This window comes from Coffea eugenioides, chromosome 6 (assembly GCF_003713205.1).
Source record: "Coffea eugenioides isolate CCC68of chromosome 6, Ceug_1.0, whole genome shotgun sequence".
Lineage (NCBI taxonomy): Eukaryota > Viridiplantae > Streptophyta > Magnoliopsida > Gentianales > Rubiaceae > Coffea > Coffea eugenioides.
In genome coordinates, this window is record NC_040040.1 from 26,930,337 (window position 1) to 27,002,425 (window position 72,089).

Below are 72,089 nucleotides of genomic sequence, written 5' to 3' on the forward strand. Positions count from 1 at the left end.
AAAACAAAGAAACTTTGCGAGTAAAATGATAAAAATCACAAACAATTCATTTATTAAGTGAAGGTGCAATTTAGTGACATTAAATGGACAATTCATACCAAATATCTTAACAATCGACTTAAAAACAATACGAAACACATTCATAAAGATAGCAAATTTAACCATTATCACAAATCAAATAGATATGGATTGGTTTATTTTAAGTACACTTAATAAATTAATAAATTATTAATTTATCAATTAATTATTATCTCTTTAGATTAATATAAATTGTATGGTTCCAAAAATATTAATTTATAGAGGTTTTACTATAAATGCTATGTTATTGTTATTATATAAATATATTTGTATGAATTAAGTAATATACTATGTTGTTATGATAAAATGATGTAATATTTTGATAAAACTTCAAAAGAATGATTAATAATATTATTACTAGATCTATATAAATTGAACAAGTTAAATCAAATAAAAAAATAATAATGATAGTGGAGTGGCGTAGGTACACCCACAGAATAATGAGTATTTTTGAGATCGAATTCAGTTTGGTTAATTTGAACTCGAGAGCTTGATGTTAATCGAGTTCGAATCGAGTTTTGACTCAAACTGCTCACGAATAGCACGACTCGTATGTAACCTACCCTTGCCGCAAAGTCAGTGGCCAGCTGACGATGCAAGTGGCGCTGGTTTCCTGAAAGAACCATTCGTATTGTTCCTTGTTTGGCTCGTTCAGCTTCTTTAGTTTTTCTTCTTTGCAAGATCCAATAATGCCAAAAACTCCTTAGCAACGTGTTCTGCATCAATCCCTCCCACATTTAATGAACTTGCTCTCCAGCTGTAGTTGTTTACAAAATCTTAATATAGCTTCACATTGGAAGGATCACACAAAAAAAAGATCTGCCGCATTGAAAGTCCGCCAAATACCTAAAGATTCAGGGAAATCCGCCAAATAAGCATTGGGATTGGACCTTTACTATATTTTCTAATGTCCATACTCCTTTGCAGTAACTTGCGGAATAACCATCAAGTTAAATTTTGTAATTGACCACCATTTCTTACTTTTATTGAGCATCGGCCACGAGTGGTGCTCCTTTTCCGACACCTGCTTTACATGCAGAAACCAATGATCTATCAAACAAGACGGACTGATGTCTCTATCCACCGCTTCAACTGGTTTCCATGCAAGAAAGAGGCAGACACAGTGCACAAAATTACAAGATTCGCATTCAATTCAGTGGAGTTTCCTCTCGTCCTCCACCAACTGACCCCACTTGCTTCTCTCTTTCCTCTCTCTCTCTCTCTCTCACAATTTATATCATTGTTATGGGATCCATCATCGGTCAATTACTACTAGTATCAATCAGTGAAGTCTACTGATCGCCACCGAACTCAGCAGCTAGGCTCTGCTCTAGACCTCCACTGTCTGGCCCAGCGAAGCAAGCTCCTCAAATTTCATTCACTAGGATCAACCGCCCTGAAAATGATTGAACTCCACTGAAGTCTGTGCAGTTGACTTGACTTTCTTCTTCTTCTTCTTCTTGTCCCATCTTCCTACTTCTGCTTACTGATTTAATTCTGTGGTAATTCAGGGGGATCAATATGATGGATAAATGATTACACGAGCTTTGAGTTACTGCTCAATCATTTTGTTACGGATCTGCTGCTTCTTTTGATTCTGATATTCATTTTGGAAAGGGGTATGTGAATCTGTAAATTTCCGTGTACACATGCAATTAAGTGCGTGCATTGCGTCTAATTATTTGCGGAATGATTGAAACGTCAATGAACTGAAGGTTTTGATGACCTTGAATGTTCATCCTTGCTTTTGCTTGCTATAAAAGACTCGTCCAGGAAAAATAGATAGAAATTCGGAAGAATTATTATTAGGAGTGCAAATTTTTTTTTTAAAAAAGGCAAAAATATTTTTAAAAAAAAAAGAAAGAGAGAGAAAAGCTTATGACATAAGTTATTGAAGGTGGGTTCCCATGCAAAAGGAGAAGGAAATGGAAAATATGAGGCAATCAAGGTCGAAATTTGTGTCCGATTATTTTGACTATTGAATCACCATTCTACGTTTCCGAGTGTGATTGAAAGTCATGACTTAGTATTACCCTGTAACTGAATTGATCCCAGGGAAAATGTGGGGAAATAAATAGAGAGAAAAAATTAAGATACGTTTAGATCATTTACTCAAAGCCATATTGGTGATTTGGAATTAAGGAAAGTTTGTCTTTCGACTTCAATATTCCTTTTTGAGTGTTGTTTGGACCACAAAAGAGGAAAAAATAAAAGAAGAAGGATTATCCTTTTTCAAACTTAATGTCATTTGGATAACAATTAACAAAATCTATCTATGGGTTTCAAATTCCAAAGATTGGATTTAACCATTTTAATTTAAGCTAACACCGTCAAACAGGAGTTTCAAATTGACATTTCTGAATATAATAGATCCTCCATTGTTCAACGGTTTCACTATTACTATGTATTCCAGTTCCCACTATTACTATGTATTCCAGTGGAACTAGACTTATTTAAAGGTCTTGGTCTCGAGGTCACAAGTATTAGCTGAAATTGCAGTACCCTAACTAGTATGTACATCGCCCCTGTCAAATGTAGATATCTGTAGCCAAGACGCCTGTCTCTGGACTTAGAAAGTGATTATTTGCAATAAATTGCAACTTTAAACTCATGGACTGGCCTGTCCTTCTAATTTGACCACAGGTTTGTTGAGTGATCATGAAGAGAAAGAGATTGGATGAAAGCACTCATCTACTTGATCCATATCGTAAGCACTAACCAATTCCCATCTATGAACTTCATGCTCTCTGTTTTCCCGTTTATTTGGCTGTAACTTCTACTTAATTGGAAGTTCAGTTGACATGTCTATGTTATGTCATTTGACAGCCTTTGAGGCATATTGGTGGAGTTCTTGGCATGCTGTGGAACGCTTAAGAATTAAGGATGGAGCCATTACCATGCATGTAGTAGATAATGGGGAGGTGATCGAGGAGATGATTTCAATGTCAAATCTCCGAATGAGGTCAAGGAAAGCCACAATTAATGACTGCTCATGCATCCTGAGACCCGGCCTTGATGTATGTGTTCTGACTACTTCATCCGATACAAAAGACTCGAGTGAAGACTCGCCTGTGAGTTTTTCGATGTCCGATTTTTCTCGAGCTTGGATATTGTTCGTTTGTGACCAAGAATTTTATGCACCAGGCTGTAGGATTTAGTTCAGTTTTGCCCCTTCAATTTACACAGTTCACATTGAAATACTTCATCCATTTTCTCTCCCAATTTGTCTCTTTGACCAAACAAAACATTCTCTTTACATTCGACTGAAATAGTTCCTGAAACAGGATATGAAAACTGCAGACCTAACTGGCAATGAGAAAATGAAGGCTAGCGCAAGTGTCAGGCATATTGTCCTGCCTTGCTCTACTTCAGCGAGAGCCCAGCTTATTCCTGACATTATTCGTTGCTATGGCAAAGGAGGTCAAACTATTATTTTTACACGAGCTTTCACGAAGAATGAAATTTAAACAAAAAAATTAAGTTGATCAACAATCATTTCTTAAGAGCATGACATTATTCCTGTGTCTATTGTAAAAAGATCTATTTTCAAAGTATTTGAGTTCTGTATCCTTTCTGCTGATTTTGGTATTTAACTAAATTGCTCTAACTCACATATTCCTTCTATTGCTTCTGTTTGTTGCCTTCTCAATAGATGTGTTGCCAACTTATTTGCATACTCTTATTGTGGTATAGGTCTGGGCTGATGCCAGAATAAGATCTATTGAAAGGAAGCCTCATGGCGCTATATGTGCTTGCCATTTCCATGTCAGTTTCTATGTTGGAGAAGAGGCCGCTCTTACGTTGCAGAAAATACTTAGTAAAGAAACAACAGTGGTGCAAATTGATCAGATTATGATTCTTCAGAAACTTGAATCGGTACCTTCTGAGAATCAGCATTACCGATGGAGAACTTCAGAGGACTGCTCTTCTCTTCTGCTGTACAAACTTTTCACGGGAAAGGTCTGTTCTGACCTGACATGGCTGGTTGTCGCATCCGTTGCAAAGCAAGCCATCTTTGCCGTAAGGTCAGTAGAAGGTCGAATGGTTTATGAGGTCCTCGATGTTGATTGCAGCACCGATTCTGGCAGTTATTCCTATTGTGTGAATTTCAAGTTAGACAATGGAATATTGTCCCCCATCATTGTCCGGCGTTGGAAAAAGAACCGGAGACGAGATGCATACTGAAGCACCACTGTGCCTCTACGAGCCCATGGACTAGCGTCGGTCAAAGCGCCGCTTTGTGCAGCCTGACCGTTATTTGGGTTGTGATGTTCCCGAGTTTGAGGTTGAATCTCCAAGAATAAGGGGACGAAAGATGTGCAGATGGGATTATGAGGATGAGGAGTGTGAGGAAATGCCACCAGCACTATCAATTCAGGCTGACCACAAATATCAGAAGCGTGATGAAAATGGAAACAAGGATTTCTCTTGCAAAAGAAGATCAGACAAGAATATTCGTGTACGTGGAAGTGCAGACAGATCAACTGTCTCTAAAAATTGTGAAAGCCCACCAACTCGGGAGAAGAAACAATCTGACCAATCACAGCTTGCTTTGGTTTCCTTGTCAATATCTTCAGAGGGCAAATCAATTCTGCGTGAACTAGACGCTTCAAATAGTGAAAATCCTGAAGATCATTCTGGAAATTTTGCTGATCTGATTTCCAGATATCTTTATGAAAATGCTTCCACCGCCAAAGGACGCAAAAAGAAGGCTTCTGAGTTAAACTTCGTGAGGAAGGAGCGTGGATTCGTGGTACAACGTTTACTCAGAAAAACATACAAGAGAAATGCATTTTGCATCCGTTCTGAATGGGAGAGTATATACAATATGAAGCCTTCTGGAAAGAAATCATTTAGTGCTGCTGCATGCAGAGAATTGTTGACAAGATGCATGGAGAACATTGACGTAACCATCAATATGGAACAGCCACCAGTTATTGATCAATGGGCACTGGGCAGAGTTCAAGTCAACAAAATTTCAGAACCAAAAGGAAACTAATGACAAAGCTGAAGAGAATCATGAAGAGGAAATCTCTGAAATTGATATGTTGTGGAAAGAAATGGAACTTGCCCTGGCATCTTGTTTTTTTCTTGATGATGGTGAGGTATGACTTCTAAACACGCACATGCAAATCCTCAACAAAATGGTCAACCTTGAACTCTCCATATTTTTAACTTCGTCCGTGTCTATGATGATATTTCTTCCACTAAAATGTAAGAGAAACACCATGACGATTTAAAGATTTACAGGATTCTCATGCATTTCCAACTGAAGTGAAACTGTCAACTGAGAAAGGTAGAACAGGATGCAACCATGATTATCGACTCAACGAAGAAATTGGAGTTATTTGCCGGCTGTGCGGATTTGTGAGCACAGAAATGAAGGATGTATCACCCCCATTTGTAAGTTGACGGGTATTTTACATACGTGCAAGCTAAAAAATACCGAATTACACCCGTTCACTGCAAGTATACAGATCAACTAGTAGTTTAGGGTATATATCGGGTCGATCCCACAGGGAAGAATGCAATTACCGATGTTTTTCAAACTCCTTTATTATTTAGACTACCACAAATATAAAATTTAAGAAAATAACACCAGAAAGCTCCTAGAGATATGGAATTCCTTACTACTCTTGCAAATGAGATTATCGGTTAAGTGAATGCTATTATCTTGATTAGTTATGGCGTAATTTCCTAATGTATGTGAAACCTACTTTCGTAGTGAATCAACTATACTTGTAATTAAATCATACCTACTCTCGTGGTTATGAAATTAACTACAGTTCATTTCTCTATGAAATTACATGAAACAAGTCACTTAAGCCGCATAGGTGCACCTCTACTTTCGTGAGTGTACTCCCTAGGCTTATCACTTCTTTGAACTAGTGTTAAATTCAATTTTCATTGCAAACTTAACACCTTAAGATTATCATAATTAATGGCCAGTTAATCATGATTAGATAACCAAAAGTGATAAATAGCTTGCTCAAAATAATATGACCAAATAACCAAATAAACATCATTAACAAAATATAGCAAGTTCAACCATAACTCTAGGCATAAACTTTAACTAAACATATTAAACACAAAATCCAGAACTTATATATTAGCTAAACTTGGAATCAAATACAAAAGATAAAGAGTTGGAAAGGAAAAATAACCCTTGTCACATGAGCTCTTTCCTTGCCTTCTTCATCTCCTTCTTCATCTTTGCCTAGCTAATAAACAAGAAGGATGAACTACTACTCTATACTAAACTAATCTAACAATAAGAGAATGGAAAAGCTACATTTTTGCAGACTCCAAGCTTCTCCCGTATCCTCTGCATGTCCTGGTTGCTCCCTATATAAACTGCTCCAAAAGCTCCTTTTCCATTGGTCCAAATTTGCTGCATTTGATTTCCAAATCTGAAATTGTTAAGATAGTCAATAGCCTTTGTTTTTGACTTGAAAATATGCCAACTTTCTTGCCCTTTTGTCTTCTAAAGCATGTGCACCGAATTCTCTTGCAGATTGTAGCTGGAAAGTAGTCAGAACACAAGAGAATTGACTGAGCAAAATTGCAGAATTGCGGCCGGAAAACGCGCCTACACAAAACGCGGTTACAAGTCACGTTTTGTGTACTCGCGTATTCACTTTGTCCTTACTTCAGCTGCGATTTTCTCTATCATAAAGGCTGAACTGGATTTTTTTGTAAAACACCAAAGTTGTAGCCCTTTGAGTTAGCTTTCCAATGCTTCAAGAATCATCCAAATCTGAGCTTTTAGCCTGAGATATGATCGAAATACTAAACACTGGTCAGAGCTCTGTTTTCCACTTTGGACAGCTCTGAGTTGAATTCGGTATTTTCAACTTTTGGACTATGAAAACGGGCTGAAACTGGACTTTGATGTCTTCATACCAAATGTTAATATATCTCTTAGCTTCAAAATGGTACCAAGATCACCTTGATCCGATCTGTGTAGCTCCAGATATAGTCAAAATACCAAAACGTGTTCGAGTTTTCAAACCTGACTTTCTTGATTCAAAATTGCATTTTGTTCCTTTTTACACTTCATATTTTATTTTTTCACCACTTTAATCATCTCAATCATCCAAATATCTTCTCAATGCGACCTTTCATTATGATTGAAATCATTTAAAAACCTACAAAATATGAAGTTTTTTCCCATAAAAATCCCAAACAAAGCAATATTTAGCCAATTAACATAAAAATGTAGATTTTTACCAAACCTTAGTTATTTGAGTTATAAAACTAAATAATCAAACCAAAAATTAACTAATAAACACACTAAAAATACCGATTAAACCCTTGTCAAATACCCCCACACTTGAACCATTGCTTGTCTCAAGCAATTAAAAATACAAACCAACAATGATCCAAAATTTTGAAAATAAATATATGTAGCATTTCAACTCATTTCCTCAAAACAAAGTAAGATAACCATTATGCAATTATTCAATTAAGTTCAAGTACTCAAATATCAAGAAAGGAGAGCCAATTATTACCGATCATTATAACAAATTTCAAATCGATTTTCTATCCTTAACCTGATTCCACAAGCAAAGGCAACTCATATGTCAAGTAATAATGCTTCCTAAACTCATGATCATCTTTTAATTCTGTTTAAAAAATATTTATTAAATATTACATATCTAAAATATTACTTAAGACGTGAGAATGCCTTTTGACGCGAGGATCGACATTTTTAGATGAAGAATCACCGGTTACTCAAACACTTCACCATACTCAAGTTGCTTGCATACTCTTAATTCAAGTACCCGTTTTTACGCGAAAGTCGACATTTGTAGATGAAGACTCCCGGTTACTAAGTACAAGAATCATTGGAGTAGAATAGATCTTTTTTTTTATTTTTTTTCTTCTTTTTTTTTTATTTTTTTTCTTTTTACAGCAAAGATAATAATAAATTCCTCAAAAGAATAATCATGAGAAGAGTATTGCACTTATTGACCATATTTATCACTTAACTTATAAAATCCAATAAAGAGAAGAAATTTCATCAAATATGCAAAAAAAAATATAGGTATAATTTTCTCCACTTTAAAAGATATACTTTCCTACAAATGCAAAAATTATAATCACATAATAGTCATTTCCAAGTTAAATGAGAAAAGAAGTTTCCAAATCACATATATTTATCTCAAATGTAGGAGGAATTTGAACTACTAATGGTATGGAACTTGGTACCCCTTGGATAAAATCGAAAAAATATGAAACTTTTTGGGGCAAGTTTGTAATTTTGGACAAGATTTTAGAAAAATTTTGAATTTTAACACAAGTCCAATATTTGCAACTAATAATTCAATCACATACAATGTATATAATCTCAATTCTCCCCCCACACTTAACATACACATTGTCCTCAATGTGTAAGAAGGAAAATCAAGAAAAAATAAAAATAAAATAATACTCCCCTATTGTTGTGATTGAATATGAAGCTTCAAGGTATGTTGTTCGCTTGTCTTCATCGCTTCATGAGTTCCATTTGGTAACCATTAGTGATATAACCTAAAAATGGAAAATGAGAAACAAAAGTGATAACAAAGGCTTAATAAACATATAACGGCGATCCGCAATTCCTAAGCCTTTGTGGTGGTGATGTACCTATAGAAAATACACAATAAGCAACTGAAGGTACAAGAAAATATATGAGGAAAAGAAGAAAAAGAGAATCAAGGAAGCTGCATTTTTTTTTTTTTTTAAAAAAAAAGGTGCTCAGAAAACGTGACTCATCAAAACGCGCCACTAAGCCGCGTTTTGTGAAGTCGCGTTTCTTCACAAATCTTGCAGCACTGAAAACGCGACTAAGTGGGAAAACGCGACTTTAAGTCGCGTATTTGAAGTCGCGTTTTCAATTTTTGATCAGGCTGTAAAACGCGACTTTGTAGAAAACGCGACTTCCTGTCGCGTTTTGAAGGCGCGTTTTCTTCATTATAGGCACAGAATTGAAAACGCGATTCAATGAAAACGCGATTCAGAGGCGCGTTTTCTTGAGAAACGCGTTTTCTGCTGCGAATTTTAGCAGAAATTCAACTTTTGCAAAATTACAAAAGGTACCCTAATTACTCAAAATGCATCATAGATCATTTGTTTGCTAAAATATTCAATGCATGCACATGTAAAATGATCAAAACATGCATTTTAACCCCTTGTAACGAATCAAAAACAACAATTACTCAAATCGAGGGGTTGAGTTCCTTGATCAAACTTCGCCTTTTTCACCTCATTTGGTCACTTTTGCTTTCATTTCCAATACCTATAAATGAAAAATAACGAAATAACTCAAACACATACTTTAAACATAAAATCACACCAAAATAACATAAATAGCCAAAACATTGGGTTGCCTCCCAATAAGCGCTTTTATTTATAGTCGTTGGCTCGACTATTGAACCTCATTTTTCAAGGAGGCTTAGTTAACGAATAATCCACCATTTTTTGTCGTGGTGGATCATTACATGGTGACTTTATAGCAAAAGTCACATGATCTAATGATGTGAGAAATGGAATTGACTTACCTATCCCAAGTGTTTCATAAATATTACCTTGAATATGCACCACTTGAGAACTTACCAATGGAAATGTCATGAGAGTATCTTGGGCAGCAATACCCTTAGAACCTATACTTTCAATGCACTCCTCAAGAGGGGTGAAAAATGAGTCATTAAAACTCACCTCTTGAGTCTCAAAGTTAGTTCCAAAGATATTATCATGTGAAATGGACATTTGCTCATTGAAACACAATTGAGATTCATCATTTTCATCAAAATGCAATCCATTTTCACATACAACATTCCCACCATTCATGCTAGGATCATTTTGCAAATTATTAGAGGAAATAACTTCACACAATACACTCAATTGCTCATTTATTCTGCCAAAGTGAGAAGTTAATTCATCTATTCTTTTTTCAATCCTATCAAAACGGTCGGAAGTCACATTAGCTAATTTTTCTATAGCTAACTCCCAAGATGGTTTTGATTCATATTGGACACATTCAGGTTGGTAATTATAAAAATATGAAGAATCACTATAAGTACCATGATTATCCCAACCATAAGCATTAGCACTATATCGATCAAAACAAGGATTGTAATGCTCTAATTCATCATAATAATCCACATTTTGTGCTTGCATACATGTATTAGTAGCATGATAACCTCCACACAAGTCACAAATCACATGATAAGTATTAAAAGCATTAACATTCCTTCTCTGCTCAATTTCATGCATCATGGTGTCCATTTGAACTTGTAACTTAATTACATCAAATTTTGCCTTTAAGCACCTTAAACCATCTTCAAAAGACATACCTTCAGTAAATTCTTGGTTACCTCTGTTGAAGGAGTTTTGCACTTGGTAACCATCCATTGCCAATCTTCCACTTCTCAAGCATTGTCCTCCAAATTCACCTACCCTCCTCATTATCTAAAATTACTTTTAAACAATCTCAAAAGTAAGATTAGTTAAGAAGGATAGATTCCAAGACACAAACAAAAACAAAAAAAATAAAATAAAATAAAAGTTGATTAAAAAAAAATGACATAAAACACATAAGATACAGCAAAAACAACAAAAATAAGAAAAATTGTCTAAATTAATAAAGTTGCTCTTCACACCGATATTGCCAAATCTTCCCCGGCAACGGCGCCAAAAACTTGACGGGTATTTTACATACGTGCAAGCTAAAAAATACCGAATTACACCCGTTCACTGCAAGTATACAGATCAACTAGTAGTTTAGGGTATATATCGGGTCGATCCCACAGGGAAGAATGCAATTACCGATGTTTTCAAACTCCTTTATTATTTAGACTACCACAAATATAAAATTTAAGAAAATAACACCAGAAAGCTCCTAGAGATATGGAATTCCTTACTACTCTTGCAAATGAGATTATCGGTTAAGTGAATGCTATTATCTTGATTAGTTATGGCGTAATTTCCTAATGTATGTGAAACCTACTTTCGTAGTGAATCAACTATACTTGTAATTAAATCATACCTACTCTCGTGGTTATGAAATTAACTACAAGTTCATTTCTTCTATGAAATTACATGAAACAAGTCACTTAAGCCGCATAGGTGCACCTCTACTTTCGTGAGTGTACTCCCTAGGCTTATCACTTCTTTGAACTAGTGTTAAATTCCAATTTTCATTGCAAACTTAACACCTTAAGATTATCATAATTAATGGCCAGTTAATCATGATTAGATAACCAAAAGTGATAAATAGCTTGCTCAAAATAATATGACCAAATAACCAAATAAACATCATTAACAAAATATAGCAAGTTCAACCATAACTCTAGGCATAAACTTTAACTAAACATATTAAACACAAAATCCAGAACTTATATATTAGCTAAACTTGGAATCAAATACAAAAGATAAAGAGTTGGAAAGGAAAAATAACCCTTGTCACATGAGCTCTTTCCTTGCCTTCTTCATCTCCTTCTTCATCTTTGCCTAGCTAATAAACAAGAAGGATGAACTACTACTCTATACTAAACTAATCTAACAATAAGAGAATGGAAAAGCTACATTTTTGCAGACTCCAAGCTTCTCCCGTATCCTCTGCATGTCCTGGTTGCTCCCTATATAAACTGCTCCAAAAGCTCCTTTTCCATTGGTCCAAATTTGCTGCATTTGATTTCCAAATCTGAAATTGTTAAGATAGTCAATAGCCTTTGTTTTTGACTTGAAAATATGCCAACTTCTTGCCCTTTTGTCTTCTAAAGCATGTGCACCGAATTCTCTTGCAGATTGTAGCTGGAAAGTAGTCAGAACACAAGAGAATTGACTGAGCAAAATTGCAGAATTGCGGCCGGAAAACGCGCCTACACAAAACGCGGTTACAAGTCACGTTTTGTGTACTCGCGTATTCACTTTGTCCTTACTTCAGCTGTGATTTTCTCTATCATAAAGGCTGAACTGGATTTTTTGTAAAACACCAAAGTTGTAGCCCTTTGAGTTAGCTTTCCAATGCTTCAAGAATCATCCAAATCTGAGCTTTTAGCCTGAGATATGATCGAAATACTAAACACTGGTCAGAGCTCTGTTTTCCACTTTGGACAGCTGAGTTGAATTTCGGTATTTCAACTTTTGGACTATGAAAACGGCTGAACTGGACTTTGATGTCTTCATACCAAATGTAGATATATCTCTTAGCTTCAAAATGGTACCAAGATCACCTTGATCCGATCTGTGTAGCTCCAGATATAGTCAAAATACCAAAACGTGTCAGAGTTGTCAAAACCTGACTTTTCTTGATTCAAATTGCATTTTTCCTTTTTACACTTCATATTTTATTTTCACCACTTTAATCCATCTTCAATCATCCAAATATCTTCTCAATGCACTTCATTTGATGATTGAATCATTAAACCTACAAAATATGAAGTTTTTCCCATAAAAATCCAACAAATGCAATATTTAGCCAATTTAACATAAAATGTAGATTTTTACCAAAACCTTAGTTATTTTAGTTATAAAACTAAATAATCAAACCAAAATTAACTAATAAAACACACTAAAAATACGTAAAATAAACCCTTGTCATAAGTCAATTAAGATTTGATGAAAGAGTTATCGAATATGTCAAAACCATGAACCAATCTTTGCATACAAACTTAAACAACTAGAATGGTGTAGCTTAAGATGTTAGTGGTGCTGTACAGCTTGTACAAGAAAGAATGAATGTGTTCCGAGTCTTTTAAATGGTAATCCCGTGAAAATAGCCTTGCATGCTTAAATAAGGGCCAACTGGATTTTATATTTTTTGCCTTCTTGAAGAAGGGCCAACTGGGTATTTGCATGATATGCCATCTGTCTCTAGGGACTAAACGAAACCATCATGCTGCCCGTGAACTCTTTTATGTTCGAGGTCACCTGTTTTCATGCAAAACTTCGTTATCTTGATTGGTTCTCTGTTACTACCTTGGCAGTGGTCATCTGCAAGAGGGTTTGTACACTAGGAGCAAAGGGCTGAAGAAAATTCAGAGCATAAGCCAAATGGAGCTGGAGGCCTCGATAATTTTCATGTTCCAGCTTCCTCCAAGGCACCTTCATCAGAAGGAGAAGTGGAGACAACGTATGGGCCTTAATTCCTGATCTTAGAAGTAAATTGCGTGTCCACCAAAAGCGAGCTTTTGAATTTCTCTGGAGAAACATTGCTGGATCTTTAGTACCAGCCCTTATGGAAGACAAGAGCAAAAGGAGAGGTGGTTGTGTTATTTCTCATACACCTGGAGCTGGGAAATCTTGTTGATTATAACTTTCCTTGTCAGCTACTTGAAACTATTTCCAGGTTCTCGACCTTTGGTGCTCGCGCCTAAGACAACACTTTTATACATGGTACAAAGAAGTAATAAAGTGGAACATTCCTATTCCCTTTTACCAGATTCATGGTGGCCAAACATATAAAGGTGAAGTCTTAAGGCAAAGATTGCGCTCAAATGCAAGTCTTCCTCGAAACCAAGATTTTATGCATGTCTTAGACTGTCTGGAAAAGATGCAGAAGTGGCTTTCCCATCCCAGTGTCCTTCTCATGGGCTATACCTCATTCCTGACATTGACGAGAGAAGGTTCAAATTATGCTCACCGGAAATATATGGCCCAGGTTTTACAGCAGTGTCCGGGGATTCTAATACTTGATGAAGGGCACAACCCAAGGAGTACGAAATCAAGGCTAAGGAAAGCTTTGATGAAAGTTAATACGAAACTCAGAGTATTACTCTCGGGTACACTATTTCAGAATAATTTTGGGGAGTATTTGTTATGGTGGTTATCTAAATCTAACCACCGGTGAAAACCATCACCTTTAAACCCAAGATCTGTATGGCGATTATTAAGAAATACATTAACTGTAAAATAGCGGAAGCGTACCTGAATCCATATTGATAACTTGATACTTGAATCCCTAGAGATTTGGGGTGGCCTTCCGGTCAACAGGTATTCACCGATCCTTTGAGAGAGGCCTTTAGTTTCTCTCTGGTATCTTTCCTGACGATGGGATATCAGGGAAGGGCTATTTTGTGGTATTAGGAAATACGACAACTAAAACGATACCTGTGACCTGGGGACCATAACCCTATTTATAGGTAACATTCCTGTTACCTTTTGGAGCCCTATTTCAGCCCATCATTGAAATAGGAGCCCATAAGTTTCTACACATTAAAGGGCCCACATCCTATTAGATACATTAAACCCAAACTATATTTGATCACTTTAATTGGGTTTAACCTTAATTGACAGTTTGCAATACATAATTATTCACATATAAGTCCAATGTTGGATTAAGGATCCAACAATCTCCCACTTGGACTATATGTGTAACCTTATAATTATGTTTTGCAATTAACCGTATGAGCTCAACTTTACTGTCATTATCACAATGTATCTGTAACCAATTCGGTCCATCAATTACACCAATATAGGATCAAAGCGGCCTTTGTTACAATTTCGTAACTCGACCCATCAATGGTCACATATATCAATGCAATTGAATGACATGAATTATGATGTGGATGTGTAGCATGAAAAATTTCATGTAATGTGACCAAAACATGCCTATTTCCAACTGGTCCACCTTAAATTTTATGAGATCAAACCATACCAAAATTAGAGTGCAAATAAATCCAAACTTTATTTATGCATAAAATATCCTTAAATCCTTAATAACTGAAAAATATCATAAGAGCATTTAAAATAACAAACTCCCACTAAAACTATACATCATTTAATACGACACCCATATGAGCAGTATGCTCATGAAACATTTTGGGTGGCAATCCCTTAGTAAGCGGATCCGCAACCATGGAGTTTGTCCCGATGTGCTCTATTGATAATTGTCCATTCTGCACTCTTTCTTTAACAGTCAGGAACTTGATATCTATATGTTTAGATTTGGTCGAGCTCCTATTGTTATTGGAATATAAGACTGCTGACTTATTGTCACAGAATAATTTGAGTGGTCTTTCAATGCCATCCACTACACGTAATCCTGTGACGAAATTTCGCAGCCAAATTCCCTGATTGGATGCCTCATAACAAGCTATAAACTCTGCAGCCATAGTGGAAGATGCTATGAGGGACTGTTTAGCACTCTTCCAGGATATGGCACCTCCAGCCAACAAGTAGACATAGCCTGACGTTGACTTCATAGTATCTTTGCATCCAGCATAATCGGAATCAGTATACCCAATGATCTCCAACTCATCTGACTTCCGATACGTGAGCATGTAGTCTTTTGTTTTCTGTAGATACCGTAAGACCCGTTTGGTTGCTTTCCAATGATCTAATTCAGGATTACTCAAATATCTACCCAACATCCCAGTAATGTACGCAATATCCGGACGCGTACATACTTGAGCATACATTAGACTCCCTACTGCTGAGGCATAAGGAATCTTTTGCATCTCTCTTTCCTCAAAAGCATTCTTGGGACACTGCTCAAGACTAAATTTGTCTCCTTTAGCCACTGGAGTGTCACCTGGTTTACAATTTTGCATGCCATATCTTTTGAGAACCTTTTCGATATAGCCCTTTTGTGATAGTCCCAGAATACCCCGAGAGCGATCACGGTGTATTTGTATGCCTAACACAAAAGATGCATTACCAAGATCTTTCATCTCAAAATTCTTAGTTAGAAATTTCTTGGTTTCATGCAATAGACCAATATCGTTGCTGGCAAGCAAAATGTCATCAACATACAATACCAGAAAAATATATTTGCTCCCACAGAACTTATGGTATATACAATCATCCACTAAATTCATCTCGAAACCAAATGAGATGATCACCTGATGAAATTTGAAATACCATTGTCGAGACGCTTGTTTGAGCCCATAGATGGATTTTTTAAGTTTGCAAACCATATTCTTTGGATCTCCTGATACAAAGTTTTCTGGTTGCACCATATAAATCGTCTCATCAATGTTACCATTGAGAAACGCTGTCTTTACATCCATCTGATGTAACTCAAGATCAAAATGTGCCACTAATGCCATAATAACTCTAAAGGAGTCCTTTGAAGAGACTGGAGAGAAGGTTTCTTTATAGTCGATACCTTCTTTTTGTGTAAATCCCTTAGCGACAAGACGAGCTTTGAATCTTTCCACATTGCCTTTCGAATCCCTTTTGATTTTAAATATCCATTTACAACCAATGGGTTTCGCACCTTCTGGCAATGGGACAAGATCCCAAACATCATTGTCCTTCATGGATTTAATCTCCTCATTCATGGCATCGATCCACTTTTGAGAATTTGAACTTTCCATGGCTTGACGGAAGTTGATTGGATCATCTTCCATCAATCCAGAGTCATCCTCATGTTCTTGGAGAAAAACAATGTAATCATCTGGCACTGCACTTCTCCTTTCTCTAGTGGATCTTCTTAATGGCACTGGTTCTTGAAGAGGAAGAGTTTGTTCTTCTATAACAGTTTGCTCTTCGACATTGTCTTGATTTGTTATGTCATGATCAAGTTCAGGAATAGGGTCCTGAGCAAGAGCAATGACACCTGTGGGAATATTAATATATTCCTCTTTAAAGACAATGTCCCTTACTGTATTTTCTCCCCCAAACTCGACATCCTCAAAGAACCGAGCATTTCCTGTCTCAAAAATTGATTTGGCTGTGGGATCATAAAACTTGTAACCTCTGGATCTTTCAGAGTATCCAATAAAATAACAACTAATCGTTCTTGAGTCCAGTTTCTTTTCATTAGGCCTGTAAGGCCTTGCCTCAGTTGGACACCCCCAAACATGCAGATGCTTTAAACTGGGCTTTTTCCCTGTCCAAAGCTCATAAGGGGTTTTGATAGTTGCTTTAGTTGGAACTCTGTTAAGAATATATGCTGCAGTCTTAAGTGCTTCTCCCCAGAGTGACTCTGGTAAGGTAGAATGACATATCATACTCCTTACCATGTCTTTAAGCGTTCTATTTCGTCTTTCAGCTACACCATTCATAGTGGGTGAACCCGGCATAGTGTACTGTGGAACGATACCGCATTCCTCTAGGTATTTAGCAAATGGTCCTGGACGTTGTTCACCTGAACCGTCATATCTACCATAGTACTCACCACCACGGTCAGATCTGACGCTTTTAATTCTTTTGTTGAGTTGATTCTCAACTTCGGCCTTAAAATTTTTGAACACGTCCAGTGACTGTGACTTTTCAGAAATGAGATATATGTAGCCATATCTTGAAAAATCGTCTATGAACGTTATAAAATATTGTTGACCATTCCAAGCAGATGTAGGAAATGGTCCACAAATATCTGTATGTATAAGTTCTAAGACGTCTAAGGACCTATTGGCTTCAAATCTCCTTTTATTGGTTTGTTTCCCCTTTATACAGTTAATACAATCATTAAAATCTGTAAAATTCAAGGGGTCGAGAATTTCATTTGACACAAGCCTTTCCATTCTCCGTTTGGAGATATGTCCCAATCTCTTGTGCCATAATGCAGCTGAATTCTCATTGGCTAATTTTCTTTTAACTCCTCTAGTACTCAAATGCAGAGATTCATTAAATGAGGCAATCGTATCAATTAAATATAGATTATCGTAATGCATTAAAGAACCAGAACCAACCAATTTTGAATCATGAAACAATTCAAATTTTCCATTTCCAAATGAACAAAAGTAACCAAATTTGTCCAAAATAGAAATAAAAATTAAATTCCGTCTAAAAGACGGTACAACAAATGTCTCATAGAGATCCAAATAAAATCCGGTCTTTAACAATAATCTAAAAACTCCAATTGTCTCAACTTGAACTGTTTTGTCATCGCCCACGTAGATATATCTTTCATTATCATTAGACTTTCGGCAATTCAGGCAACCCTGCATAGACACACTGATGTGAGTTGTTGCACCAGAATCTAACCACCATGTGTGTCTAGGTACCGAAGTTAAATTAACCTTAGAACAAACCAAATTAAGAAGCATACCTTTCTTAGCACGCCAAGCGTGATAGTTGGTGCAATACTTCTTTTGATGCCCTTCAACTCCACAGAAGAAACAACTATTCTTTCCCTGATCATTTGATTTCTTTTGTTATTTTTTTTGTGGCGTTGTACCTGCAGCTCCTTTTTCCTTCTTTCTTTTAAGTCCCTTACTTTTATTATTAGTGGTTGACACCAGATGAGCACTTTCTGTCTGCTCTTGCTTCAACCTTTCCTCTTCCTCTACACAGTGTGAGATGAGTTCATTTAGAGACCAAGTCTCCTTTTGACAATTGTAACTCACCTTAAATTGGCTAAATTGTGTAGGAAGAGATATTAAAATCAAATGCACTAGTAACTCTTCGGAGAGTTTCAACTTAAGTGCATTTAATTTCAAAGCAAGATGAGACATCTCCATGATATACTCTCTGATATTGCCTTTACCACTATATTTCATTGAAACTAGGCGTGTCAAGAGCGTACTAACTTCAACCTTTTCGTTCTTGACAAATCTTTTTTCAATGTTCTGAAGGAACTCTTTAGCGGTTACAGTTGTTTCTGACATTGTTCCCCTGAATGCTTCTGGAACGGCCTTTTTAATGATCATCAGACACAAGCGATTTGATCTCTCCCACCTCTCATTATTTCTCTTTTCATCAGAAGTACTCTGATCTGTAAGAGGTGGGGAAGAATCATCCCTTAACGCAAGGTCGAGATCCATTACTCCAAGTACTATCAAGAGGTTTTCTTTCCAGGACTTGAAGTTTGTGCCATTCAGCATAGGAATGTTATTGATGTTGGCAGTAATATTTGTAAGATCATTTGCAACTGAACAGAAAACATAATATAATTAAAACAATGCTCACATAAACCAAAATAATAACAAATTTAAATAATGGTAACCCCATCTCAAGATATCGATATTCCATTAATATTTTATCTTTGGACAAAATATTAACTTTTAAGTGATATCTTGGCGCAGTAATAAACACTGACAATAATAACATGTCAAAAATAAATTTTCCTTTGGACCAATTTATAATTCACATGTAAAAGCCGAATAATTATCACATGTTTATTACCACAAGTGCACATGTAATTTCATTAAATATTGACCTTCCTTTGGGCCGATCAATATTCATAAAATTACTAGTACCCAACCAGTTATATTTTAAAATAAATTAATTTTCATAATAGAGATCACTTTGGTGGCATATTATTTCCACTAATTTATTCTAAAATATATATAATCATACCAATATTCAAATTTAAAATTATCCAAAATAAATAAAAAATTTTAATCAAAGTCAACTTTGGTCAACTTTGGTCAAAACGTGGTCAAACATGGTGAAATCAATTAAATTGAATCATGACTTATTGGACCAAAAGTCCATATCCATAATTTGATCCAAAATTATCATTCAAACCCAAAAATTTCTTGAAATCCATAAGTACTTTATAAAACTATATATTTAATGGGCCACATATATGGATTTTATAGGGTTTAAATGTCCTATTTAAATTTATTAGGGTTCACTTAAATTAAAAAAAACTCTAATTTTCTTAACATAAACATATTGAAAAACAGTGAATCGGCCAAGCAAAAGTGCAAAACATCGAAGCCAATAACCATGATTTGACCATCATGGAACTTTGGTCCACGTTTGTTCACAAATTCACACAACAAGCATCAAACGTAAAAGGCACGTGAATGACATAAGCAAACAAGAAGTCTGGATTCATTGGCCATGCATCAGAACAAAAGTGATTGCAAATCTAACAATCCGTGAACTAAAAATTGTTAACATGAATTAAAATTAACTTGTCCATAATGGTAGAGGAAAAGACAAAGGACTTCCCGTGGCCAGAAGACAAATTAGCTTACATCATCACTTGATTCATGTTTTAAGTAAACATAAGCTGAAAATCGTATGAAGACTTATGTCTCAAAAGCATTGAGATTGTTGGAAGAATTTGACCGAAGGCCAAAAGCACATAAATTGCATCAGACTAGCAGTTCATGCCTATTGACTTACGCAAGAACTCATGAACATAAAAAACCGTATGAAGACTCATCCAACATGGGAGCAGAACCCACGGATTCCTTTTTTTATTTTTTTAATACTGGATTACATACAAGCATGGCATCGTGACCGAGATCAGAACCACAGAGTCAAAACTGAATTCTCTTTGTGCGGCAAAAGCAACCAAAATCATGTTCATGTATAATCAAACAATGAATCAGCTAGCAACCGAAGATTTGAACACGTAACAATAATGTATTTACTAGCATCAAAGACCGCAACCAGTAGCCATGAAAACCAAACCAATAGTAATAAAACTATAAATTACTAAAAACCAAATTATTTCCTAATAATCAACCATATGGGCTCTGATACCACTTGTTATGGTGGTTATCTAAATCTAATCACTGGTGAAAACCATCACCTTTATACCCAAGATCTGTATGGCGATTATTAAGAAATACATTAAATGTAAAATAGCGGAAGCGTACCTGAATCCATATTGATAACTTGATACTTGAATCCCTAGAGATTTGGGGTGGCCTTTCAGGTCAACAGGTATTCACCGATCCTTTGAGAGAGGCCTTTACTTTCTCTCTGGTATCTTTCCTGACGATGGGATATCAGGGAAGGGCTATTTTGTGGTATTAGGAAATACGAAAACTAAAACGATACCTGTGACCTGGGGACCATAACCCTATTTATAGGTAACATTCCTGTTACCTTTTGAAGCCCTATTTCAGCCCATCATTGAAATAGGAGCCCATAAGTTTCTACACATTAAAGGGCCCACATTCTATTAGATACATTAAACCCAAACTATATTTGATCACTTTAATTGGGTTTAACCTTAATTGACAGTTTGCAATACATAATTATTCACATATAAGTCCAATGTTAGATTAAGGATCCAACAGTATTTCAACACTCTTTACTTGACAAGACCAAACATTGTGAAAGAGTTGGATCCGAAGTACAAGAGGAAACAAAAGGGTCCAAACAATCGCTTCTCCCAAGAAAATAGAGCGAGAAAAATGTTCACTGATAAAATTTCAAAGCTGATCGACTCAAATATACCTGATGAAAGGTTGGAAGGTATAAATATTTTGAAGAATCTGACTGGTGGATTTATAGATGTATATGAAGCTGGGAGCACTGACAATCTCCCTGGTTTACAATGCTACACATTGATGATGAAGTCAGCCTCTCTTCAACAAGGAATTTTGGAGAAGCTTCAAAATCAAAGGCGTGTTTACAAAGGTTTCCCATTGGAACTAGAACTATTAATCACTCTTGGCGCAATTCATCCTTGGTTGATAAGAACAACTGCTTGTTCTAATCAATATTTCAGTGCGGAAGAATTGGAGGATCTTGAAAGAACTAAATTTGATGTCAAATTTGGTTCAAAGGTCAGATTTTTTATGAGTCATATACCCAAGTGTGTGTTTAGAAGGGAGAAGGTCTTGATCTTTTGCCATAACATTGCTCCAATCAATCTGTTTCTTGAGCTATTTGCTACCGTTTTTAACTGGTAAAAGGGAAAAGATGTGCTAGTGCTTCAAGGTGACATTGAACTGTTTGAGAGAGGGAGGGTGATGGATAAATTTGAGGAGCCTGGTGGACCATCAAAGGTTATGTTGGCATCTATTGTGCTGAAGGGATTAGCTTAATTGCAGCATGACGAGTAATATTACTGGATTCTGAGTGGAATACTTCAAAGAGCAAGCAAGCAATTGCACGGGCCTTTCGACCTGGTCAGGACAAAGTTGTGTATGTGTATCAGTTCCTGGCTGCTGGCACACTGGAAGAAGAGAAATACAGTAGAACTACATGGAAGGAGTGGGTTTCAAGTATGATATTCAGTGAAGAACTTGTTGAGGATCCCTCTCATTGGCAAGCACAAAAAATTGAAGAGGAACTATTGAGAGAGATAGTGGAGGAAGATTGAAGAGGTGATTTTTGGATGGTAGACAGACCGACCTAGATCAGTCCTCTCTGAGATGAGGTGAGGTGAATTTGCGTGTCTGAAGTGGATGGCGGGGCTTCTCCCCTGGGATCACTCCGACGTTTAAATTAGTATGAGAACGAGAAAAATAGTATTATATGAGAATGAACAGTGTGCTTACTTGTTGGGAGCGTGTGTGGGATATTTATAGAGTGGGAGTGGAAGATAGGATGGAGGACTCATGCTGGCGGGACCCACGACCTGGCATTACGGCTCTGTTCCTTGTCAGGAGGCCTGACTCTGACACTGTAGCCGCCTGGGCAGGGTGACGGAGGATCTTGATCAGTGGCCATTAAGTGCGTCCAGTGTGCTTTTCAGATAAAACACACTGGTTCTGGGTGGTGTCAGGTGGGTCGACATCATCAGCGTGCAGTCGAGGTGGAAGTCTGGAAGTCATCCAAGGAGGTCGGCCAAAGCCCTGGCCGACCTCAGGGGTCATTTGTGGGACGTGACCGTGCTTGAGTGGACAGGGAGCTGGGTTCACCTCGGCAAGGCAGGGCCGGCCGAGGTGAGCATCCTCAATAAGCCCCCCAAGCCTCGGGAGCTCCGGGGATAGCGAGGTGCCGAGGCTTCCTGGTGCCGAAGTCATTCAGGGTCGGGATCCTGTAAAGGCTCCGGAAGACGTGGGGGCGTGACACGTGGGCATTTCAGTTGATGGGACGTGGGGAGTCAGTTGACACGTAACCGTCATGTCGTGAAGTAGTGGAACGTTTCGATCAAAGAGGGTGTCAGTCGAAAGGACAGGACATTAATGAAGAAAGAGAGAGAGACACGGCGTTTTGAATTCGAACGTGGCCGCCTCTTCGCCTTCTTGCCGCCTCTTCGGATTCCCCCAATCCCCTATAAATGGGGGGTCCTTTTCACCGCATGGCCCATCACTTTCCCTTCTTCCCCTGCGACTTGCAAAATTCATGAGTGTTGCCGAGATCAATCCTGCCAGCCGAGATCACCGCCGAAGTCATCACCGCGTCCGATACCGTAGTCAATAGTATGTACCTTTCTTTTCATCTCGTCTTTCACACATGGCCAAAACAGCTAAAACCCATAAGGAAACCGTGACACCGAGCTACCAGACCGAGGAGGGACCGGACACCTTGGAGGTGCCGACGTCATCCAGCTCAGAGGGATCTACTCCTAGTGATGCGGAGGGGTCTGCCGAAGTGGGAACCAGCGAGTCAGCCTCGGATTCGGAGTCATCCGAGATGAGTGATGGTGGTTCCGAGGTCGTCTACAATAGCGAGCTCGGAACTGAGATACCCCACGACGAGGGCGTATTGCAGCCAGTCACTCCGAAAGATGTAGCCAAGATAGACTTCGGCAAGATGCCGAAGTTTAGAAGTCGTATGGGAAGAGACAGGGCTGAGAGGGTAATAAGAAAATATCCCTTCCGGCCGGGGTATCTCATCACCTCCCCTGGGCCGGACGACTCAGCCGAGAAGCCTCCCATGGGCATGGTGGCGATCTACGTCCAGCAGCTGGAGGCCGAGCTGAGAATGCCGACGTCGAGGTTCTTCAGGGATGTACTTCGTCACTTCCACGTGAGGATTACTCAGCTCACCCCGAACGCGGTCCGCATCCTCGTGGGGTTCGAGATGCTGTGCCGACATCAAGAGGTGACTCCCTCCGTGGACCTCTTCCGTCGATGCTACACTCTCAAGGCACACGGGACGGACAAGGGATGGTTTTACATCTGCAATCGGAACAACACCATCCCGAAACTTGTGATCGGTGCTCCCTCTTCGTTAAAGAACTGGAAGCGTGACTTCCTCTTCGTTCCAGCCGTGGACTTCCCTTGGAATTTTTGGTGGAGGCCCATTAAATCAAAGGCCGACCCCTCAGCGGGGGACCACAAAGAGGGGTCCTTCCAAAAGTTGATGGGGTCTGGACTTCGGCTGTTCAGCAATGACTACCCCGAAGCCGTGCTGGTCGATGGGGGAATCAGCCGAACCGTGATCAGTCCTACCAAGCCTCCCTTCTTTTCCATTAAACTTACGAGACCTTGTAATTTTTCTTTCATAACTTTTCTTTCACTTCGGCTGTGGCAAATAATAATGTTTGCTTCTTATGCAGTGGTCAAATTGTCCGACATCATCACTGCGGGCTCAACCGGGGTGGCCAAGAGGTCGAAGAGGAAAGACTCTGGTGAGGCCTCGGCACCTCAGCTAAAGAAGAAAAAAGGACAGGTGGCCAAGGCCTCGGCAGCCCAGGGTACTCCCACCACGGCAGCGCAAAGTAGCTCGGCCGCCGCAGCTTCAGGATCCACCTCGTCGGTGCCCGAAGGGGTACCCCTCGAAATGGTCACTACGGCACTCCCACCTCCTTATGGCCGAGGCAAGCAGCTGAAACCTCCGGTCAATACAGTCTCGGGGTCCTCGCTATGGAATCGTTTCCATAGCCCCCCGGTGTTTTCCGGGAACGAGAAGACGCATCCCGGCGAGCATTGGTGTCCGAACTGAAAAGTTACGGTCAACGACAGGTGTAGCCATCCTCGGGTTGCACAAGAGCTAGTGATGCAATCCACCTTGACAAGGGACTTGGAGTTCATGAAGAAGCTGACCCCGGCCGAGATGGTTCAAAGTCTCATGGTGACCACAGCTTCCAACTCAGCCTTTGTGGCCGAGATGACACACCGATACTGTGCTCTGGTCGAGGAGCAGGACATCGGCAAGCTGCAGAATCAGATCTCCAAGTTGGAGAAAAAACTGGTGGTGTCTGAATCCGAGAAATCGGAGCTTCAGAGACGACTTCAAGAGGCCGAAGCTAAGGGTGAGGAGGCCGAGGCTACCATGAATAGTCTCAGATCAGCCCTCGAGGAAGAGCAGAAGAGGGGGGACGAGGTGAAGAAATCCCATGAACAAGCTCTCGAGGGTGCTGGAGCCTCGGCCGTTGACGCTTTTCGGAAGTTTGAGGCCTTCACCAGGGATCTCTGCCAGCTGATAATGCCGAGCTTCATGTTCGGTTTCACCTCAGCCATAGACGAGGCCGCCGCTCACCTCTCCTCCGAAGTCTTGGAGTTTCTGAAAAACCATGCCAACTATAATGAGGACTCCAAGGAATTGTGCGATCGGATGGCCGAGGGCCTCCAAGCTGGGAGGAACTTGGCCGAAGTCCAGGACGAGTTCAACAAGTGGATGTCCGAGCTCGACGAAGTGTTCGAGGAGGTCGAAGGGGAAGAAACTGGAAGAGACCTCGGCGAGAAGGTGGGTGAAGTGCCTGGAGGAGATGAGCTTCAGCCCGGCGGGGAAGAGACCGGCGAGCAGGCTGCCCAGAAAGCAGCCGAGACAGGGGATGGAGCCGAGGACTCGTAGGTGTATAGGTGGGACGCCGAGGTGGGAGGTGCTTAGTAGCACTCCTGATCCTGGTCATGTATTTTTGTATTGCCTTGTTTCTTTAAATGAAATGTCTATTTTTTCTCATCTCGGCACTTTTTATTTCTCGCTTCGTCCCTTGCTTGTCACCCTTATTTTTTGATAACGGACGTGTAACATCGGAGTGTCGAAAAATAACAAGACATATGAAGTCATAACTTAGTAAAATGTTCAAGCATAATACAACTTAAGGTTCTCGGCGTGCCAAGTCCTCGGCACTAAAGAGCCATCTCGGTAGCTCAGTTTACAATATCCGCTAAGACTAGACTCCACCACTCTGTAAGGGCCATCCCATTTCGGGCACAATTTCCCTTGTGGCTCAGCTCGGCTGACTAAGTTTTTTCTGAGGACCAAGTCTCCTGGCCGGAACCGACGGTGTTTGACGCGGGCATTGTAATAGCGGGCCAGAGTGTTTTAGTAGGAGGCTATCCGAGCTGAGGCGATGTCCCTTTTCTCATCGACGAGGTCGAGATCCAGTTGCCTCTCTTCTTCATTCACCTCGGCTGCATAAGCCATTAGCCGAGGACTGGGTGTGAGGATCTCGGCAGGGATGACAGCCTCGGTCCCGTAGGTCAAGGAGAAGGGGGTCTCCTGCGTGGCTGACCTCGGCGTGGTCCGATAAGACCACAAGACACTGGGGAGTTCTTCCACCCAAGATGATCCAACTTGGTGTAGTCGGGTCTTGAGGCCATGCAAGAGAGTTCGGTTGAAATTTTCGGCTTGACCGTTGGCTTGGGGGTGGCCCACCGAAGTGAAGTGTTGTCTAATGCCGAGGTTCTCACACCAGTTCTTAAATGGGTTCTCGGCAAACTGCCTTCCGTTATCTGAGATAATGACCTGAGGTATGCCGAAGCGGCATACAATGCATTTCCAAAAGAACTTTTGAATCGCCAGCCCCGTGATGGTTCTTAGAGGTTCGGCCTCAACCCATTTGGTGAAGTAATCCACGGCGGTTACCAAGAAGGTATATCCCCCGACGGCCTTGGGGAAGGGACCTATGATGTCTGTCCCCCATTGCTCAAATGGCCAGGGTGAGGTGATGGGAACCATAAAGTTTGATGGCTGGTGGTTCTCGGGGGCGTGGACTTGACAGGAATGGCAGCCGAGAACGAGGTCCTGGGCATCTTGCCGAACAGAGGGCCAGAAATATCCAAGAAGCAAAGCCTTCTTGGCTAACATTCTATGGCCGATGTGAGCCCCACATAGACCTTCGTGGATCTCATGGAGGATCTGGCATCCTGCCTCGGGCGTGAAGCACCACATCCACTTGCCAACGTAGGAGCGCTTATACAGCTCCCCGTCGCGGAGGACGTACCGAGCAGCTTTGCGTTGTATCTTTCTCGCCTCGGTTCGGTTCTCGGGGAGGACTCCCTGACCTAAGAAAAGGATGAACGGGCTCATCCAGGTATCTCCAAAGTGGACGGGGTAGGCCACTTCTTCCAGGTATCCCGGCTCGGTCAGCACCTCCACAAAGACGGTCTTGTTGAGGTCAGAGAATGATGTGGAAGCCAGCCGGGACAGGGCGTCGGCTCGCATATTCGGGGAGTGGGGAATTCTTTGGATTTCAAAAGACTGGAAGAACGCGGTGAGTTGGTGAACTTTGGTGAGATACCGTTGCATGGTCTTATCCTTGGCCTCATACTCACCAAGGACTTGGCACACTACGAGTTGGGAGTCACTGCGGACGTGTATCCGCTGTGCACCGAGTTTGCGGGCTAGCTAGAGTCCAGCGATCAAGGCCTCGTACTCGGCTTCATTGTTGGTGGCTGGGAAGTCAAAGCGAAGGGCGTACGAGCACACTTCTCCCTGGGGTCCTTCCAGGAGCAGTCCAGCTCCGCTGCCATCCCCATTAGAGGACCCGTCCACGTACAGCGTCCACGAGTGTGAGGTGGACACTTCGGCAACGGCGGAGGTGGACTCAGGACCTTCCGTGAAGGTGAGCTCGGCAAGAAAATCAGCTAGAGCTTGAGCTTTTATGGCAATGCGTGGCTCGTAGGACAGATCATACTCTCCCAATTCGACAGCCCATTTGGTGAGGCTTCCGGAAGCCTCGGGACGCACCAATATCTGCCGAATGGGCTGGTCTGTCCTGACGGAGATGGGATGAGCTAAGAAATAGGGTTTCAGCCGCCGAGCTGCGTGGACCAGTCCCAGCACAAGTTTTTCCACCTGGGTGTACCGAGTCTCCGGCCCACGGAGGGCTCGGCTGACGTAGTAGACCGGTACTTGGGTGCCCTCATCTCAGATGAGCACAGCACTGACAGCCTCATCGGCCACGGATAGGTATAGATACAGTTTCTCCTCGGGCCGAGGTGAAGCGAGAGTGGGCAGATGATGCAGGTACTATTTCAGCTTGTCGAAGGCGGCCTGGCATTCTTCGGTCCAGGCAAACTGATCAGCCTTTTTCAGCACCTTAAAGAAGGGCAGAGCTTTCTCAGCAGATTGGGACAGGAAGCGGTTCAGCGCGGCCAGGCGTCCATTTAGCCTCCGGACTTCTCGGAGGTTCCGAGGTGGAGACATGTCCTGAATGGCTTTTACCTTGTCGGGATTGGCCTCGATTCCCCGGCGAAAAACCAGATACCCCAAGAATTTTCCCGAGGTGACGCCGAAGACACACTTCTTGGGATTTAGCTTCATCCTCGAGTGCCGCAGGACGCCGAAGACCTCCCTCATATCCGACAAAAAGGCCGAAGTGGTTAAACTTTTGACGAGAATGTCGTCCACATAGGCCTCCACATTGCGGCCGATCTGATCTTTGAAGAGTCGGTTGATCAGCCTTTGATAGGTGGCTCCGGCGTTCTTCAACCCGAACGGCATGGTGGTGTAGCAATAGACACCTTGGTCGGTGTAGAACGCCGTCTTCTCTTGGTCCTCTTCACTCATTCCTATTTGATGATACCCTTTGAAGGCATCTAGGAAGCAGAGGATCTCATGTCCTATTGCCGAGTCGACGAGGGCGTCTATCCTCGGTAGAGGGTAGCAGTCTTTGGGGCAGGCCTTGTTGAGGTCGGTGAAATCCACGCACATTCTCCATCCACCGGTGTCCTTTTTGACCATGACTGGATTGGACAGCTAGGTGGGGTATCGGACCTCGTGAATCATCTTGACGGGCAAGAGCTTGTCGACCTCGTCGGATATGGCCTTGCTGCGTTCGGGACCGAAGTGCCTTCGTTTCTGCCTCACAGGACGGGCCTGTGGATTGACGTTGAGCTGGTGAATCATGAGCTCGGGTGGCACCCCGACCACTTCATCAGCGGACCACGCGAAGACATCTCGGTGGTCCTTGATCAGGTGGATCATCTCTTCCTTTAGGGGTGAGGGAAGTCCGGCCCCTACTTGGACCAGTTGGTCAGGTCTCGACTCATCCAAGACCACTAGCTCCACCTCATCCCCGGGCTCAAGCCTGCTGGGCTCTCCGGCCTTCTGAGGATCTATACAGTCTATGGAGAGGACCGCTGGCCTCTTTTCTTCAGCCCTTGACGCGATCCGTGGGGTGACCGCGGCCTGGATGGTGGCGAGGTAGCATTCCCGGGCGGCATTCACATCGCTGCTCACCTCGGCCACCTCCGCAGGTGTCGGGAATTTGAAGCTCAGGTGGTAGGTGGAGTAAACAGCTCTCAAAGCATTGAGCGTGGCCCGGCCTATCAGCATGTTGTAGGGAGAGTCTGCTTTGACCACCGCAAAACTGACAGGCACAGTTCGGCAACGGGGATGGCGCCCGATAGTCACCATCAGAGTCACCATGCCCTCCGGGTGGACGACGTGTCCCCCGAAGCCGACAAGGGGAGTTCTGACCGGAGTGAGTTGCTCTCTGGTCAGTTTCAAACTTTCAAAGGTTCGGTAGTACAAGACGTCTACCGAGCTTCCGGGGTCAACATAGACCTTTTTGACTATTTAGTTATTGGTAAGGATTTCGATCACAAGGGCCTCGTGATTGCTGGAGGTGGCGGGGACAGGGTCACGGGGACCATAGGTTATTACCTCAGATAGCCTAGAGCTCGGCTCGGCCACATCCATACCAGCTTGGCGGTAGGTCCGTTTTCGGGAGTTCTGGCTGTCTCCTCCCGTTGGGCCACCTGAGATGGTGTTGATCACCCCTGCGATGTTTGGGCCGTAGCCTGGCGATCCGTCGCGTGGAGGCCTCTGATCCTCCTTACGGTCCTCGGGACCTCGGCATTGAAGTTTTGTGTCCCGCCTGTCTTCTCTGCGGGGTCCTCGGCTCTCCCGGTGGGAGGCGCTTCGGTTGAAGGTTCCATCCTTGCGGACAAACTGCTTCAAGTATCCTTGGCGGATCAGGTTCTTAATTTCTCACTTCAAATCATTGCAATCTTCGGTCTCGTGCCCAACATCTCGGTGGTAGGCACAATAGAGGTTGGAGTTCCTCCTATCCCTCCTCCCCGGGATCTCAGGAGGGGTTCGGCCGAGATGACTTTGCCTCATCACCGCCAAAACGTGAGACCGGCTAGAATTGAGCGGGGTCAGCTCGGCGTCCGAGGTGGACGATCTGCCTTTCACGATCCGGTCGGAGACACTCCGGCGGTCTCGGAATTAGTTTGAAGTGCCACTTGGGTCTGGTTCACCTCGGCCGGTGTCTTTCCTCCTCCGGGGATCTTGCCCCGTACGAGATGCCCGGGCTTTTCGCTTCATGCGATTTACATTCTCACTTCGGATTCCCTGGTCCACTCTTTCCCAGAGTTCCCGAAGTGTATGGGGGTACTCCCGATGGATTTCGGTGTTGAAGATCCCCGCCACTAACCCATTGGTGAAGGCAGCGATGGTTACCTGCTCGTTCTGATCAGGTATCTGCACATTCTCCTCGTTGAACCTTTGAACATACGAGCGAAGTGACTCGCCCTGACCCTGTTGCAGGTTCAAGAGGTAAGCTGAAGTCTTTGTAATTGGTCGAGACGACACAAAGCGGTGGATGAACCGGTCTATCAGCTCGTCCAGGGAGGAAATGCTCCTCGGTTCTAAACCCCAGAACCCTTTCGAGCAGTCCCATGTAAGAAAATGGGGAAAGCCCGACAAATCACGGCGTCAGGGACGCAGTAGAGTCGGAAGGCGGAGATGAAGGCGCGGAGGTGATTCTCGGGGTCACCTCGGCCGTCGTAGGTGTGCAAGTTTGGGAGCTTAAAGTTTGGGGGCACCATTTCCCCGTTGATGTTATCTGTGAAGGGCGGAGCCCTCATGTAGTCGGCAGCTAGGCCTCCAGGGCGCCGAGGTGGGTCCTCGGCTCGTTTCCCTAGCAGTCCCCGGGAAAACGCCCGGGAGATGGAGGCAATTTTAGAGGTCGCCTTGAAGGAGGCACGCCTGGAGGTACTCCGAGAGAGACGCCCCTCATCGGAGTCCTCACCTGAAGGTACTTCAGGGGACTTCGTCGATCTCCTCTTGGAAGACTCGGCTTTTTCTTTCCCTTGCCTCTTGAGGTACCTTCCTAGCTCCTCAAAAACGTTGGGGTTGTCCATTACGAACTCGGCCATCTTGGCGATGGCGTCCTCGTTGTTGGGTTGGGTCCTTTGGGACCCTTGCTCTTCAGAAATGCGATCTTGCTGGGCTCCCGAGGTCTGCCCAGCCCCGGTTGAGGGAACTCTTCCGCTTCTGGAGCGCGTGGATCTCATTTTAGCAAGTCTCGTTCCCACAGACGGCGCCAATTGAAGAGGTGATTTTTTGATGGTAGACAGACCGACCTAGATCAGTCCTCTCTGAGATGAGGTGAGGTGAATTTGCGTGTCTGAAGTGGATGGCGGGGCTTCTCCCCTGGGATCACTCCGACGCTTAAGTTAGTATGAGAACGAGAAAAATAGTAGTATATGAGAATGAACAGTGTGCTTACTTGTTGGGAGCGTGTGTGGGATATTTATAGAGTGGGAGTGGAAGGTAGGATGGAGGACTCATGCTGGCGGGACCCACGACCTGGCATTACGGCTCTGTTCCTTGTCAGGAGGCCTGACTCTGACACTGTAGCCGCCTGGGCAGGGTGACGGAGGATCTTGATCAGTGGCCATTAAGTGCGTCCAGTGTGCTTTTCAGATAAAGCACACTGGTTCTGGGTGGTGTCAGGTGGGTTGACATCATCAGCGTGCAGTCGAGGTGGAAGTCTGGAAGTCATCCAAGGAGGTCGGCCAAAGCCCTGGCCGACCTCAGGGGTCCTTTGTGGGACGTGGCCGTGCTTGAGTGGACGGGGAGCTGGGTTCACCTCGGCAAGGCAGGGCCGGCCGAGGTGAGCATTCTCAAAGATCGAGCTACATTATTTCACAGGATAATGAAGATTGAGAATGCATCAAGCGTGATCAGAGGTAAAGAATCATATAATATCCCATTACTAACGGCTGTAAAATAATTTTATGCAAATGTAAGAACCTGACCTTTTTCTGTCTTCTGTTTGCCGGCATCTTTTCTTTCTTTAGAAGGGGAAGGAGGAACCGTTTAGGGAGAATTGGGTGCATGAGATTCAAACTCCGGTTTCTGAGATGAAACGAGGAACAAATATCCTGGGAATCTGAATAGCCTGGTGTTATGTTTTATATCTTCTGTCCAGGGATGGTATTGTAAAATGTAATTACTTCATGAAATGGATTTTACATTCGGCACATATAATAATCGGTTCTGAAAACTCATATCTTCACTGATAGTCTGTTCAAGGCTTGTAAGTCCTGCTGATGGTGACCTAATACGACATCGCTTCATGTTCAAAGGTTTGATTTATTGTCAGCTCCAGCTTTGGCTAGGTTACGGCATCACGCTTCCACAGTATGCCCATTTGGAAGCATTAAAAAAAAAAAAGAAACGAACTCGTGGAAAACTCATATCTTCATTTACGTTTAAGATATATTAAATAAACATACCAGTAGTTCTGGCTTAAGCTAATGATCTTCTCATCAACTACTGTAGTATCATGTTCTTTCTCATTCTAGCATGATTTTTTTTTTTTGTAACGTTTCTGATTCCACTTGTCTAGGCAAATGGGAACATGAACGTGCTGGAATAGGATGAGCTAGCTTTACTAAGTGATGTATAGTAATTTTTGGTTAAGTTTACTTTTGCTGCAACTTAATTAAGAAAATTACTGTTCATGGATTATGTTAAGGTATATGAGAGTATGAATATGGAGTTAGCTAGCTACAACAAGCTTCTTTGATGAAATCACAAAACTGCTGAGAATTATCCAATCTAATCAAACAATAAACGTAGCGTTGATTAGGTTTTTAACGTAGTGAACGTGCATCACTTGAGAGGTCCCAAAGCAGGCAAAAAAATTTGTGCTTTAGGGTTATCAAAATAAACTACAATATGGTATGTCTACATGGAAGTATATCAATGAACAAGTATTTTAAGTCTGTTCTTCCAGTGCACGGACTCATGACTGGATAAAGAGAATTATAATCTGTACTTACTTTGCTAACACTGAAGTAATTAGTGGAGATGAACGTGGAAGACTTTTACAGCCAAAATGTTCATTCTCATTTCTTTATATACATTATTTTCGTCCGGTCCTTGATCCTCTAATGTAGCTTAATTCATCGCATTGGCGAAGAGGATGAGTGGTAAAATTTCTGCCATCTCGTCTTGATTTGAAATAATCCAGGCAGAACTAGGTATTATATCCATGCACGTTGAAACAAGCATTAACAAAACATAATAATGATAACAATAATAATAAAAACCCTGGAGTTTATATATAGCTCCAAGCTTCTAGAATGTATTAACCCTTGACCTGACTAACCAATGTATATCAGATTAAAAGATGTAAAACAAAGGAAAATTGTCAACCGCCATCTCCTTTACACACGGCAAAAGAAGTAAATTAAAATAAATAAACCTGATGCTTGGCACATTTTCGAAGTTATCATAGTCATCTAACTCAAAGTGGATTGGATGAGGCTCCAGCAAACTCAGAGGTACTTGGGGTCATCCCAAAGTTATTGGCGGAGGATGAAAATGAGCAGTTGCAGAATATTCCATCCTTTGAGGAAGTGCGGGACGTGGTCTTTGCGATGGACGGGGATAGTGCCGCCGGGCCGGATGGGTTCACTGGGAAATTCTTTACCTCTTCCTGGGATATAATTGGCAGAGATGTGTATAGGGCGGTGCAAAGCTTTTTCTGTGGTGAGGAGCTTCCACGACGGGTTACTGCTACCTCCATTATTCTATTGGCCAAGGTAGCACGTCCAAAGTGTTTTTCTGAGTTTCGCCCGATCAGTTTGTGTAACTTTGTGAACAAGATTTTGTCTAAGATTCTAGCGGCTCGACTTGCGCCTATCCTTCCCAAGATAATTTCTACGAATCAAAGTGGTTTCGTTCGGGGGCGGTTAATTTCGGATAATTATCTGCTAGCTCAGGAATTAATGTCTAATATGGGTAGCAAGGTAAGGGGAGGGAATGTGGCATTGAAGTTGGACATGATGAAAGCTTATGACCGGGTAGTATGGCCTTTTTTGATCAATGTGCTTAGGGCTTTTGGGTTTGGAGAGCAGTGGATTGATATGGTTTGGCGGCTCATTTCGAATGTCTGGTTTTCAGTGGTTGTCAATGGGGCGTTGTTTGGCTTCTTTAAGTCAGCCCGGGGGTTACGCCAAGGGGATCCGCTCTCCCCTGCTTTGTTTATCATTGGAGCCGAGGTGTTGTCGAGGTCGCTGAATAGTTTGTCGTGTTTCCGAGGGTTTCAGGGGTTTTCCGTTCCAAGAGGTTGCCCTCTAGTGACTCACTTAGGATATGCGGATGATGTGCTTGTTTTTTTCAGTGCGACTGCGAGATCCTTAAAGTTAGTGAAGCGGGTTTTGACAATCTATGAGGCTGTTTCTGGGCAACGGATCAATGCGGGGAAAAGTTGTTACTTGGTGCACCCAAAGGTAGGCCTATCCAGGAAGATGGCCATTCAGAGGTTAACTGGTTTCATGTATAAGCCTTTCCTGATTAAATATCTAGGGTTCCCCCTTTATTGCGGGCGCTGGAAGAAAGAGTATTTTGGGGGTTTGTGTCAAGCAGTCCTTCTTCGTATTCAGTCCTGGCAGAACAGGGTGTTGTCTCAGGGAGGGAAGATAGTGTTATTGAAACATGTCCTTTCATCTATGCCGATTCATCTGTTAATGGCGGCTTCTCCTCCCAAAGCTATTTTCCAAGAGCTTGAGGGCATGTTTGCTAATTTCCTTTGGGGAGCTTCAGAGGGGGGTCCCAAGTATCATTGGATTCGCTGGCAGGACCTGTGTGCGTCACAAGAAGCAGGGGGGTTGGCCTGCGCCAACTGGAGGATGTCTACAAAGCTTTCTCTATCAAGTTGTGGTGGAATTTTCGGGCAAAAACATCCTTGTGGGCTGAGTTCATGCAAGCTAAGTTCTGTCGGGCGGTGCACCCGAATCTGGTGTTTGATGGCAAAGGTTCAGAGGTGTGGACACGGATGGTGAAGGTGCGGAATATTGCTGAGAGGCATATCGGATGGATTGTTCGTTCCGGGAGTTCTAATTTTTGGTTCGACAATTGGCTTGGTTCAGGAGGTTTGTCAGACCGGTTGGAGAGCGTCTCCGACCATAAGGTTGTGGATTTTGTGCAACAGGCTACCTGGGATGTCAGAAGTATTGCACAATGGGTGCCTTCGGAGATAGTCGCTGAGATTGTTCGAGTTGACCCACCTGCCGGGCAGTTGCCTGACCTCATGGTTTGGAGACCAGAGCATTCGGGATGTTTCACAATAAAGTCAGCTTTCAACTTGGTCCGACGTCAGTCCTCCCCCTCGCCGCTATTCAAACGTATTTGGCATCGAGGTGTGCCATTGAGAATTTCATTCTTCCTGTTACGCCTGCTGCGGGATCGTCTCCCCTTAGACGGGACCTTATGGAAGTTAGGGATTCATGGACCGTCGCGATGTGTGTGTTGTTCTTCACCTGAGGTCGAAACTGCGGAGCATGTGTTTGCTACTGGGGATATGGCGCGACAAGTGTGGCACTTCTTTGGGGATTCGGTTGGAGTTGCCTGGACTGGGCTTGCCTTTCGCGTATGTATGGCGGCCTGGTGGCAGGGGAAGCGAGGAAATAAGTTTCTGAAGTTTATTCATCTTGTTACGCCCTTGTTGATTTGCTGGCACATATGGAAGGCTAGGAATGGCATGAAATATGATGGTCAGAAGATCGAGGGGGTCCAGCTATGTCATGGTATTGTTGTCGATCTTTTACAGTTGTTTAGGGTACAGTTTCCGGAGTGCAGGGTCTCGTCAATGTCTTGGGTAGAATTTTATCTGGAGGTTTCTAGTTGGAATGCAGCCAGGTCTTACATGCTGGTTAAATGGGTACGGCCCTCTCATGGGGGCCTCAAGCTCAACACAGACGGGTGTTCCAAGGGTAACCCTGGGGAGAGTGGGGGTGGGGAGTGCTTCGGGAGGCTAGTGGTAGGCTGGTCCTGGCGTTTTCGTGTAATTTTGGGATAGTTTCGAGTATGCAGGCTGAGGCCAGGGCTCTACTATTTGGGGTCAGGTTATGCCTCCAGCGGGGTTTTGATTCATTTGATGTTGAGCTGGATTCCTTGGTATTAGTGCAGGTTTTAAATTGGACATCTCGTTGCCCTTGGAGTATTTATAAGGAGGTTTATCAGTTGTTTGGTTTGTTGCATCATTTTCCACGAGTTCGTCACTGTTATCGCCAGGCTAACCAGGTGGCAGATATATTGGCCAGTTGTAGACACCAAATTTTGGTGTAATTTCATTTACTAATTATTTTTTTTAGTCTGTGCTCGTTTTTTTCACTTTTTAGTTTTTAGTTTTTTAGTTTTTTGTGTTATTATTATTTTTAAGTTTTTAGCATAGAATTTCTTGAAAATGAAAAAAAAGGAAAAAGAAGAAAAAAGTGAAAAATGATGAAAAATGAAAAATGAAAGGAAAAGAATGAAAATGGCAAAAATAGGTGGAAGTGTGCATGTTGAACAAGTGTACAAAACAATCATGGGACAAGTGGTTAAGGAATTTGAGGGACAAGTGTCCCTTTTGTTTAATTGACAACACAACATTTAGGAGGACACTTGTTTAGCTTAGAAGGGAGGTTTGAGAATTGGAAGAAAAAAAAAGAAAAGAGGCCACGGATGAGAGAAAAATAGAGAAAAAGGGGAGGTTTTGGTTAGACAGCGGGGAGAGAGAAAGAAAAAGGGCAGAGCAGGCGGCTGAGGATAGGATCGGGAAAAAGAAAAAGAACAGAGGGGAGCGACCGAGAGACAATAGAGGGAGGTTCAGACGAGCAAGCAAACGGAGGAGGAATAGAGGGGGAATCTGGAAAATTGGGGAAGCAAAGGTGACGGTAACAACGGAGGGAGAGATAGAAAGAAAAGACAGAGGGGTTTTAGAAGAGACCGAGAGGGCTAGAGGGGTTTTCGGCTGGGCAACAAGAAAATGAGAAAAACAGAGGAACCAAGTGACGGGTTGAGCAGATGGAGGGAGCAAGCTACAGTTTTTTGGGAAAAGGGGAAGATTTTGGGCCAAAAACAGCACATTCGAATTCCATTTCTGATGATCAAGACCAGGGCAAACGAGTATGCTGCCGCCGTCTGCCATCACCACTAGAATCAATCGTCACCGCCAGCGAAGCCCACTGAAAGAACTCTGTAAGGTAATGTTTCTCCTTTACATTTCAGTTTTTTTTCCGAGCATGGTGTCAATAACTGAACTTGAGCTCATCCCCAAGCTATTTGGGTATGTTTGCCGTGATTTTGTATATTGTAATCATCCCACCGATTGTTCATGATTTTAACACACGCATGTTTTGGGAATTGATTGGACTGTGTTTTTGTGTCTGATTCAATTTTGGGCTCTGATGTAAGTCATTTGAGAAAGAAATTGCTGAAGTTCGTTATGCTCATGTATTGTTTGATAAAATGCCTCACCGAAAGTCCCCCTTGAAAACGATTTTTGATGCACTTTGTAAAACAGCCCAATTGCTTGGAGTTTTATACGATTCATTACCCAATGTTTGTATTTGGGAGGAAAGTTTGATGTTTGATGTTCGGGTTGAGATTGACATAAGAATTTGTCGCTTTGGGTTGCTGAAGTTCTGTGCTTGCTTGAAGTTGATGTTTAATTTGCTGTCCATAGTTTTAGATTGTCCGAACCTTATGGACTGAAATTTCTAGATTTGTTGAACAATTTCTGGAGTTTGATTAACTTCAATTCAAGCAAAAATTTGATGAAATTCGAACGCCCTCAACTTGTTTGTAAAAATGTCCGAACGATGATTGTTGTATGAGTTCGACGGAAATGGAAGCTGATGCTTATTCCCTTTGTCTTGTAATCTACCCCCAGAAGTTCTGAACTTCATAATTTGGCCCCAAAATGTTCATAATTCTGTCAATCAGATCCCTACTTTTGTTGTGTTGGAACCCTTTAATCTTCCCCCTTATTCTGATATGGCCCAAAAATCTGGAAAATTGAACTAATTTTGCCCTCTTAAGCTTAATCCTCTGTTTGCATATTTTATGTGATTTCTGGATAGATTAATGCTGTGATTTAATGCATAATCAAAGCTTAATAATTTTTAGTTGGGTTTTATCTTGTTGGGTTTGGTAACATTTGTTTGGGTTTCTTGTTGGGCTTAGGAAGGTAAAAGTTCAAAGCTTTTTGATTGGATTTTGACATGTTTTGATAGCCAAAGCCCTGGCATTATTCAATTGGGCTGGAATGATAAAAGATGGGTTAGTCTGATTTTTTTTTTATTAAGCTTTCGGTTTGGGTTTGGGGAAGGAGCCCAGATGTTTTGGTTGGATCAATCAACAAGCCAGCCCATCCGTTTTTCTTGGATTTTCTTTGACGGGCTGAAGATAGTTTTGGCCCAAACGAATAAGCAAATGGCCCAATGGTTGGGTCCATTAAGAAAACAGAAAACGATTTTGCAAATCAGTCCCTGAATTTCTCCTTAACTATTCTGTGGCCCTAGACACTTTTAACTTCTTTCAATTGGGTCCTTAACTTAATTGCAAATAGGTCCCTAAACTTTATTTTTCTTTAATTTCGGCCCCAAACTTTGTCAATCTTTGCAATCAGGTCCTTTCTTCTCTTGACTTCTTAAATGTGAATTGTCAACATGATTTAATTGATTCAAATTCATGCTTATTTTTTATCCTTTGTGATTATTTGCCAAATAAATTGGTACCTTGACCTTTTTATTGTTTTGAAGCTAATATCTCATTTACTCGATTTCCATTGCAAGGGAGGTAACTTCTATATTCTTGAGTTTATTTTTCCTACGTGCTCCTACGTGTTATGTGAATATGCATGTCTACTTTGCTTTCTTTGCCTTTCTTTAATTCCTTTCATTTTCTTTATTTACCTTTGCTTTTTATTTAAGTTATTCATTATGGGGTATGTGTACACCTCTTGGCTTGTAATAGATAGGGCTTGGCGAGCTTTCTTGTCCATTTTCCCTTTCCCCCTTTTATTTAAGTTATTCATTATGGGGTATGTGTACACCTCTTGGCTTGTAATAGATAGGGCTTGGAAAGCACTTGATGAAGACCTATTGAAGACATGTGCCTAGCTAGCAAATGTAATAGTTAGGGCTTTAATTGCTTTATGTGTCTTGCATGCTTAGTTGCTATGTGTTAGTTTGCTTTATTAGGTTCTTGCATCTAGTCGAGCATGCTAATTGTTATGTGCTATGTGTTTATGGGTGTTTGGCATGTCTAATCGCTTTCCATAGCCATGAATGAATGTGATGGATGAATGTACGTCACCACACTAGTCCAATGCTAGTTGTGGCTCATTATTTCATTAGGAATTCATAGAAAGGGCTAGTCCAACGCTAGACCCAATAGGATTTTTCCTTTGTTTTTCATTAATGCATTATTTGCCTGTTCACTACATATCATGCATTTTTCCTTAGTTTTATCATTTGGCATGCTCCTCGATTCCCCTTTCCCCTCACTTTAGGTCTTGCATCTCATGCTAGTTAGGGTACATTTGCCTGAAGAGTCCCCTTCTGATAAGGGAAACGAGCGAGTGTGGCTACTCGATAGCCTTAGCACGCTAGTTCCCCCTTCTATCAAAGGAAAAATCAAGTCACAAAGTTAGGACTCCCCGTTCCCGTTTTGATGCATTCCCATAGGATTCATGCATTTCATTCATTCACTATCACTGACTTTATATTCCATTCCTCTTTCTACATTCTCACTTCACACTACTTTCACATTACTTTCTACATTCTCACTTCACACATGCACCCTATGGCATTTTTCACCTTATTAATCTTTACTTACTTTACCTTGCAAAGACATTTGCACACCTCCACTTATATCTTATTACTTTTATCATTTTTTCTCACTTCACACAAACTCACACTTTCACATGGCATGCATTCATTGCACTCATTTTTACGTCATTTAGGATTATGTGTGACCTCTCCAAAAGGATCGTTGTTGGGCTTCACAATTAATGTGATTGGCACCGCTCAACCTTTGAAGAGAAATTTTCCCCATGTCCCCCTAGGTCTAGGTTTTTGCATTCATATAGACATATCCAACACGCGATGCATACCTTGGGTAGAAAAATTAGGAAAAATTGGTTTAAGTCACGCAACTAGCCTTGGCTAGGTCGAAGGGGTGCCTTGGATTTTTATCCTTGCCTTCCCCTTCGTCAAATGTGACCCCCGATCCCTCTTTTTGGTTACGTAGACCCAAAAGTTCTTTAAAAGGGTTTATTTACTTTTTTATTCAAAAACAAAAAACCATTTTTTGGGTGACTTGGTACACCCTAACTCTATACCAAGTGGCGACTCCATTTTTCAAAAAACCCTTTTTGAACTTTATATGGCCAAACCGTCGCTTTATCAAGTCCCATGGCCTTTATTTTCATTTTGCACACGTTCACACCACACTACACACACAACACATTCATTCGAAAAGTGGGGCGCGACAGTTGGCGACTCCACTGGAGATTTCCTAAGTGGGTCCAAGCATTTGATTTAGCCATTCTTTTCCTTTTTTCTACCCCTTTTATGTATAGCATGTGGATATTAGGGTTGCATTTCTCATTTTAGGGCTTTTTGTTATCAAACTACTCCCTCGCTCACGAATATGTGATTGGCTGATTGGATGTATGTTTCTTTGTTTATCTCGCGCTTGCATTGCATTTGGGAGGGGGTGTGTCACCTTTAGAGCCCCGCGTGGTTCTCAACCCTTTCCCTCAAAATAGGGGAACACTTCATACGTGCACGTTTACTTGCTTTTATCCCATTTTATTTTATTTTTCGTGGGCTCTTTCCCACACCGCTTTGTAGGATTAGGAATGATTTCTCTGGGTATGTGGATGGTGTGCCTTGCGCCCATAGCAATACCTGGGGGATCGCTCGAGCCACCGACCGAGGGTCTTGGGATTGATGACCCATTCCCTTAGGTCTGAAGGCTTGGGGACCTTTTAAGCCTTATCGAGTCTAGTCGCATTAGTGAACCCCAGCCTCATGCATCCATGTTAGCATTTTCCTAGGTTAGAGTCAGCCTCACCCTATTTTAAGCACATTAGGCACGAGGGAAGGGGCTCCACCCCTTTTTACTTGCTTTATTGTACCTCTTTTCTTAATTGCTCCCAATGTGTTATGTGTACTATCGATTGCACTAACCATTCTTTTGTTTTCTTGGATTGCATTCATATGCCTTAGCAATAAGAGGCCTCTTGGCACTCTTTTAGTGACTTACCCATTAGATAACTCACATGTTTAAATTTCAGTCATTATACTTAATAAATACATTTCATTTTAGACCTTTTCCCCCCCGATGCATTATTTATGTCCTTTAGGCCATATTTGTCACATATTTACATCGCTTTAATAAATGGCATCATGCATAAACCATACAAAGGGAATGCCACATAGGGAATCCCGTGTTTAGGAATAAGCCACCTTGTGTCTCGGATACTTAATCCAGTGAGACTTGCACGTTTACATTTTTGTACCATCCAAAGGGGTAGTGCACAAGGTAAGGTAGGATCCGATCATTTTCATGGAGTGATCTTTGGAATATGAACATCTAATAATCACTTTTTGGCCATTTTATCAAAAATTGGTAAAAATCCCTTGCGTGAAGGACATTAATTTGAAGAAAATCACAAATGATTCCTCCTGTTGAGACGATAAATAAATTGAGGCCAAAATTTGATTTTTAGAAGGTCATAGACTAATGCACCTTAATAATTTTGAAATAACCAATGGCCGGACAATTCAACCAATCCATTTTGCCAATTCATTCAATAAATCATCAATTCATTTGACCAATTTACCCTTTTTAGGGTCATCCGATCGATTTTGAATAAATCGTCAATTCATTTGACCGATTTACCCTTCTTAGGGTCATTCGGCCGATTTTTGAATAAATCATTCATTTGGCCAATTTACCCTTTTAGGGTCATCCGATCGATTTTGAATAAATCGTCAATTCATTTGACCAATTTACCCTTTTAGGGTCATCCGATCGATTTTGAATAAATCGTCAATTCATTTGACCAATTTACCCTTTTTAGGGTCATCCGATCGATTTTGAATAAATCGTCAATTCATTTGACCGATTTACCCTTCTTAGGGTCATTCGGCCGATTTTTGAATAAATCATTCATTTGGCCAATTTACCCATTTTAGGGCAACCGAGCCGATTTTGAATAAATCAAGTTTCGTTCAATCTATTTGATCAATTTACCCTTTTTAGGGTGATCTGATTAATTTTGGATAAATTAAATTTCATTCAATTCATTTGACCTGTTTCCCTTTTTAGGGTAATCCGGCCGATTTTTAATAAATTGGCAATTTCATTTGACCAATTAGGATTTCAATGTCGAATTTCAAAATGGAAAACCTAGTCGATTTTGAGAAAAACATCCATTGCATCCAGCCATCTGATCGGTTGGGGTTTTAACCCGTGCTTCACCAAGAAAATTTGTCAACGAATTCCAATCTCTTCGATAGGAAGTTCGTCAAGGTCAAATCCGTGCGTTTTTTGCAAATTCTTGTATCAATCAAAAGTGATCAATCCCTTCGGACGAGGTCCTCATTTTGACAAACGTCTCTTCTCATTCCAATGGGCCAAATTTTTTCAAATTATTTTTCACTCCATAAGCTGATTGGATCCATCAGGTATTGTATAGTGCCTGCTCTGGAGGATTGCATTTTCATGCTAGGCCTACCCTTGGCACAAAAAGGGTTCCCCCATAGGGCATGCATACCGATTTTATAGTCTTGATTACTAACTCTGGGTATTTTTCTTTTGTTTTCCCCCTCCCCTGCATTCATAAAAATTTCATAAAGTGTGAAAACGTGACATAAAGTGTGAAAACAATTCTGATCTGATAAAGTTTGAAAATTACATGATTCTTGGGCAGGCCCTGCAACATGAATTTGAAAATTCATCTGAAAACGCTTGTGTAAAACATTTAAGAGATTTCTTTGCTCAAAGGGAGAAGGGGGCTATTAAGAGGGAAAGTATGTATACATGTGTAAAGGAGTTCCTTAGAATGTTTTTCATATGTATTGCTCTTTAAGTTTTCAAACATTGGCAATAATGAAACTTTTGTTCAGACAATTATTTGTTTTGTATAATATTCGTGTACATTTCATTCTTTATTGAGTTCATTAAGAGATTTCATGATGAATTTTAAGAAATAAGATCAAATTGAGAGTTTTTTTTTCAACCTCCAGCTTGAAAATTCGCAAGTGTATGCTTTCTAAAATCCTTGTGTACACTAGATTGGTGATCCGAGCCATACAATAAGAGTGCTCAGAAAGAAAAGGGTGAACGATCACTCAAAAGGTCCAATGAGATACCTTTTCTCCTTCATTTAACCCCAAAATAAAATCAGTCGCATTGATTGATGAATTGCAAATTGGAACAATCTTTGCTTGGAAAAATCCCCATCGGTTTAACCAGATTCAATCACATCTAAGTGAAAGCAAAAATGTGCATTATTCTTGTTTGTTTTGAAAATTTAGAATGATACTTCGAGCATTCTTTTCTCTACCTATACACATTTTATCATTTGCTCTCCCATTTGAGCCTTTGAAAGAATAATTTCGTTTCAAATAAGTGCCTTAATGATCAATACCCTTCATTGGAAAATTTTCAAATATCAAAAAGAAGAATGGATTGTCAATGAGCATTGCTTTACGTTGATTGTCATGAAGCATAAGAATGATACTTTGGCCATCATTTCTACAACCTAAACACTGATCATCCCTTGCGTCCTCATTTGAGCCAAAATAGGTGGTTCTTTTCGAATGCACTTATGATCGCACCCCACATTGGGGAAGGAGATTGGGGAATTTGAAAAAAAGGAAAAGGGGAAAGGGAACCGCAAATTGAAGAAATTTGATTCCACTTGGGTTTCAATTTTGAAAAAAAGAAAAGGAAGAGTTTTGTCCGCGTGGATTGCCTATGTTTCACAAATATGGATGAACAAGGGTCTTCCTCAGTCAGTTAATTCAGATACATGCCAGAAATTTTGCATTAATGAAAGTTTCCTTTCAGGGTTATTGTAAGGAACGGAATACAAGTCAGGCCATCTTCTTTTCCAATCAAACATTCTATCCCTAGTTATCCCTTTTGAACCTTCAGAATAAATACTTCATTTGGCAACCCCTGAGAATCGCAAACCCCACACTGGGGCAAGTTGGGTTGAAAAAGGAAAGTTTCAAGAAGTGAAAAAGTGAAATGCAACAAAATCAAAAGCAAAAGAAGAAAAGAGTACCTCAGTTCAAAAATAAACTGGGGCAAATTTTGTGAAAGTTCAAAAGAATGGCAAAAGGCCGAAAAGTCAAAAGAAAAAAGGAAATGAAAGTGAAAAGCCTCAATTGAGCATAAACTGAGGCAAATTCTGATTTAACCCTAAAATAGGGTTGACGCAACAATGCGATCTCAGATTCTTCAAATCACTCTTGAAATCTGCCTTCAAGCCTTAACTTTTCGAAACACCCCACCTGACCCCATTATAAAAGCCGAAAGCCCTGACTTCTGTTCTTTGCAATGGCTTTGTCAAGAAAATTTCTGATGCCGAAAATTTTAGCTGTATTTCTGAATTGCCTAGGTATGGGGTTGACGCTACTCATCATGTGAAAACCCACCAGAAAAAGAAAAGGCAAAAAGCAAAGCAAGAAAAGTAAATGCAAGAAAATGCAGAAAATTCGACGTTGAAGTCCCTGTTGAATAATGAGAGGAATACCAACAAATTCTGAGATCTTTGGGTACAAATAGGGGCAATTTTGAAAAATGCGATCTTTGATGCAATGTCCTTGAAGGATTTATCCTTTAACTATCGTTTTCAAGCCACATTACAAGCTAATAAAGTCCATCGTTGACTTATTTCTTCATGACAACTCAAAACAAAGGTCATGCTTCTAAGAAAATCCATCAATCATTTGTGATCGAAGGGTATAACTCGTTTTCACATGTTTAGCTATCATTTCCATCCATATTGTTGCAAGCCTATAAAGCTATACGTTGACTAAGTTTTCTTAAGAAATAAGGGTGACGAACTCTTTGCTTTCACTAAAATGTGATGTTGAATGCATTACAATTTTGGGCACAAAATAAGACAAACCTTGACCTTCCATTTCCTTTAGCCATTTTCAAATCAGAAATAACACCCCACTCGATTGGCCCTGAAAGATGAGCCAACAAGAAATGGTGATCCGTTACCCTGAGCACCGATGCTAAAAGTGAGGAAGAAATCTTCTGTAATTTGGTGATATTCTGAGAGATTCATCATGAAATTTCTGCATGAACTCAACATTCAAATTTCTTCACGTTGTATATATGATTACTTTCTAAGTTTTGGAAGGTGCGATTTCTCTTGGTTCAAATAAATGGAGAGTCATCCAAACCAAATTTTTGCAATCGCATGGGCCCATACTGGGACAAAATTTTTATTTCCAAGATTTCACAAAATAAGCCCACACTGGGGCAAATTTTTATAGTCCATTTGAGGATTTCATCAAAGACTCAAGCAAGACTTTCAAATCAATCACGCTGCCTTTTTCATGAAAAATTCGAATGCATGTAAGCCCCCTGTGCAGGTATTCATAGTTGAAATTGACGAAGGAGCATCCGGTGATGTGGAAGGCCGATGCCGAAGAAAGAGAAGAAAGAAGGGAAAAGGGCCCTACACTGCGGCAAATTATTTTGGGAAAAAGATTCTCTCGAAAAATCAGGAAAAATAAAAAAATCAATCAAAAATCAAGTTCAAATTCTTGTTTCTTGGAAAATCAAATTTAATTTCTTGTATTTTGACAAATCAAATTCAATTTCTTGACCAATTGGATGGCAGGATTGGGTCTTATCCCACTGACCATTCACAATGTCACGTTGGGCCTGGACTTCGTGCCGCCAACCTCACAAAGATCACGCTGGGCCTGGATTTTGTGCCGCCAACTATCACAAGATCACGTTGGGCCTGGATTTTGTGCCGCCAACTTCACAAAAGTCATGTTGGGATTGGTTTTCATTCAACCACCGTTAGCATCGAGTCTATCTCACTAACGTGTGCGTCTCATTCTACCACCGTTAGCATCGAGTCTATCTCACTAACGTGTGCGTCTCATTCTACCACCGTTAGCATCGAGTCTATCTCACTAACGCGTGCGTTTCTTTCATCACCGTTAGCATTGAGTCTATCTCACTAACGCGTGCGTTTCTGTCACCACCGTTAGCATCGAGTCTATCTCACTAACGTGTGCGTTTCTATTTCACCACCGTTAGCATCGAGTCTATCTCACTAACGTGTGTGTTTCTATTTCACCACCGTTAGCATCGAGTCTATCTCACTAACGTGTGCGTTTTCACCCTACCACCGTTAGCATCGAGTCTATCTCACTAACGTGTGCGTTTCTTTTCACTCTACCACCGTTAGCATCGAGTTTATCTCACTGACGTGTGTGTTTTATTCAATAATCTCGGCAGGACCGGGTATAATCCCGCTGACCGTTTTTATCAAATTGGGACCGGGTTTCATCCCGCCAATCTCGACAGGACCGGGTTTTATCCCGCTGACCGCTTATTTTGGCAGGACCGGGTTTTATCCCGCTGACCGCTTATTTCGGCAGGATCGGGTTTTATCCCGCTGACCGCTTATTTCGGCAGGACCGGGTTTTATCCCGCTGACCGCCAACCTCGGCAGGACCGGGTTTTATCCCGCTGACCGCTTATCTCGGCAGGACCGGGTATAATCCCGCTGACCGCTTTTTATCAAATTGGGACCGGATTTCATCCCGCCAATCTCGGCAGGACCGGGTATAATCCTGCTGACCGCTTTTTATCAAATTGGGACCGAGTTTCATCCCGCCAATCTCGACAGGACCGGGTATAATCCCGCTGACCGCTTTTTTCGTTGGGACCGGGTTTCATCCCGCCAACCTCGGCAGGATCGGGTATTATCCCACTGGTCGATCATCATGGCAGGTTCGGGTTTAATCCCACTGACCAATTCATTACTGGGGCAAATCTGTGGATACATTTTCAAATAAAGTCTTATACAGTTTTCTTCATACAATCCCATTTAAATTCCTGTTCGGGTCTATCCCATTTACATTTCTGTCCGGGTCTATCCCGTGGGTCTATCCCATTTACATTCCTGTCCGGGTCTATCCCGTGGGTCTATCCCATTTAAATTTCTGTCCGGGTCTATCCCGTAGGTCTATCCCAATTTTACATTTCTGTCTGGGTCTATCCCATTTAAATTTCTGTCCGGGTCTATCCCGTGGGTCTATCCCAATTTAAATTTCTGTCCGGGTCTATCCCGTGGGTCTATCCCAATTTTACATGTCCGGGTCTATCCCGTGGGTCTATCCCAATTTTAAATTTCTGTTCGGGTCTATCCCATTTACATTTCTGTCTGGGTCTATCCCAGGGGTCTATCCCGTGGGTCTATCTATCCCGTTTTAAATTTCTGTTCGGGTCAATCCCGATTTTAAATTTTCTGTTTGGATCAATCCCATTTTAAATTTTTGTCAAAGGGGTCAGTCCCCATTTCTAAAGCATCCATCGTTCGAGACGCTCGTAGCCGAATAACACAGGTAAGCATTTGGTGTCTACTTCTTTGTCTCAAGTTTTTCCAAAACTCAGACAAAGAGGGGCAAACTGTAGACACCAAATTTTGGTGTAATTTCATTTACTAATTATTTTTTTTAGTCTGTGCTCGTTTTTTTCACTTTTTAGTTTTTAGTTTTTTAGTTTTTTGTGTTATTATTATTTTTAAGTTTTTAGCATAGAATTTCTTGAAAATGAAAAAAAAAGGAAAAAGAAGAAAAAAGTGAAAAATGATGAAAAATGAAAAATGAAAGGAAAAGAATGAAAATGGCAAAAATAGGTGGAAGTGTGCATGTTGAACAAGTGTACAAAACAATCATGGGACAAGTGGTTAAGGAATTTGAGGGACAAGTGTCCCTTTTGTTTAATTGACAACACAACATTTAGGAGGACACTTGTTTAGCTTAGAAGGGAGGTTTGAGAATTGGAAGAAAAAAAAAGAAAAGAGGCCACGGATGAGAGAAAAATAGAGAAAAAGGGGAGGTTTTGGTTAGACAGCGGGGAGAGAGAAAGAAAAAGGGCAGAGCAGGCGGCTGAGGATAGGATCGGGAAAAAGAAAAAGAACAGAGGGGAGCGACCGAGAGACAATAGAGGGAGGTTCAGACGAGCAAGCAAACGGAGGAGGAATAGAGGGGGAATCTGGAAAATTGGGGAAGCAAAGGTGACGGTAACAACGGAGGGAGAGATAGAAAGAAAAGACAGAGGGGTTTTAGAAGAGACCGAGAGGGCTAGAGGGGTTTTCGGCTGGGCAACAAGAAAATGAGAAAAACAGAGGAACCAAGTGACGGGTTGAGCAGATGGAGGGAGCAAGCTACAGTTTTTTGGGAAAAGGGGAAGATTTTGGGCCAAAAACAGCACATTCGAATTCCATTTCTGATGATCAAGACCAGGGCAAACGAGTATGCTGCCGCCGTCTGCCATCACCACTAGAATCAATCGTCACCGCCAGCGAAGCCCACTGAAAGAACTCTGTAAGGTAATGTTTCTCCTTTACATTTCAGTTTTTTTTCCGAGCATGGTGTCAATAACTGAACTTGAGCTCATCCCCAAGCTATTTGGGTATGTTTGCCGTGATTTTGTATATTGTAATCATCCCACCGATTGTTCATGATTTTAACACACGCATGTTTTGGGAATTGATTGGACTGTGTTTTTGTGTCTGATTCAATTTTGGGCTCTGATGTAAGTCATTTGAGCAAGAAATTGCTGAAGTTCGTTATGCTCATGTATTGTTTGATAAAATGCCTCACCGAAAGTCCCCCTTGAAAACGATTTTTGATGCACTTTGTAAAACAGCCCAATTGCTTGGAGTTTTATACGATTCATTACCCAATGTTTGTATTTGGGAGGAAAGTTTGATGTTTGATGTTCGGGTTGAGATTGACATAAGAATTTGTCGCTTTGGGTTGCTGAAGTTCTGTGCTTGCTTGAAGTTGATGTTTAATTTGCTGTCCATAGTTTTAGATTGTCCGAACCTTATGGACTGAAATTTCTAGATTTGTTGAACAATTTATGGAGTTTGATTAACTTCAATTCAAGCAAAAATTTGATGAAATTCTAACGCCCTCAACTTGTTTGTAAAAATGTCCGAACGATGATTGTTGTATGAGTTCGACGGAAATGGAAGCTGATGCTTATTCCCTTTGTCTTGTAATCTACCCCCAGAAGTTCTGAACTTCATAATTTGGCCCCAAAATGTTCATAATTCTGTCAATCAGATCCCTACTTTTGTTGTGTTGGAACCCTTTAATCTTCCCCCTTATTCTGATATGGCCCAAAAATCTGGAAAATTGAACTAATTTTGCCCTCTTAAGCTTAATCCTCTGTTTGCATATTTTATGTGATTTCTGGATAGATTAATGCTGTGATTTAATGCATAATCAAAGCTTAATAATTTTTAGTTGGGTTTTATCTTGTTGGGTTTGGTAACATTTGTTTGGGTTTCTTGTTGGGCTTAGGAAGGTAAAAGTTCAAAGCTTTTTGATTGGATTTTGACATGTTTTGATAGCCAAAGCCCTGGCATTATTCAATTGGGCTGGAATGATAAAAGATGGGTTAGTCTGATTTTTTTTTTATTAAGCTTTCGGTTTGGGTTTGGGGAAGGAGCCCAGATGTTTTGGTTGGATCAATCAACAAGCCAGCCCATCCGTTTTTCTTGGATTTTCTTTGACGGGCTGAAGATAGTTTTGGCCCAAACGAATAAGCAAATGGCCCAATGGTTGGGTCCATTAAGAAAACAGAAAACGATTTTGCAAATCAGTCCCTGAATTTCTCCTTAACTATTCTGTGGCCCTAGACACTTTTAACTTCTTTCAATTGGGTCCTTAACTTAATTGCAAATAGGTCCCTAAACTTTATTTTTCTTTAATTTCGGCCCCAAACTTTGTCAATCTTTGCAATCAGGTCCTTTCTTCTCTTGACTTCTTAAATGTGAATTGTCAACATGATTTAATTGATTCAAATTCATGCTTATTTTTTATCCTTTGTGATTATTTGCCAAATAAATTGGTACCTTGACCTTTTTATTGTTTTGAAGCTAATATCTCATTTACTCGATTTCCATTGCAAGGGAGGTAACTTCTATATTCTTGAGTTTATTTTTCCTACGTGCTCCTACGTGTTATGTGAATATGCATGTCTACTTTGCTTTCTTTGCCTTTCTTTAATTCCTTTCATTTTCTTTATTTACCTTTGCTTTTTATTTAAGTTATTCATTATGGGGTATGTGTACACCTCTTGGCTTGTAATAGATAGGGCTTGGCGAGCTTTCTTGTCCATTTTCCCTTTCCCCCTTTTATTTAAGTTATTCATTATGGGGTATGTGTACACCTCTTGGCTTGTAATAGATAGGGCTTGGAAAGCACTTGATGAAGACCTATTGAAGACATGTGCCTAGCTAGCAAATGTAATAGTTAGGGCTTTAATTGCTTTATGTGTCTTGCATGCTTAGTTGCTATGTGTTAGTTTGCTTTATTAGGTTCTTGCATCTAGTCGAGCATGCTAATTGTTATGTGCTATGTGTTTATGGGTGTTTGGCATGTCTAATCGCTTTCCATAGCCATGAATGAATGTGATGGATGAATGTACGTCACCACACTAGTCCAATGCTAGTTGTGGCTCATTATTTCATTAGGAATTCATAGAAAGGGCTAGTCCAACGCTAGACCCAATAGGATTTTTCCTTTGTTTTTCATTAATGCATTATTTGCCTGTTCACTACATATCATGCATTTTTCCTTAGTTTTATCATTTGGCATGCTCCTCGATTCCCCTTTCCCCTCACTTTAGGTCTTGCATCTCATGCTAGTTAGGGTACATTTGCCTGAAGAGTCCCCTTCTGATAAGGGAAACGAGCGAGTGTGGCTACTCGATAGCCTTAGCACGCTAGTTCCCCCTTCTATCAAAGGAAAAATCAAGTCACAAAGTTAGGACTCCCCGTTCCCGTTTTGATGCATTCCCATAGGATTCATGCATTTCATTCATTCACTATCACTGACTTTATATTCCATTCCTCTTTCTACATTCTCACTTCACACTACTTTCACATTACTTTCTACATTCTCACTTCACACATGCACCCTATGGCATTTTTCACCTTATTAATCTTTACTTACTTTACCTTGCAAAGACATTTGCACACCTCCACTTATATCTTATTACTTTTATCATTTTTTCTCACTTCACACAAACTCACACTTTCACATGGCATGCATTCATTGCACTCATTTTTACGTCATTTAGGATTATGTGTGACCTCTCCAAAAGGATCGTTGTTGGGCTTCACAATTAATGTGATTGGCACCGCTCAACCTTTGAAGAGAAATTTTCCCCATGTCCCCCTAGGTCTAGGTTTTTGCATTCATATAGACATATCCAACACGCGATGCATACCTTGGGTAGAAAAATTAGGAAAAATTGGTTTAAGTCACGCAACTAGCCTTGGCTAGGTCGAAGGGGTGCCTTGGATTTTTATCCTTGCCTTCCCCTTCGTCAAATGTGACCCCCGATCCCTCTTTTTGGTTACGTAGACCCAAAAGTTCTTTAAAAGGGTTTATTTACTTTTTTATTCAAAAACAAAAAACCATTTTTTGGGTGACTTGGTACACCCTAACTCTATACCAAGTGGCGACTCCATTTTTCAAAAAACCCTTTTTGAACTTTATATGGCCAAACCGTCGCTTTATCAAGTCCCATGGCCTTTATTTTCATTTTGCACACGTTCACACCACACTACACACACAACACATTCATTCGAAAAGTGGGGCGCGACAGTTGGCGACTCCACTGGAGATTTCCTAAGTGGGTCCAAGCATTTGATTTAGCCATTCTTTTCCTTTTTTCTACCCCTTTTATGTATAGCATGTGGATATTAGGGTTGCATTTCTCATTTTAGGGCTTTTTGTTATCAAACTACTCCCTCGCTCACGAATATGTGATTGGCTGATTGGATGTATGTTTCTTTGTTTATCTCGCGCTTGCATTGCATTTGGGAGGGGGTGTGTCACCTTTAGAGCCCCGCGTGGTTCTCAACCCTTTCCCTCAAAATAGGGGAACACTTCATACGTGCACGTTTACTTGCTTTTATCCCATTTTATTTTATTTTTCGTGGGCTCTTTCCCACACCGCTTTGTAGGATTAGGAATGATTTCTCTGGGTATGTGGATGGTGTGCCTTGCGCCCATAGCAATACCTGGGGGATCGCTCGAGCCACCGACCGAGGGTCTTGGGATTGATGACCCATTCCCTTAGGTCTGAAGGCTTGGGGACCTTTTAAGCCTTATCGAGTCTAGTCGCATTAGTGAACCCCAGCCTCATGCATCCATGTTAGCATTTTCCTAGGTTAGAGTCAGCCTCACCCTATTTTAAGCACATTAGGCACGAGGGAAGGGGCTCCACCCCTTTTTACTTGCTTTATTGTACCTCTTTTCTTAATTGCTCCCAATGTGTTATGTGTACTATCGATTGCACTAACCATTCTTTTGTTTTCTTGGATTGCATTCATATGCCTTAGCAATAAGAGGCCTCTTGGCACTCTTTTAGTGACTTACCCATTAGATAACTCACATGTTTAAATTTCAGTCATTATACTTAATAAATACATTTCATTTTAGACCTTTTCCCCCCCGATGCATTATTTATGTCCTTTAGGCCATATTTGTCACATATTTACATCGCTTTAATAAATGGCATCATGCATAAACCATACAAAGGGAATGCCACATAGGGAATCCCGTGTTTAGGAATAAGCCACCTTGTGTCTCGGATACTTAATCCAGTGAGACTTGCACGTTTACATTTTTGTACCATCCAAAGGGGTAGTGCACAAGGTAAGGTAGGATCCGATCATTTTCATGGAGTGATCTTTGGAATATGAACATCTAATAATCACTTTTTGGCCATTTTATCAAAAATTGGTAAAAATCCCTTGCGTGAAGGACATTAATTTGAAGAAAATCACAAATGATTCCTCCTGTTGAGACGATAAATAAATTGAGGCCAAAATTTGATTTTTAGAAGGTCATAGACTAATGCACCTTAATAATTTTGAAATAACCAATGGCCGGACAATTCAACCAATCCATTTTGCCAATTCATTCAATAAATCATCAATTCATTTGACCAATTTACCCTTTTTAGGGTCATCCGATCGATTTTGAATAAATCGTCAATTCATTTGACCGATTTACCCTTCTTAGGGTCATTCGGCCGATTTTTGAATAAATCATTCATTTGGCCAATTTACCCTTTTAGGGTCATCCGATCGATTTTGAATAAATCGTCAATTCATTTGACCAATTTACCCTTTTAGGGTCATCCGATCGATTTTGAATAAATCGTCAATTCATTTGACCAATTTACCCTTTTTAGGGTCATCCGATCGATTTTGAATAAATCGTCAATTCATTTGACCGATTTACCCTTCTTAGGGTCATTCGGCCGATTTTTGAATAAATCATTCATTTGGCCAATTTACCCATTTTAGGGCAACCGAGCCGATTTTGAATAAATCAAGTTTCGTTCAATCTATTTGATCAATTTACCCTTTTTAGGGTGATCTGATTAATTTTGGATAAATTAAATTTCATTCAATTCATTTGACCTGTTTCCCTTTTTAGGGTAATCCGGCCGATTTTTAATAAATTGGCAATTTCATTTGACCAATTAGGATTTCAATGTCGAATTTCAAAATGGAAAACCTAGTCGATTTTGAGAAAAACATCCATTGCATCCAGCCATCTGATCGGTTGGGGTTTTAACCCGTGCTTCACCAAGAAAATTTGTCAACGAATTCCAATCTCTTCGATAGGAAGTTCGTCAAGGTCAAATCCGTGCGTTTTTTGCAAATTCTTGTATCAATCAAAAGTGATCAATCCCTTCGGACGAGGTCCTCATTTTGACAAACGTCTCTTCTCATTCCAATGGGCCAAATTTTTTCAAATTATTTTTCACTCCATAAGCTGATTGGATCCATCAGGTATTGTATAGTGCCTGCTCTGGAGGATTGCATTTTCATGCTAGGCCTACCCTTGGCACAAAAAGGGTTCCCCCATAGGGCATGCATACCGATTTTATAGTCTTGATTACTAACTCTGGGTATTTTTCTTTTGTTTTCCCCCTCCCCTGCATTCATAAAAATTTCATAAAGTGTGAAAACGTGACATAAAGTGTGAAAACAATTCTGATCTGATAAAGTTTGAAAATTACATGATTCTTGGGCAGGCCCTGCAACATGAATTTGAAAATTCATCTGAAAACGCTTGTGTAAAACATTTAAGAGATTTCTTTGCTCAAAGGGAGAAGGGGGCTATTAAGAGGGAAAGTATGTATACATGTGTAAAGGAGTTCCTTAGAATGTTTTTCATATGTATTGCTCTTTAAGTTTTCAAACATTGGCAATAATGAAACTTTTGTTCAGACAATTATTTGTTTTGTATAATATTCGTGTACATTTCATTCTTTATTGAGTTCATTAAGAGATTTCATGATGAATTTTAAGAAATAAGATCAAATTGAGAGTTTTTTTTTCAACCTCCAGCTTGAAAATTCGCAAGTGTATGCTTTCTAAAATCCTTGTGTACACTAGATTGGTGATCCGAGCCATACAATAAGAGTGCTCAGAAAGAAAAGGGTGAACGATCACTCAAAAGGTCCAATGAGATACCTTTTCTCCTTCATTTAACCCCAAAATAAAATCAGTCGCATTGATTGATGAATTGCAAATTGGAACAATCTTTGCTTGGAAAAATCCCCATCGGTTTAACCAGATTCAATCACATCTAAGTGAAAGCAAAAATGTGCATTATTCTTGTTTGTTTTGAAAATTTAGAATGATACTTCGAGCATTCTTTTCTCTACCTATACACATTTTATCATTTGCTCTCCCATTTGAGCCTTTGAAAGAATAATTTCGTTTCAAATAAGTGCCTTAATGATCAATACCCTTCATTGGAAAATTTTCAAATATCAAAAAGAAGAATGGATTGTCAATGAGCATTGCTTTACGTTGATTGTCATGAAGCATAAGAATGATACTTTGGCCATCATTTCTACAACCTAAACACTGATCATCCCTTGCGTCCTCATTTGAGCCAAAATAGGTGGTTCTTTTCGAATGCACTTATGATCGCACCCCACATTGGGGAAGGAGATTGGGGAATTTGAAAAAAAGGAAAAGGGGAAAGGGAACCGCAAATTGAAGAAATTTGATTCCACTTGGGTTTCAATTTTGAAAAAAAGAAAAGGAAGAGTTTTGTCCGCGTGGATTGCCTATGTTTCACAAATATGGATGAACAAGGGTCTTCCTCAGTCAGTTAATTCAGATACATGCCAGAAATTTTGCATTAATGAAAGTTTCCTTTCAGGGTTATTGTAAGGAACGGAATACAAGTCAGGCCATCTTCTTTTCCAATCAAACATTCTATCCCTAGTTATCCCTTTTGAACCTTCAGAATAAATACTTCATTTGGCAACCCCTGAGAATCGCAAACCCCACACTGGGGCAAGTTGGGTTGAAAAAGGAAAGTTTCAAGAAGTGAAAAAGTGAAATGCAACAAAATCAAAAGCAAAAGAAGAAAAGAGTACCTCAGTTCAAAAATAAACTGGGGCAAATTTTGTGAAAGTTCAAAAGAATGGCAAAAGGCCGAAAAGTCAAAAGAAAAAAGGAAATGAAAGTGAAAAGCCTCAATTGAGCATAAACTGAGGCAAATTCTGATTTAACCCTAAAATAGGGTTGACGCAACAATGCGATCTCAGATTCTTCAAATCACTCTTGAAATCTGCCTTCAAGCCTTAACTTTTCGAAACACCCCACCTGACCCCATTATAAAAGCCGAAAGCCCTGACTTCTGTTCTTTGCAATGGCTTTGTCAAGAAAATTTCTGATGCCGAAAATTTTAGCTGTATTTCTGAATTGCCTAGGTATGGGGTTGACGCTACTCATCATGTGAAAACCCACCAGAAAAAGAAAAGGCAAAAAGCAAAGCAAGAAAAGTAAATGCAAGAAAATGCAGAAAATTCGACGTTGAAGTCCCTGTTGAATAATGAGAGGAATACCAACAAATTCTGAGATCTTTGGGTACAAATAGGGGCAATTTTGAAAAATGCGATCTTTGATGCAATGTCCTTGAAGGATTTATCCTTTAACTATCGTTTTCAAGCCACATTACAAGCTAATAAAGTCCATCGTTGACTTATTTCTTCATGACAACTCAAAACAAAGGTCATGCTTCTAAGAAAATCCATCAATCATTTGTGATCGAAGGGTATAACTCGTTTTCACATGTTTAGCTATCATTTCCATCCATATTGTTGCAAGCCTATAAAGCTATACGTTGACTAAGTTTTCTTAAGAAATAAGGGTGACGAACTCTTTGCTTTCACTAAAATGTGATGTTGAATGCATTACAATTTTGGGCACAAAATAAGACAAACCTTGACCTTCCATTTCCTTTAGCCATTTTCAAATCAGAAATAACACCCCACTCGATTGGCCCTGAAAGATGAGCCAACAAGAAATGGTGATCCGTTACCCTGAGCACCGATGCTAAAAGTGAGGAAGAAATCTTCTGTAATTTGGTGATATTCTGAGAGATTCATCATGAAATTTCTGCATGAACTCAACATTCAAATTTCTTCACGTTGTATATATGATTACTTTCTAAGTTTTGGAAGGTGCGATTTCTCTTGGTTCAAATAAATGGAGAGTCATCCAAACCAAATTTTTGCAATCGCATGGGCCCATACTGGGACAAAATTTTTATTTCCAAGATTTCACAAAATAAGCCCACACTGGGGCAAATTTTTATAGTCCATTTGAGGATTTCATCAAAGACTCAAGCAAGACTTTCAAATCAATCACGCTGCCTTTTTCATGAAAAATTCGAATGCATGTAAGCCCCCTGTGCAGGTATTCATAGTTGAAATTGACGAAGGAGCATCCGGTGATGTGGAAGGCCGATGCCGAAGAAAGAGAAGAAAGAAGGGAAAAGGGCCCTACACTGCGGCAAATTATTTTGGGAAAAAGATTCTCTCGAAAAATCAGGAAAAATAAAAAAATCAATCAAAAATCAAGTTCAAATTCTTGTTTCTTGGAAAATCAAATTTAATTTCTTGTATTTTGACAAATCAAATTCAATTTCTTGACCAATTGGATGGCAGGATTGGGTCTTATCCCACTGACCATTCACAATGTCACGTTGGGCCTGGACTTCGTGCCGCCAACCTCACAAAGATCACGCTGGGCCTGGATTTTGTGCCGCCAACTATCACAAGATCACGTTGGGCCTGGATTTTGTGCCGCCAACTTCACAAAAGTCATGTTGGGATTGGTTTTCATTCAACCACCGTTAGCATCGAGTCTATCTCACTAACGTGTGCGTCTCATTCTACCACCGTTAGCATCGAGTCTATCTCACTAACGTGTGCGTCTCATTCTACCACCGTTAGCATCGAGTCTATCTCACTAACGCGTGCGTTTCTTTCATCACCGTTAGCATTGAGTCTATCTCACTAACGCGTGCGTTTCTGTCACCACCGTTAGCATCGAGTCTATCTCACTAACGTGTGCGTTTCTATTTCACCACCGTTAGCATCGAGTCTATCTCACTAACGTGTGCGTTTCTATTTCACCACCGTTAGCATCGAGTCTATCTCACTAACGTGTGTGTTTCTATTTCACCACCGTTAGCATCGAGTCTATCTCACTAACGTGTGCGTTTTCACCCTACCACCGTTAGCATCGAGTCTATCTCACTAACGTGTGCGTTTCTTTTCACTCTACCACCGTTAGCATCGAGTTTATCTCACTGACGTGTGTGTTTTATTCAATAATCTCGGCAGGACCGGGTATAATCCCGCTGACCGTTTTTATCAAATTGGGACCGGGTTTCATCCCGCCAATCTCGACAGGACCGGGTTTTATCCCGCTGACCGCTTATTTTGGCAGGACCGGGTTTTATCCCGCTGACCGCTTATTTCGGCAGGATCGGGTTTTATCCCGCTGACCGCTTATTTCGGCAGGACCGGGTTTTATCCCGCTGACCGCCAACCTCGGCAGGACCGGGTTTTATCCCGCTGACCGCTTATCTCGGCAGGACCGGGTATAATCCCGCTGACCGCTTTTTATCAAATTGGGACCGGATTTCATCCCGCCAATCTCGGCAGGACCGGGTATAATCCTGCTGACCGCTTTTTATCAAATTGGGACCGAGTTTCATCCCGCCAATCTCGACAGGACCGGGTATAATCCCGCTGACCGCTTTTTTCGTTGGGACCGGGTTTCATCCCGCCAACCTCGGCAGGATCGGGTATTATCCCACTGGTCGATCATCATGGCAGGTTCGGGTTTAATCCCACTGACCAATTCATTACTGGGGCAAATCTGTGGATACATTTTCAAATAAAGTCTTATACAGTTTTCTTCATACAATCCCATTTAAATTCCTGTTCGGGTCTATCCCATTTACATTTCTGTCCGGGTCTATCCCGTGGGTCTATCCCATTTACATTCCTGTCCGGGTCTATCCCGTGGGTCTATCCCATTTAAATTTCTGTCCGGGTCTATCCCGTAGGTCTATCCCAATTTTACATTTCTGTCTGGGTCTATCCCATTTAAATTTCTGTCCGGGTCTATCCCGTGGGTCCAATTTTAAATTTCTGTCTCTATCCCCTATCCCGTCCGGGTCTATCCCAATTTTAAATTTCTGTCCGGGTCTATCCCGTGGGTCTATCCCAATTTTACAATTTCTGTCCGGGTCTATCCCGTGGGTCTATCCCAAATTTAAATTTCTGTTCGGGTCTATCCCGTAGGTCTATCCCAATTTTAAATTCCTGTTCGGGTCAGTCCCGATTTTAAAATTTCCTGTCAGGGATCAGCCCCATCGTTCGAGTCGTTCACAGCCAAATAACACAGGTAAGTATTTGGTGTCTACTTCTTTGTCTCAAGTTTTTTCAAAACTCAGACAAAGAGGGGCAAACTGTAGACACCAAATTTTGGTGTAATTTCATTTACTAATTATTTTTTTTAGTCTGTGCTCGTTTTTTTCACTTTTTAGTTTTTAGTTTTTTAGTTTTTTGTGTTATTATTATTTTTAAGTTTTTAGCATAGAATTTCTTGAAAATGAAAAAAAAGGAAAAAGAAGAAAAAAGTGAAAAATGATGAAAAATGAAAAATGAAAGAAAAAGAATGAAAATGGCAAAAATAGGTGGAAGTGTGCATGTTGAACAAGTGTACAAAACAATCATGGGACAAGTGGTTAAGGAATTTGAGGGACAAGTGTCCCTTTTGTTTAATTGACAACACAACATTTAGGAGGACACTTGTTTAGCTTAGAAGGGAGGTTTGAGAATTGGAAGAAAAAAAAAGAAAAGAGGCCACGGATGAGAGAAAAATAGAGAAAAAGGGGAGGTTTTGGTTAGACAGCGGGGAGAGAGAAAGAAAAAGGGCAGAGCAGGCGGCTGAGGATAGGATCGGGAAAAAGAAAAAGAACAGAGGGGAGCGACCGAGAGACAATAGAGGGAGGTTCAGACGAGCAAGCAAACGGAGGAGGAATAGAGGGGGAATCTGGAAAATTGGGGAAGCAAAGGTGACGGTAACAACGGAGGGAGAGATAGAAAGAAAAGACAGAGGGGTTTTAGAAGAGACCGAGAGGGCTAGAGGGGTTTTCGGCTGGGCAACAAGAAAATGAGAAAAACAGAGGAACCAAGTGACGGGTTGAGCAGATGGAGGGAGCAAGCTACAGTTTTTTGGGAAAAGGGGAAGATTTTGGGCCAAAAACAGCACATTCGAATTCCATTTCTGATGATCAAGACCAGGGCAAACGAGTATGCTGCCGCCGTCTGCCATCACCACTAGAATCAATCGTCACCGCCAGCGAAGCCCACTGAAAGAACTCTGTAAGGTAATGTTTCTCCTTTACATTTCAGTTTTTTTTCCGAGCATGGTGTCAATAACTGAACTTGAGCTCATCCCCAAGCTATTTGGGTATGTTTGCCGTGATTTTGTATATTGTAATCATCCCACCGATTGTTCATGATTTTAACACACGCATGTTTTGGGAATTGATTGGACTGTGTTTTTGTGTCTGATTCAATTTTGGGCTCTGATGTAAGTCATTTGAGCAAGAAATTGCTGAAGTTCGTTATGCTCATGTATTGTTTGATAAAATGCCTCACCGAAAGTCCCCCTTGAAAACGATTTTTGATGCACTTTGTAAAACAGCCCAATTGCTTGGAGTTTTATACGATTCATTACCCAATGTTTGTATTTGGGAGGAAAGTTTGATGTTTGATGTTCGGGTTGAGATTGACATAAGAATTTGTCGCTTTGGGTTGCTGAAGTTCTGTGCTTGCTTGAAGTTGATGTTTAATTTGCTGTCCATAGTTTTAGATTGTCCGAACCTTATGGACTGAAATTTCTAGATTTGTTGAACAATTTATGGAGTTTGATTAACTTCAATTCAAGCAAAAATTTGATGAAATTCTAACGCCCTCAACTTGTTTGTAAAAATGTCCGAACGATGATTGTTGTATGAGTTCGACGGAAATGGAAGCTGATGCTTATTCCCTTTGTCTTGTAATCTACCCCCAGAAGTTCTGAACTTCATAATTTGGCCCCAAAATGTTCATAATTCTGTCAATCAGATCCCTACTTTTGTTGTGTTGGAACCCTTTAATCTTCCCCCTTATTCTGATATGGCCCAAAAATCTGGAAAATTGAACTAATTTTGCCCTCTTAAGCTTAATCCTCTGTTTGCATATTTTATGTGATTTCTGGATAGATTAATGCTGTGATTTAATGCATAATCAAAGCTTAATAATTTTTAGTTGGGTTTTATCTTGTTGGGTTTGGTAACATTTGTTTGGGTTTCTTGTTGGGCTTAGGAAGGTAAAAGTTCAAAGCTTTTTGATTGGATTTTGACATGTTTTGATAGCCAAAGCCCTGGCATTATTCAATTGGGCTGGAATGATAAAAGATGGGTTAGTCTGATTTTTTTTTTATTAAGCTTTCGGTTTGGGTTTGGGGAAGGAGCCCAGATGTTTTGGTTGGATCAATCAACAAGCCAGCCCATCCGTTTTTCTTGGATTTTCTTTGACGGGCTGAAGATAGTTTTGGCCCAAACGAATAAGCAAATGGCCCAATGGTTGGGTCCATTAAGAAAACAGAAAACGATTTTGCAAATCAGTCCCTGAATTTCTCCTTAACTATTCTGTGGCCCTAGACACTTTTAACTTCTTTCAATTGGGTCCTTAACTTAATTGCAAATAGGTCCCTAAACTTTATTTTTCTTTAATTTCGGCCCCAAACTTTGTCAATCTTTGCAATCAGGTCCTTTCTTCTCTTGACTTCTTAAATGTGAATTGTCAACATGATTTAATTGATTCAAATTCATGCTTATTTTTTATCCTTTGTGATTATTTGCCAAATAAATTGGTACCTTGACCTTTTTATTGTTTTGAAGCTAATATCTCATTTACTCGATTTCCATTGCAAGGGAGGTAACTTCTATATTCTTGAGTTTATTTTTCCTACGTGCTCCTACGTGTTATGTGAATATGCATGTCTACTTTGCTTTCTTTGCCTTTCTTTAATTCCTTTCATTTTCTTTATTTACCTTTGCTTTTTATTTAAGTTATTCATTATGGGGTATGTGTACACCTCTTGGCTTGTAATAGATAGGGCTTGGCGAGCTTTCTTGTCCATTTTCCCTTTCCCCCTTTTATTTAAGTTATTCATTATGGGGTATGTGTACACCTCTTGGCTTGTAATAGATAGGGCTTGGAAAGCACTTGATGAAGACCTATTGAAGACATGTGCCTAGCTAGCAAATGTAATAGTTAGGGCTTTAATTGCTTTATGTGTCTTGCATGCTTAGTTGCTATGTGTTAGTTTGCTTTATTAGGTTCTTGCATCTAGTCGAGCATGCTAATTGTTATGTGCTATGTGTTTATGGGTGTTTGGCATGTCTAATCGCTTTCCATAGCCATGAATGAATGTGATGGATGAATGTACGTCACCACACTAGTCCAATGCTAGTTGTGGCTCATTATTTCATTAGGAATTCATAGAAAGGGCTAGTCCAACGCTAGACCCAATAGGATTTTTCCTTTGTTTTTCATTAATGCATTATTTGCCTGTTCACTACATATCATGCATTTTCCCTTAGTTTTATCATTTGGCATGCTCCTCGATTCCCCTTTCCCCTCACTTTAGGTCTTGCATCTCATGCTAGTTAGGGTACATTTGCCTGAAGAGTCCCCTTCTGATAAGGGAAACGAGCGAGTGTGGCTACTCGATAGCCTTAGCACGCTAGTTCCCCCTTCTATCAAAGGAAAAATCAAGTCACAAAGTTAGGACTCCCCGTTCCCGTTTTGATGCATTCCCATAGGATTCATGCATTTCATTCATTCACTATCACTGACTTTATATTCCATTCCTCTTTCTACATTCTCACTTCACACTACTTTCACATTACTTTCTACATTCTCACTTCACACATGCACCCTATGGCATTTTTCACCTTATTAATCTTTACTTACTTTACCTTGCAAAGACATTTGCACACCTCCACTTATATCTTATTACTTTTATCATTTTTTCTCACTTCACACAAACTCACACTTTCACATGGCATGCATTCATTGCACTCATTTTTACGTCATTTAGGATTATGTGTGACCTCTCCAAAAGGATCGTTGTTGGGCTTCACAATTAATTTGATTGGCACCGCTCAACCTTTGAAGAGAAATTTCCCCCATGTCCCCCTAGGTCTAGGTTTTTGCATTCATATAGACATATCCAACACGCGATACATACCTTGGGTAGAAAAATTAGGAAAAATTGGTTTAAGTCACGCAACTAGCCTTGGCTAGATCGAAGGGGTGCCTTGGATTTTTATCCTTGCCTTCCCCTTCGTCAAATGTGACCCCCGATCCCTCTTTTTGGTTACGTAGACCCAAAAGTTCTTTAAAAGGGTTTATTTACTTTTTTATTCAAAAACAAAAAACCATTTTTTGGGTGACTTGGTACACCCTAACTCTATACCAAGTGGCGACTCCATTTTTCAAAAAACCCTTTTTGAACTTTATATGGCCAAACCGTCGCTTTATCAAGTCCCATGGCCTTTATTTTCATTTTGCACACGTTCACACCACACTACACACACAACACATTCATTCGAAAAGTGGGGCGCGACACCAGTGAACGGTGTCGGCATGGCCGGGAGGAGATCTACTTGGCAGCTTCAGCCTTACCCCAAATTGCGAGAGGAGCATTTCATTTAGATAGGTTAGGAGTTACGGCTCTTCGCCGGTTGGAATGATCTAATGTAAGGGAGTAGTACTCCTTATTTATATTTGTTTAACACAGAATAAATAAAATGCAGCTATTTAAAAAAAAAAAAAGCTCAAGTTCAAAAAGGAATTATAAGAAAGGATTAAACATCACTTCTCTGATAGAATAACTAGACGTTTTGAGATTTAGAGATCATACGTTGCACAAGTTCATTGCAAAATCAGTAGATACGAGGTAGCAGTGGCGGAGCCAGAAAAAATTCTTAGTGGGGGCAAAAGCAACACTAAAATTTTTTACTTACTCTTTTTCTAGTTTTTTAAGGAAAAAAAAATCACCAACAAGTAGAAATGATGCATATATTCCATGAAAAACATAAAAAGACAAATTCAAAATTATTAATGTAATAATAATTTTATTTCAAAAACAAACTAAACTATTTAAAATTGCTCACTGCGAGTTTTTATATTTTGATAACTAACTTGGTTGTGGAAGTAAGAATGACTCTCGGTTATAGAGGGAAAATGGCGGACCAGTGGAGGGAAGGGAAATTGGAAAGTGGGAACAAAGAAAGTGAATGATATGATTAGATGAATTGATCAAGAGAAAGAGTAGCTAGCTGCTCGATTGTGGAAGGTAGTCGGCTCTAAGTTGTGGGGGAAAATGGGGGACCAGAGGAGGGAAGGGAAATTGGGGAGTGGGGCCCAAAGAAAGTGAATGATATGATTGGTACTTGTTAGTTGAAATGAAAAGGCTTTTTTTAGCTTATTTCAAATGGAATTTGTGCCCCACGTATCTTTTTAAAATTTTAGTTTATGAACTAATTTAAAAAATCACGTAATTCTTTCATATTCTTTTTAAGAAAATTCTGGGAGCAGACTTAAAATTATATTAAAATTATATAAGTATTATAGGAATACCTTAAATCCGCCCCTGCGAGGGAGGGAAATTTCCAGAAAAAAAAAGAGAACAAAAACAAAAACAAAACGCTGCAGAGATTCAGGTTTCATCCTACCCAAGCTGAATTTTCGTTTTCGAGTTTCGATGTATGCACGTCAAATTCATGAAAAGAATTTTGTAGGAAATTTTCTACGTTATACGAGCCATGACAAAAATGCGACATGTATCTACTTGAGTAGGTTTGCCGTTTTTGTTTCTTTCGCACATGTACGATTGCGGGGACTACGTGCATGGATCAATTAAAAAAACCCCTAAAACACGATGGTCAAATGATTATATTATATCCATCCGTTTTAAATAAATATAAAACTACTTTGGTAAATTATCTGCAAAGTAAAATAGTTCACTTAACATCAAGGAATCAATTGCACATGGTTAAAAAACAGCAGACATAATAGAGTAGTATGTTCTTTACATCAAGTTTAAACCAAAGCTTATGGAAAAAGAAATGGTCAAAGTTTAATTGTTGGGGCAAAGTGTATGCATTGATATGCAAAAGAAAAACTTCAAAACCAGTAAAAAGCAGTACGAAAAAACTTTTAGGTTCAGTATAGGCCACCTGAGTCTCCTCATTTGCTTCTCATGCACGTCCAATATCCCAAGTCTCACGGATATATATATACATATATCTATATATATGATATGGAAAAAAAGAATGAAATTATTGCTGTAAGAAAACGTTTCTATACTGATTATTTCATGTCAAATACGATAAATTTTGGTATGATAAATGAATTTCCACTGTTTACTTTAATCATGTTTAATAATGGAAAAGCCTTGGCGGTGAGATAGTTTCTTTGATCCTTATTATCACAAGTTATTGTCTAAAAGGGTCTCTTATGATCACAAATGAAGCACTAGGAACTGTTTGCTAGAGATGAATTTAATAGAATCGATGACCAAAATATGCACTTTCTCAAAAAGTCCCGCTCTTTTTTCTTTTTAATTGACCCCAGAAAGCTTGTGCCTGCTCATGAAATCACAGCAAAAAAAAAAAATAGAAAAACTATAGGTATTTCTTTGGGTTTGAAAAGTGGAAAAAATTTTGATGTCTTCAAAATTAAGCAATTGCGTACAAGAATCACTATTTCAGAGAAGTTTTAAGTTAAGCATGAGGGAAATTTTTGGTAACAATGTTGGATGTAACTTGTACTGCCCAGCAAGTGACAATTTAAGAACATATAAATCCTAAATAAAACATTTAAATAAGGAATACCACGACAGGAAATGAAATACCAAATTAGTGAAACTTAGGGTCTGTTTGGAAGGCAAGTTTTTTGCCTATTTTTTTCTCATATAAGTTTTTTAACAATTTCATCTACTGTAATCTTAAAAAACTCCCCAAAATTTTAAAATAAACACATCAAATATACAAAAACACAAAAAAAAAATTTCCCTTCTTGCTCATCCTTCCTCCCCACACCTCAATCTACCATCACCTCCACTGTTGGCAGTCACCGACAACCACCTTCACAGGCATTGGTGTTGGGGTCGGCGTCGGCATCTCTATCTCTCTCCTTCTCCCTTCCTCCCTCTCCCTCCTCTCCTCTCCCCCTCCTCCTTCTCTTTTCTCTTCTCCTGCTTTCCCTCCCTTGCCCACTTCTCCCACTACCCCCTCCTCCACCTCCTTTTCTTCATCTCTCCCATCTTCCCTGTTTCCGCTTCTGGGTGGTGATTTTTAGGATCTAGATTGCGTGCGACTACAGTTGCAACCATAACTAGCATTTAATTGCCGAAATTGGCTCAGCCAAGATTGAGCTGGAAGTCATTTATGGTTGCAATGATCTTGATTTTAGTATTTAGAACTTTAGTTGTGCTGAAAGAGGAATCACGAATTCCTAAAAAAAAGTAAGCATAATTCAATTTGAAGAAAAAGAAAGAGCAAGAAAAAGAGATTGGCGCAAGGTTGGCATTTTCGCCTATGTTTTCAGAACCGGACCGGGTATCGACTCGGTCGAGCTCAGGGGTCAATGGGTTCAACCGGGTTTGATAGGGGTCGAACCGGATGACGTCATAAATAAAAATTATTTAAACATTAAAATATTACATATAAAATACCTCATAACATGTTGATATTAATAAAGGCATATTCATATATATTTGCTGTTTCAAATATATTTAATAAGAAAATACAAAGAAATTAGAACAATCAAGTAGCAATTTATATTATTTAATAAACATGAACAAGTTTAGAATTAAAATTATGAATTTAACTAAAAAATAACATCAAATTTTGGGATAGTATTTATAAAGTATGAAATATTTGAGGTACATTAATAAGTTTTAACCATTTAGGGGGTTAAAACATAATATTGAAAAAATTTGAACTTTTTTTTACAACATCCGAAACAGAGGCCGTGTTTTTATTTCACCGGTCGCTCCTGTATTCCAACGGCTATCTTTTTCGTGTGGGCCCAGAAATAGCTACTTTTTAAACTAGCTTAGCTTAGGATCAGGATGGTTACACCATTAACACTTGTCCTTGGCGAGTGATTGACCAAACACCCCATCTCGGTTGACCAATATCTGAGTGAACTATTGAACCGATTTTCCGGTTTTTCTCCGGTCAAACCCGGTCAAATCCGGTTTTTGACCGGAGTTGACCGGGTTTTAAATCTCCCGATTCTGATGAACAACTCGGACTGGATACTTGGCCGGTTCTCGGTTCAATCGATCGGACCAGCCGGTCCGGTCCGAGTTTAAAAACACAGATTTTCGCTACAACTAGAGCAGATCTGGATCCAAAAGAGGGAACATAGTCTAACCCACAAATAAATGAGAGGACTGAGTCCAATCCAAAACCTAATCGCTGATGGGGCACATAGAAGTCAGAAATAGTGCACACAAAGAGCTAAGTAAGCATAGTTTAATCTCTAATCCAATAGCATAAACTTTTGATACTAACTTTCCTTTTTTGGTATTTTGGAGGTGAGAATTGTAGCACTTACCCTAGTGAAATATACGGAAGTAACAGATCCATCAGCTAGTTTTACTTCTTAAGCTCTGAGTATGTACTTTTTCTATTAGTTTCAAGTTAGTTGGTTACTGGTAACAAATGTTCATTTTTCAATTTAGGCAAATTTTAAATGTATTTTAAACTTTAAAAAGAACTTGGTTACAAGTGTTGTCATTTATATATCATAAATCTCACTTTAAAAAGAACTTGGTTGCAATTGTTGTCATTTAGATATCATAAATCTCACTTTAATCTCGAAGTATTCATCTACCAGCACATCTCTATTACAACAGTTATTCTTTCACAAAATTTAGGGATGTTTAGGTTGCAATTTCCCGTCCTCGTTTTTTGTTTGTGAGGTACTTTCGTAAAGGTGGTCATTAAACATCCTCTTCCTAACATCAAGATTGCATGTGATAGACCTTCTAGTGAAGTGCCTTGGACAGCCAACTCCAATGGAAAATTCTCAAGACGATTAGCCAACCCCAATTAAATCTATCAAAGTTTACAAGCCTAACACATAGCTAATCTTAATTAAGATTACAATATTTGTAAATAATGTTAAATTTTTAAAATAATGATATTGTATACACCATTACTATTGGATGCATGACAACTTATTTGAATATAAATTTAAAATCCAAATTTTGCTCATATGTCATATATCCAACCATGATAGTATATAAATAAAAAAAAATTTATATTCCTTCTAAGTGCTCTATTTCATCTCATATTTCATATGTATAAATAAAAGGGATACACAGATAGAGTACAAAATGTATATCTTTCTTTTCTATTATTAATATATTAATAAAAACTCAACAAAGAAAGTTAACTTTCAAGTGACTAAATATATACAGCGGGACGTTTCTTAGTAATGGCTAGCGTGATTTATAATTTGAAATAGATTAATTAATATTATCCTTGTAAAATCTACGTAAAAGGAAAAAATGAAGGAGCTCTATCTAAGAACTTCTAATTGAGATAGGAATATACACTATGTTACCAAAATAAAAAGCTAATTTTGAATCAATACAAAGTTTAAAATAAAAAGGGTTTATAAGATTAAAAAGGTCCATTATGCACCTCATGGCTATGTCATAATAGATCCTAACACTTACCCCAAATCGACTTCTAGATGATAATTGCTCTTGACAAGTATATATTTGACATTTTTTAGTGTGTTTTATTAGTAGTTTTGGTGTGTTTTAGTTACTTTTATAACTAATTAACTAGGATTCTAGTGAAAATATGTATTTTATGGTTTAAGTGGTAAAAATTGCATTTCTATGAATTTTTATGGTGAAAACTTCATGTTTTTATAGGTTTAAGGATTCAATCATCAAATGGAGTGACTTGAGAAGATAATTGGATGATTGATGATGACTTGAAATAGTTTAAGGAAGATATGAAGTGCAAGAGAGGAAATGCAATCAAGAACAAAAGGAACCAAGTTTCACAGCTTTAACATATTTTCGTATTTTGGCTATATCTTGAATTACACACACCGGATCGAGGTGACTTTTATACCATTTTTAATTTAAGAGATAGATCTACATTTGGCATGAGACATCAAAGTCCAAATCAGTTGTTTTCCTTGTCAAAAAGTCGAAATACAGAAGTGCATTTTCTATGGTCGAAGCTGAAACAAGGTACTGACTAGTCAAGGGTAATTTGGTCCTTTATCAAATCACAGATCTCCAAATTGAATGATTCTTGATGCATTGGAAAGCTAACTCAAAGAGCTACAACTTTCATATTTTACACAAGAGTTAGTTCAGCCTCTAACATCGGGAAAATATCAGTTGAAGCTGGACCAAAAACAAAGTAAGGATGAATTCTGCCCAGAAAAGTGCAAACCTGCAAAGAGTAAAACGGGGGGTCAAAACGCGGGTGTAGGCCGTGTTTTATACCCGCGTTTTATTGGATTTCAGCTGCAACTTGCTCTGCAACTTGTGCTCTTTTCACACAAGCTTTTTGACCATCTTTTCTGCAAAGATTCCTGCTAGAAATGATCAGATGATGCATGGAAACTTTGAGAAGCAAACTTAGAGAGTTTCAAGAGTCAAAAATAACAACAAGAAACAACTCATTTTGGCTCTTGAATTCTCTATAAATAGAGGACTTTGGAGAACATTTTCACAACTTTTGGAAGGCTAGAGAAACTCACAAAAAATGTAGACTTTCACTAGAGTTTCTTTAGTTCACTAGTTACAGTAGTATAGAGTAGTTAGTGTAGTTTTTCCTTCTTGTATTTATAGTTTGATTTGGATGAAGATTGAGGAGCAAAGATGGAGAGACTGATCTCATGTGACAAGGGTGATATCTCTTCTACTACTTTCTCTCTTGTATTTGATTTCATGTTTAGCTATAATACCAGTTTGGCTTTGTTTTTCTTCATGTTTTGCTAAAGTTTATGCCTAGAATTATGGATGAACTTGCTATATCTTATTAGTGATGTTTACTTGGTTATTTGATGATATTATTTTGAGCAAGTTATTTATCACTTTTGCTTTTCTAATCATGATTAACCGGCCATTAATTGTGATAATCTTAAGGTGTTAAGTTTGCAATGAGAATTGGAATTTAACACTAGTTCAAGGAAGTGATAAATTTAGGGAGTACACTCACGAGAGTAGAGGTACACCTATGTGGCTTAAGTGACTTGTTTCATGTAATTTTATAGAAGAAATGAGCTTGTAGTTAATTTCATAACCACGAGAGTAGGTGTGGTTTAACTACAAGTACAGGTGATTCACTACGAGAGTAAGTTTCGCATACATTAGGAAATTACGCCACAACTAACTAAGGTAATAGCATTTACTTAACCAATAATCTCATTTGCAAGAGTAGTAAGGAATTCCATATCTCTAGGAGCTTTCTAGTGTTATTTTCATTAATTTTATATTTATGGCAGTCTAGATAATAAAGGAGTTCGAAAAACACTAGAAATTGCAATCTTCCCTGATACCCCTATGCTCAATAAACGATTCGTATACTTGCGATAAATAGCGTGTGGGATATTTAGGAGTTTATAAATGTAAAACTTGATTATGAATGAACTAATTGTATATGTAGACCCTGCGCCCATCAGCTCTAGTGAATAATTAGAGAAAATGGATAGATGGAAGATCAAAAAATATAAGAGAAATAAACTAATTATATAAATATCTTTTTCGACTGTTGGCAAATTTCTTTGTATGTGTTATCCAGAAAGAGGAGAATTCAATGATTATTCATTCACTGGAACCAGAAGTAAAAATAGTGGTAGATAGGGATCCTATAAAAACTCCTTTCGAGGAATGGACAAAACCAAGTCATTTTTCAAAAACAATAGCTAAAGGACTTGAGACTACCACTTGGATTTGGAATCTACATGCTGATATTCATCATTTCAATAGAAATACCATTGATTCGGAGCAAATTTCTAGAAAAGTATTTAATGCCCATTTCGGCCAACTCTTCGTCATCTTTATTTGGCTAAGTGGCATATATTGTCACAGTGCTCGTTTTTCAATTATGAAGTGTGGTTGATCCAACTCATATTTGGCCTAGTGCCCAAGCGGTCTGATCAATAGTGAAATATTATCACGGCTGGATGTATGATACATCCAAAATTTGGATTAATAAAGATTATATCACTATCAGCGTACATAATATTTACTTTTTAACAAAAAAAAATTGATATTTTATATACTGACAGTATATACATCGTCATCATTGAATGCATGACAACCTATCTAAATCTAAATATTGCTCACATGCCATCCATCCAACCGTAATAGTATATAAATTATTGTGTAGACAGCCAATTATATGTTAAAAGTTTTGAATTGTGTACTTCAAGTCCAAGTCTCACATGCTTAGTTCTACAAGGCCATAATCTAAATTGCTAGATCCCTATCCAAGTCTCACATGAAAGTGAGATAATTATGCATGTTATTTATTAATATTTTATCTTAATTTTGGCAAAATATTATACTAATTGATGGATTTGGCATATATTTGGTGTTTTGTGTTGTTTATAGGACTTTGAAGTAGAAAATGACACTTCAAGTTAAAATTTTCAGAAAACTATTTGCTCCAAAGCGTGCCCACGCCACAGATTGAGAAGTTGAAGATTGGAGATAGGACCTAGAGATTATCTCTAAAATTTGGAATTATCTTTTGCACGTTTTGTTAGGAGTCTTTATTAGAATAGGGAACTTGTTTAGTTAGTATTTTATTTTGGGATAAGTTAGTTTCAGATAAATTTTTGAACTTGATTAGGATAGGAAATAAAGGAGAAATCAATATACGGTTGGAGAAAAAGAATGAAGACAAGATTTGATCAATCACTAGGGAAGGAAGATCAAGGAGGACCTTTTCTTATTAAGCTCCTTCGTTACTTGATGAGAGAGTATTGTGACTAGTAGTTCAGCCTCTCTTTCACACTTTAAAATAACATTTAGTAGGTATCTTTCTAGTTTTAGAAGTTTTACAAAACAAGACTTGTAGAAAGACTTTCATAGAGATTTGTGGCAGTCTTTTCTTCATGGAGCAAAGCTAAATTTATGTCTAGTTGAGGAGTAATCAAGGCACAGTTTCATGATCAATTGTGAGATCTTTTAATTTTTTTCTTGTTCTTTATTTTATATGTTCATGAGTATTTAATTATTTTCTGCATTTTAATGATTACTATCATTTGGGTTTAATTGAATAATTTGGACAACTATTCAATTGTCCGAATGATTTAATGCCAATTAAGACATCATGTTCACAATACTTGATAGTTTAATATTAGTGGCAAATAACACAGTTTCATTACCTCACAAGTAGTCTAATTTGTATTGTGGGAATAATTAATCTAGTTTAAATGAACCCGTATGTGTGTTTGTTAACTAGAATTGGGTATCTCTAATATTTAAAACTGTA

The 72,089-nt window shown here is 39.9% G+C and overlaps 1 pseudogene; it reads left to right on the plus strand.

Moving 5' to 3' along the window:
* The first annotated feature begins 2,736 nt into the window (after positions 1–2,736).
* LOC113773994 lies at positions 2,737–35,866 on the plus strand (annotated as a pseudogene).
* Positions 35,867–72,089: the final 36,223 nt, after the last annotated feature.